Genomic DNA, 72089 nt, shown 5'->3' with positions numbered 1-72089 from the left:
CACATCTCTCAGGTGTTCAGACGAGAATTCCATGCTCGGGAAGGGTATCCCTTCAAACCACACACACTCTCCTGTCATGATAATGAGATCTTTGCACCTCTCGTGGGTGTTTCAGCCTTAGTATAGTCACTGTTGGACTGGGAGATCTGTTTTATAGTCAACATCAAACAATCATTAATCTTTCACAGTTCACTGAGGAGTGTACCTGCTGATAAAAAGAGACGGTCACAAGACTGACAATATTGGGCAATCGTGAAGTTGTTCAGAGAACATTCTGGAGTAACCTGAGTTTGACGTCATGGGAGGAAACCAGGAGTTTAGTAACAAGATGGAGGGTGCAGACATGTGGTGAATTAAGAAAATATATTTTATTTTATTATTTTTTTAATGAATTACTTTGATAAGTGTTATTTTTTAAAATTTATATTTATTTTTTGGATGCCATGGGTCTTCATTGCTGTGTGTGGGCTTTCTCTAGTTGCAGCCAGCAGGGGTTACTCTGTTGTTTTGGAACACGGGCTCTAGGCAGCTGGGCACAGGGGCTTAGTTGCCCCATGGCATGTGGAAACTTCCCAGACCAGGTATTGAGCCCGTGTCCCCTGCATTGGCAGGCAGAATCCTAACCACTGGACCACCATGATAGCCTGAAAAGATATCTTAAATAAACTTTATTATTATTTTCTACAACATTTTTAGATGTATAAGAAAATTGTAAAGATAGTATAAAGAATTCGGATAGTCCATATTTTATTCAGACTTTCTTAGTTTTTACCTAATATCCTTTGTCTCTTCCAAGATTCCGGCCCAGACACTACATTACATTGGGTCTTCATGTCTCCTTAGGTCTCTCAGCTATGACAATTTCAGACTTTCCTTGTGTTTGATGACTTTGACAGTTTTGACGATTACTGTTCAGGTATTTTGGAGACAGTCCTTCTCTTGGGGTGTACTCCATGTTTTTCTGATAATTAGACTGGGTTTCTGGGGTTTGGAAGGAAGATCATGGAGGTAAAATACTATTATAGTGCCAACATTTCAAGGGTATTTACTATCAACCTGACAACTCACCATTGACCTTGATCACTTGGCTGAGATAATGTTTGTTAGATTTCCCCACAGTAAATTTGTTCTCTCCCCTTCTTTCTTTTTTGTTTGTTTTTGGCCCTGCCAGGACGTATGTGGCATCTTAGTTTCGTGATTAGGGATTGAATTTTGTGCACCTCGATTTGGAAGCTTGGTATCTTAACCACTGGACTGCCAGAGAAGTCTCTTGCTTCCTTCCTTCCTTTTGGTGGGGGGCATATTTAAAAGGTGAAGCCTAGACCTGAAGGTATTAATGAGAACACATTGTGTAAATTCTAATTGAGGAAGCTTTACAAAATAATTGTCTGGTATCATTCAAATTATCAAATTGTTACTTAAAAAAAAAAAAAAAAACCTAAGAAAAGAAAAGGTGAGGATATGGTCCAGAGAAAGGAGAAGGCAGAATGTAAACTAAATCCTAGATTGACTCCTAGGCCACAGAAAATGCTATTATTTTATTATTGAGACAGCTGGCCACATTTGAATGCACAATGTCGATTAGATAATAACATTGCATCAATACTAAATTCCTCGATTTCTATCATTTTTCTGAGATTATAAAGGAAATATCTGTGGTCTTAGAAAATATTCTCTGAAGTGTGGAGGGATAAAAGGAAATGATATCAGTAACTTTTTCTCAAGTGGTTAAAAAAGTTAATATCATACATGAGAGTGAAGGAAATGAGAACACAATCTAGCAAATGTTGGAAAACGTTACGACTGGTGAATCTGTGTGAATTATGTACAAGAACTTTTTGTGTATTTCTGGTAAGATATCTCTAAGTTTGAAGATAATTTTTATTTTTATTTATTTATTTATTTTAAAATTAGTTTATTTATCTATTTTTTAACTTTACAACATTGTATTTGTTTTGCCATACATCGACATGAATCCACCCTGGTTGTACATGTTTTCCCCTTCCAGAACCCCCCTCCCACCTCCCTCCCCATCCCATCCCTCTGGGTCATCCCGGTGCACCAGCACCAAGCACCCTGTATCATGCATCAAACTGAAGATAATTTTTAAAAACCTAGATAAATAGATACGGTGACGATAAGCTGGAGAGAAATTGAGAAACCATAGACTGAAATCTTTCTCTTTTTTTAATAAACAATCTAATTTAAAACATTAAAAAAATTTTTTGACCTCACATGTATCCTGTGGGATCTTAGTTCCCCAAGTAGGGATTGAGCCCACACCCCCTGCATTGGAAGCATGGAGTTTTAACCACTGGACCACCAGGGAAACCCCTGAAATCTCTCTTTTTAAGCATAAGAGTCAAGCACTTGCATTAGACTCACAGGTGTGGGGTCAGATTTATATTATACCTAACTGGTCTAGAGGATCCAGTTCTGCTTTGCCATTTCATCATTAACATACTGAGAATTTATGAAATGCTTCCAGATTTTAGGGACTGGGCTGAGAGAATTCTCATATTGGCCACATTGAAAATCCTTAATAGCAATTATTATTTTATTGGTCCCACCTTCAATTTCCCAGTGGAGTACTCTAAGGGCCAAGGGCTTCCCATGTCCACACAACAAGCAAAAGAGAGAATGCCCACTTCTGAAATACTGACTCGAGAAGTAATTAAAAAAGCATTTAGGTTGCTATCATTTCCTGGAGGGCTTCTCAGTCAGCTAAAATTAAGACCATCCAAGGCTTCTCTACCATATCTCTATAGGACTTCTAAAAACACCATAGTTTTGACTACATGGATGTGAGAGTTGGACCATAAAGAAGGCTGAGCACCAAAGAACTGATGCTTTCAAATTGTGATGTTAGAGAAGACTCTTGAGAGTCCCCTGGACAGCAAGGAGATCAAACCCAGTCAATCCTAAAGAAAATCAACCCTGGATACTCATTGGAAACACTGATGTTGAAACTGAAGCTCCAATACTTTGGCCACCAGCTGTGAAGACTCATTGGAAAAGACCCTGATGCTGGGAAAGATTGAGGGCAAAAGGAGAAGGGGATGACAGAGGAGGAGATGATTAGATTGCATCATCAACTCAATGGACATGCATTTAAGCAAACACTGGGAGATAGTGAATGACAGAGGAACCTGGCATGCTGCAGTTCGTGGGATCACAACTTGGTGACTGAACAACAAGAGCGATACTTCTTGACCACTCTGTATGAATGAAATCAAACACTAAAAACATTTTTAAAAAGCTGGAATGCCACAGAGTGAATTAGGGGTACCCTGATAATTTAAGTCCTCAAAGAGATTTAATCAATTGAGGCACCAGGATGAAACAACAGGTTTTATGCATTATCCCCAGTCATTCAAATGTATAAGGGCAGGAGAACAAATATCAATGAGATCCAGAAGTTTTAAAACTTTTTTTCCATGAGAATAGCTCTTGAAGGTCTACCATCTTCTCCTAGAATAGTTTTTCAAAGGTTTCAGTTTGGGCTACGGTGAAGTACTTTTTCCAGTCCCCAGTCACACCTGACAAACATAAAATAGAGATGCAGATCAGGCCTAGGGCTTACTCTCAAGACTCCACTACATGTTTTCCTGGAACTATTTCTCTTTTAGAAAAATTTATTGCTATAAAGTAGTACACATTTCATTATTACACTTTTTATTTTATTTATTTAAAAAGTTTATTTATTTATTTGTGGCTGTGCTGAGGCTTTGTTGCATTGCACCGGCTTTCTCCGGTTGCAGTGAGGGGGGCTACTCTTTAGTTGCGGTGCGTGTGCTTCTCTTGTTTCCGAGCACGTGCTCTAGAGATTTGGCTCAGCAGTTGTCATGGATGGGCTTAGTTGCCCGTAGCTGGTGGGCAACTAGTCTAACCTGTGTCCCCTGCATTGGCAGGGGATTCTTAACCACTAGACCATCAGGGAAGCCCTCGATCTATTTTCTTCTGTCTGTTTGACATGGAAATCCTAGTTAATATAGCAGAATGCCCAGTGGCTTATTGTTTTTATATGCCTAGTGGTCATACTCATTTACATTTCTGCCCGCTTGGAACAATTTCCCGCCTTCTCTTCTCTCCCAGCTCATCTTATGTGAAATTCATCAGCAATAATACTGCTCTATTTTCTATAACAGATCTTCTCTGATGGCTCAAACAGTAAAGAATCTGCCTGCAGTGCAGGAGATCCAGGTTCAATCTCTAGATTGGGAAGATTCCCTGGAGGAGGGCATGGCAACCCACTCCATTATTCTTGCCTGGAGAATCTCATGGACAGGGAAGCCTGATAGGCTACAGTCCATGGGGTCTGTAATAACCAGTGTGTAGTCACTTTTCACAACTTCTATTTCTACCACGTCCGTCCAAGCCAACATCATTTCCCACCTGGATTGTTGTATTAGATGTCTAACTAGTCTTCTCTGTTTTTTTTAAAATTGTTTATTATTTATTTGGTCATGCCATTATATGTTTTGCAGCCAAATAACCAAGACATAAAACAGAAACAATACTGCAACAAGTTCAATAAAGACTTCAAAATGGTCCACACCAAAATAAATTAATCTTAAAAAAAAAACTTTCTCAAGCACCTGAAGCCCACATCAGTACTCTTTTTAAAAAGAGATGCCCTGATAAGGGCTCACAAGAGACAATCTCAAGTGATGAGCAGTTTAAGTTGATAAATTCAAACAGTCCCTACTCCCAATGGTTCAGTTCAGTTCAGTCACTCAGTCTTGTCTGACGCTTTGCGACCCCATGAGTCACAGCACGCCAGGCCTCCCTGTCCATCACCAACTCTCGGAGCTTACCCAAACCCATGTCCATCGAGTCAGTGATGCCATCCAACCATCTCATCCTCTGTTGTCCCCTTCTCCTCCTGCCCCCAATCCTTCCTAGCATTAGGGTCTTTTCCAATGAGTCAACTCTTCGCATGAGGTGGCCAAAGTATTGGAGTTTCAGCTTCAACATCAGTCCTTCCAATGAACACCCAGAACTGATCTCCTTTAGGATGGACTGGTTGGATCTCCTTGCAGTCCAAGGGACTCTCAAGAGTCTTCTCCAACACCACAGTTTAGTGCCCCATTATAAGCCAAGAATAATCTCTACATATTCTGATCCGTTTTAAATGCAGAACGTTTTCTTTCACCTTTTCTCAAAAGTTGTCCATTCTCCTCGAAATACTGACCCTTCAGGAGGAAAAAATTGGACATACTGTTTTCTTTCATGACCTGGAAAGAATTGGTTTTGAGGACTGAGTTCAGTTCTTCTGGTCCTAGTTTCTTGCCCAGGAATTGGCAGATCTTCTCCACAGTGCTCCTCGTGTCCTAGAAGAAGAGAAAATCTGAGAGATTATGTGAAAGAGCAAGAACATAGAAAAGAGATAAGGGGGTGGAGACAGTAGAAAGAGGAGGAGGAGAGGAGAGAAGAAAAGAGGAGAGAAATGTAGAGGCATGAGTAGAGAGAGAGTTGGAGGAGTCCAGAGTGGATGAACTGGGAGATTGACATTGACACATAGACACTATCGATAGTAAGTAAAGAATAGGTAACTAATGAGGACCTACTGTATGGCACAGAGAACTCTAGTCAATGCTCTGTGGTGACTTAAATGGGAAGGAAATACAAAAAAAAAGAAAAGAGGAGTTATATGCATAGGTGTAGCTGATTCACTTTACAGTAGAAGCTATACACACAGGAAAGCAACTATATGTCAATAAACTTTTCGAAAAATTTCAAGATGACTTAGAGAAAGAAAAGACCTATATATAGAAAACTATAAAATACTGATGAAAGAAATCAAAGAGGACACAAATAAATGGAAAAATATACCATGTTCATGGATTGGAAGAATCAATATAGTGAAAATGAGTATACTACCCAAAGCAATCTATAGATTCAATGCAATCCCTATCAAGCTACCAATGGTATTTTTCAGAGAACTAGAACAAATAATTTCACAATTGGTATGGAAATACGAAAAACCTTGATAGCCAAAGCAATCTTGAGAAAGAAGAATGGAACTGGAGAAATCAACCTGCCTGACTTCAGGCTCTATTACAAAGCCACAGTCATCAACACAGTATGGTACTGGCACAAAGACAGAAATATAGATGAATGGAACAAAATAGAAAGCCCAGAGATAAATCCACGCACCCATGGACACCTTATCTTCAACAAAGGAGGCAAGAATATACAGTGGAGAAAAGACAATCTCTTTAACAAGTGGCTGGGAAAACTGTTCAACCACTTGTAAAAGAATGAAACTAGAACACTTTCTAACACCATACACAAAAATAAACTCAAAATGCATTAAAGATCTAAATGTAAGGCCAGAAACTATAAAACTCCTAGAGGAAAACATAGGCAAAACACTCTCCGGCATAAACCACAGCAGGATCCTCTATGACCCACCTCCCAGAGTAGTGGAATTAAAAGCAAAAATAAACAAATGGGACCTAATTAAACTTAAAAGCTTTTGCACAATGGAGGAAACTATAAGCAAGGTGAAAAGACAGCCTTCAGAATGGGAACAAATAATAGCAAACAAAGGAGCTGACAAAGAATTAATCTCAAAAATATACAAGCAGCTCATGCAGCTCAATACCAGAAAAATATATGACCCAATCAAAAAATGGGCCAAAGAACTAAACAGACATTTCTCCAAGAAGACATACAGATGGCTAACAAGCACACGAAAAGATGCTCAACATCATTCATTATCAGAGAAATGCAAATTAAAACCACAGTGAGGTACCATCTCCTGCCAGTCAGCTGCTATCAAAAAGTCTACAAACAATAAATGCTGGAGAGGGTGCAGAGAAAAGGGAACCCTCTTACACTGTTGGTGAGAATGCAAACTAGTACAGCCACTATGGAGAACAGTGTGGAGATTCATTAAAAAACTGGAAATATATCTGCCATATGACCTAGCAATCCCACTGCTGTGCATACACACCAAAGAAACCAGAATTTAAAGAGACACCTGTACCCCAATGTTCATCTCAGCACTGTTTACAATAGCTAGGACATGGAAGCAACCTAGATGTCCATCAGCAGACAAATGGATAAGAAAGCTGTGGTACATATAAACAATGGAATATAACTCAGGTATTAAAAAGAATGCATTTGAATCAGTTCTAATGGGGTAGATGAAACTGGAGCCTATTATACAGAGTGAAGGAAGTCAGAGAGAAAAACACCAATACAAAATATTAACGCATATATATGGAATTTAGAAAGATGGTAACGATGACCCTATATGCGAGACAGCAAGAGACACAGATGTAAAGAACAGACATTTGGCCTCTGTGGGAGAAGGAGAGGGTAGGATGATTTGAGAGAATAGCATTGAAACATGTATATTACCATATGTGAAATAGATTGCCAGTCCAGGTTTGATGCATGAGACAGGGCGCTCAGGGCTGGTGCACTGAAACGATTCTGAGGGATGGGATGGGGAGGGAGGTGGGAGGGGGGTTCAGGATAGGGGACACATGTACACCCATGGCTAATTCATGTCAATGTATGGCAAAAAACCCACATTATTGTAAAGTAATTAGCCTCCAATTTAAATAAATAAATTAATTTACAAAAAAAAATGACTTAGAGAAAGGTTGAAAAAAATAGATTGAAGGACCATGATGGATTTCCCAGTATTCTTGTATTCAGGACACCTTATCCCTGGGTCAGGAAGATCCCCTCAAGAAGGAGATGGCAATACTCTCCAGTATTCTTATCTGGAGAATCCCATGGACAGAGAAGCTTGGTGGGCTCTACAGTTCATGGGGTTTCACCAAGAGGCGGACAGGAGTGAGCAACTAAACAACAGCAGCCCGTTTCCTCTACAGAGGAAGAGGAGTGTTCTGTTTCCTCTACAGAAGAAGATGTTCTCCATCTTCTTCCAGTCCTCTCTACAAACAGCTGAATTTGCCTAATGCTTCATTCCCATGGTTTCCTCCGATGCCTTTGATTACCTGTTCTGAGCACTCAGCTTACTGTGTAACTGCCTGGCTCGATCCTTTTCTCTGAACATCAGTGGCATCAGTGCACATTTCTATTCCTAATGCATTGTCGGCGTACAGAAAGCGTTCCATCGACTACTGAATGAGTGAGGGCCGTAGCCACAGTCTGTCAGTATCTGATCCTGCTTCCTTACCTGATTTGGGGAAAGTCAGCAGTAAGACATCTTCATCTTTAATAAGAAAAGTCTCCTGCACCTCTCTCAGGAGTTCAGGTGAGTAACCCAGGTTTGGGAAGGGTACCCCTTCAAACCACACAAACTTTCCTGTCATGACGATGAGCTCTTTGTAGCTCTCATGAGCCTTTTAGCTGTAGTCATTGTTGGACTGGGAAATCCGTTCTATAGTCAACACTGAACAATCATTAATCTCTCCCAGGTCGTTGATGAGTGTGCCTGTCCATAAAAGAGAGTGTCACAAGATTGATAATATTGGGCAACCACGAAGTCATTCAGAGAACATTCTGGGGTAACCTGAGTTTGACGTCATGGGAGGGAACCAGGAGTTTAGTAACAAGATGGGGGATGTAGACATGTGGTGGATTAAAAATGTGTGTCTTTAAGAATTATTTATTTATTGGCTGGGTTCGGTTTTCATTGCTGTGTGTGGGCTTTTTGTAGCTGCATCAAGCAGGTGTTACTCTCTTGTTGCCAAGCTGGGGCTCTAGGCAGCTGGGCTGAATATGCAGCACAGGGGCTCAGTTGCCCCATGGCATGTGGAAACTTCCCGGAGCAGGTATCGAACCTGTGTCCCTTACATTGGCAGGCAGAATCCTAACTACTGGACCACCAGGAAAGTCCTAAAAAGTATTTTAAATAAGCTTTGTTATTTTTTTCAACACTTTTAGATGTATAGGAAAATTATAAAGATAATGTAAAGAATTCTCATAGTCCATAATTTATTCAAACTTCCTTAGTTTTTAACTAATATCCTTTCTCTGTCCAAGATCCCATCCCAGGCACATTACATTGGGTCTTCATGTCTCCTTAGGTCTCTCTTAGCTGTGACAGTTTTTCAGATTTTCCTTTTCTTTGATGACTTTGACAGTTTTGAGGATTACTGGTCAGGTATTTTGGAGAAGGTCCCTCTCTTGGGGTGTGCCCGATGTTTTTCTCATAATTAGACTGGGTTTCTGGGTTTTGGAGAGGAAGATCATGGAGGTAAAATATTAGCACAGTCACAACATTTCAGGGGTATTTGCTATCGACCTGACATCTCATTGTTGGTGTTGACTTTGATCACTTGGAAGAAGTAATGTTTGTTAGATTTTCCCATGGTAAATTTACTCTCCCTGTCTTTTTTTTTTTTTTTTTCTTAATTTTTGGCCATGCCGCATAGCATGTGGGATTTTAGTTCTCTGATCAGAGACTGAACCTTTACCCCTTGCTTTGGAAGCTCAGAGTCTTAACCACTGGACTGCCAGGGAAGTCCTTGCCTTCCTTCCTTTTTATGTGGGCATATTTAAAACATAACATCTATACCTGAAGGTATTAATGAGAACATATTGTGTAAACTCTTATCGAGGATCTTCTCTAAAACCATTGTCTGGCACCATTTAAATTATCAAAATGTTATATAAAAAAAGAAGAAAAACTGAGGATATGTTCCAGATAGAGGAGAATGTAAACTAAATCCTGGATTGACTTCTAGACCACAGAAAATGCTATTGTTTTATTATTCGGATAGTTGACCACATTTGAACGCACACTGTGGATTAGATAATAACATTGCATCAAGACAAACTTCCCTGATTTCTATCATTCTTGTGTGATTATAAGGGAAATATTTTTGATCTTAGAAAATATAAAGTTTTTTTAAAATTGTATTTATTGATTTATTTTTAACTCTGCTGGGTCTTAGTTGCTGCCCAGGCTTTTTCTCTAGTTGCAGTGAGCAGGTTTCCATTGCTGTCGTTTCTCTTGTGGAGCACAGGCTCTAGGGCACATGAGCTTCAGTAGTTGTGGCTCCCGGGCTCTGGAGCACAGGCTCAGTCGTCGTGGCACATGTTAGTTGCTCTATGACATTTTGGATCTTCGCAGACTAGGGATGGAACCCATGTCTCCTGCATTGACAGGTGGATTCTTAACCACTGAGCCTCCAGAGAAGCCCCATAGGCTGAGGTTTTGAAGGGTAAAAGGAAAGGATTTCTGTAACTTACTCTCAAATGGCTGAAAAGGTTTATATTGTATATGAGAGTGGAAGAAATGAGAGCGTAATCTAGTAAATGTTGCAAAAGGTTAGTGTTGGTAAATCTGTGTGAATTATACACAAAAGTTTTGTGTGTATTGCTTGCAAGATTCCACTAAGTTTGAAGATAATTAAAAATAAAAAAAGTCGCTCAGTCATGTCCAGCTCTTTGCAACCCACGGACTAAAAGTCCTGGGAATTCTCTAGGCCAGAATACTGGAGTGGTGGCCTATTCCTTTTCCAGGGGATCTTCCTGACCCAGGAATTGAACGGGGGTCTCCTGCATTGCAGGGCGGTTCTTTATCATCTGAGATTTCAGGGAAGCCCTTAAAAAAATCAGCATAAAAACTAAATAAATAGATGTAGTGACAATAAGCTGGAGGGAAATTGGGATACCATAGACTTAAATCCCTCACAGAATTTTTTTTATAGCAACCTAATTTTTAAAGAAATCTATTTGTTCTTTTTATTTTTTTGGCCACTCTGTGTAGCCTGTGGGATCTTAGTTCCCTGTGCAGGGATCAAACTCAAACCCCCTGCATTGGAAGCACAGAGTTTTAACCACTGGACCACCAGGAAAGTCCCTGAAATCTCTCTTTTTAAGCATAAGAGTCAAGAACTTGCTTTAGACTCACAGGTATGGGGGTGAATTTAAATATTAAGTACATGGCAAGATCCAGTTCTTATTTGACATTTCATCATTAATATGCTGAGAATTTATGAAATGCTTCCAGGTTTTAGTGGCTGGGCTGAAAGAATTCTCATTTTGGCCACATTGAAAATCTATAATAGCAATTGTTATTTTATGGGTCCTACTTTCTATTACCCGGTGGAGGACTCTAGGAGTCAAGGCTTCCCACATTCACACAACAAGCAAACGAAAGAATGCCTGCTTCTGAAATACTGACTCCAGAAGTAATTAAAGAAACATCTAGGTTGCTATCATTTCCTGGTGGGCTTCAGTCAGCTAAAATTAAGACCATCCAGGGCTTTTCTACCATATCCATATAGGAGTACTAGAAACACCATAATTTTGACTCTGCGGATGTGAGTTGGACCATAAAGAAGGCTGAGCCCCAAAGGATTGATGTTTTTGAATTGTGGTGCTCTGTGCTGCAGCAGACTCTTGAGAGTCCCTTGGACAGCAAGGAGATCAATCCAGTCAATCCTAAGGATATCAGCCCTGAATACTCTTTGTAAGGACTGATACTAAAGTTGAAGCTCCAATACTTTGACCACCTGATGTGAAGAGCCAATCATTGGAAAAGACTCTGCTGCTGGGAAAGATTGAGGGCAAAAGGAGAAAGGGGCATCAGAGGATGAGATGGTTAGATTGCATCACAGACTCAATGGACATGCATTTGAGAGAGCTCAGAGATAGTGGAGGACAGAGGAACCTGGCATGCTGCAGTTCACGTGGTCACAAAGAGTCCGACACGACTTAGTGACCGGACAACAACAATGATACTTATATTATTTCTTGAGCACCACATATGAATGAGATAAAACAGTATAACAGTTTTTTGAAAGCTGGGATACCAAGGAGTGAAATAGGGGTACCATGAAGGTGAAGAAGAACTAAAGAGCCTCTTGATGCAAGTGAAAGAGGAGAGTGAAAAAGTTGGCTTGAAGCTCAACGTTCAGAAAACTAAGATCATGGCATCTGGTCCCATCACTTCATGGGAAATAGATGGGAAAACAGTGGAAACAGTGTCAGACTTTATTTTTTGGGACTCCAAAATCACTGCTGATGGTGATTTCAGCCATGAAATTAAAAGACGCTTACTCCTTGGAAGGAAGGTTATGACCAACTAAGAGAGCATATTTAAAAGTAGAGTCATTACTTTGCCAACAAAGGTCTGTCTAGTCAAGGTTATGGTTTTTCCAGTGGTCATGTATGGATGTGAGAGTTGAACGGTGAAGAAGGCTGAGCACTGCAGAATTGATGCTTTTGAACTGTGGTGTTGGAGAAGACTCTTGAGAGTCCCTTGGACTGCAAGGAGATCCAACCAGTCCATCCTAAAGGAGATCAGTCCTGGGTGTTCATTGGAAGGACTGATGTTGAAGCTGAAACTCCAATACTTTGGCCACCTCATGCAAAGAATTGACTCATTGGAAAAGACCCTAATGCTAGGAAGGATTGGGGGCAGGAGGAGAAGGGATGACAGAGGATGAGATGGTTGGATGGCATCACCGACTCGATGGACATGGGTTTGGGTAAACTCCGGGAGTTGGTGATGGACAGGGAGGCCTGGCGTGCTGCAATTCATGGGGTCGCAAAGAGTCGGACAAGACTGAGCGACTGAACTGAACTGAACTGAACTGAACTGATAATTTTAATAGTCAGGTCCTCAAAGATGCAGAGATTGAATCAATTGAAACACCAGGATGAAATAACAGGTTTTATGCAATTACTCCTAGTCCTTCACATATATGAGGACAGGAGAGCAATTATCATTGTCCATATAAGATCCAGAAGTTTTAGATCATTATTTCCAAAGGAACAGATCTTGAGGAAGGTCTGCCATCTTCTCCTGGAATAGTTTATCAAAAGTTTCAGCTTGGGCCACCGTGAAGTAATTTTTCCAGTCCCCAGTCACGCCTGACAAACATAAAATAGAGACTCACGTCAGATCTAGGGGTCAGTCTCAAGACTCCAATATATGTCTTCTAGATCTCTTTCTTTTAATTTATTGCTATTAAGTAGTACATGACACATTCTTACATGTTTTATTTTATATATTTAAAAATTTTATCTATTTATGGCTGTGCTGAGGCTTTGTTGCACTGCACCAGCTTTCTCCAGTTGCAATGAGCACGGGCTACTCTCTAGTTGTGCTGCGCGGGCTTCTCTTGTTGCTGAGCATGTGCTCTAGAGCTTGGGCTCAGCAGTTGTGGTGCATTCGCTTAGTTGCCCACAGCCAATGGCAACTAATCAAACCTGTGTCCCCTGCATTGGCAGGCAGATTCTTATCCACTAGGCCATCAGGAAGGCCATCAATTTATTTCCTTCTGTCTGTTTGACATGGAAGTCCCAGTTAATATAGCAGAATGACCAATGGTTTGTTGTTTTCATATGCATAATGGTCATACTCATTTACACTTCTGCCTGCTTGGAACAATTTCCTGCCTTCTCTTCTCTCATCTTGAATGAAATTCATCAGCAATAACACTGCTCTATTTTCTATAACAGATCTCCCCTGGTGACTCAAACAGTAAAGAATCTGCTTGCAATGTAGGAGACCCAGGTTCAATATCTGGGTTAGGAAGATCCCCTGGAGGAGGGCATAACAAATCACTCCACTATTTTTGCCTGGAGAATCTCATGGACAGATGTCCATGGGGTCTGTAATAACCAGTGTCTAGTCACTTTTCACAATTTCTATTTCTACCGTGTCCGTCCAAGCCAACATCATTTCTCACCTGCATTATTGTATTAGATGTCTAATTAGTCTTCTCTGTTTTTCTTTAATTGTTTATTATTTATTTGGTCATGCCATTATTTGTTTTGCAGCCAAATAACCAAGACATAAAACAGAAACAATACTGTAACAAGTTCAATAAAGACTTCAAAATGGTCCACACCAAAATAAATTAATCTTAAAATAAAAAACTTTCTCAAGCACCTGCAGCCCACATCAGTACTCTAAAAAGAGATGCCCTGATAAGGGCTCACAAGAGACAATCTCAAATGATGAGCAATTTAAGTTGATAAATTCAAACAGTCCCTACTCCCAATGGTTAGTGCCCTATTATAAGCCAAGAATAATCTCTACATATTCTGATTCATTTTGAAGGCAGCTTGTTTTCTTTTACCTTTTCTCAAAAGTTCTCCATCCTCCTCTAAATACTGACCCTTCAGGAGGGAAAAATTGGACATATTGTTTTCTTTCATGGCCTGGAAAGAACTGTTTTTGAGGACTGAGTTCAGTTCTTCTGGTCCTAGTTTCTTGCCCAGGAATTGGCAGATCTTCTCCACAGTGCTTCTCGTGTCCTAGAAGAAGAGAAAATCTGAGAGATTATGTGAAAGAGCAAGAACATAGAAAAGAGATGAGGGGGAAGAGACAGTAGAAAGAGGAGGAGGAGAGGGGAGAGGAAAAGAGGAAAGAAATGTAGAGATGTGAGTAGAGATAGAGTTGGATGAGTCCAGAGTGGATGAACTGCGAGATTCACATTGACACACAGACACTATTGATACTAAGCAAAGAATAGGTAACTAATGAGAACCTGTTGTATGACACAGAGAACTCTAGTCAATGCTCTGTGGTGACTTAGACGGGAAGAAAATACAAAAAAAAGGGGATATATGCAAAGGTATAGCTGATTCACTTTACACTAGAAGCTATACACACTGTAAAGCAACTATATGTCAATAAAATTTTTGAAACATTTAAAAATGATTTAGAGAAAAGTGAAAAAATAGATGGAAAGACCATGATGGATTTCCCAGTATAGTTGAATTCAGGACATCTTCAAACACTAAAATGCTGGGTTTTCTAGAGAGGCTTAAGAAGGGCTTCTAGATAATTATGATCAGGTTAGGCAAGAGGGTTTCAGGGAGAATTTGACAAAAATTTAAGGAATTGATTTCCAGCCTTGGCTATGTGCCCAAATGATGCTGTTTTTCACAACTAACATTTGAATAACACAAGAGAGCTTTATCATATCTTCTTATTTATTATCTCAATACTTGGCACATGATCTTGGGCAATTATGATAAGAAAAAGGATTTTAAAGCTGGAAAGGCTTTGTTTTGAATCAGACTTTCCTCTTAGAGCTATAATGCTTTAAATTTTTTCTTTATTCCATGAGACTTCAGTATGGTCTAACACACCTGGGGCAGTCCTAAGATGGTGGAGGAATAGGACGGGGAGACCACTTTATCCCCCACAAATTCATCAAAAGATCATTTGAATGCTGAGCAACTTCTACAAAACAGCTTCTGAATGGTGACAGAGGACTCCAGGCACCCAGAAAGGTAGCCCATTCTCTTCAAAAGGAGTTAGGACAAATATAAAAGACAAAAAGAGAGACAAAATTGTTAGGGATGGAGATCCATCCCAGGGAGGGAGTTGTGAAGGAGGAGAAGTTTCCAAACACCAGGAAAACCTCTCACCATCGGGTCTGTGGGGAGTTTTGGAATCTCAGAGGGCAACATAACCGGGAGGGGGAAAAAAAGCCCACAGAATATGTGCCTTAAGCACAACTCCCAGCGGAGAAATAGCCCAGTCGCTCGCGTTTGCCACCAGCGAGCGGGGGAGGTGTGGGTTGCATGCTTAGGGTAAGGACTGGGGGAGGTGTGGGTTGCATGCTTAGGGTAAGGACCGGGCCTGAATGCCCAGAGGACAATCTGAAGGAGCTAATGTGAGATAGCATCCCAAACTGTGGGACAGCCAGAGAGAGAGGAAAAAAGAGAGAGAGAAAGAGAGAGAGAGAGAGCGAAAAGCTCTAACCTAAGGCACAGCCTGGCCGGCTCCCAGAACAAAGGATTGAGTGAATACAATAGGAGAGCTAGCTGGCTGTGGACTAGCTCTTCTCCATGCCAGAGGCAGAGAGGCAGGTGTGCGACAGCCAGAGCCGGAAGGCAGGGGGAAATCTTGGCCCCAGAGACGGCATCCTATACCAAACTGTGAGCAGGCTCCCAGTTGCTAACCAAGTCTTCCTGGGATCCTGGATGGTTGACATCTGCCAGGAGGGTCACAGCCTGAGATCAGCCCCCCAGAGGAGACACATGGCACACCTGAGATGGCGCTCTTGCGGCGCACCCAGGAAACTGAGCGGCTGGGAGCAGGGAGATGATAAGACACACTGCAGACCTGGGATAGTATGCTGGCCAAGCACCTGGTCGCCTGGGCTCCTTGGACCTGGGAAGGGCACAAAACACAGGCCCAACCGAGTCTCTACCTTTGTGGAGTACCCGAGAACCTGAACCTGAGCAGCTTAGACCTGGGAAGTGCACGCAACCCAGGGCCCGCTTTGGACACTTCCCCTTCAGAGCAACCTGGAGTCTGAGCAGTGTAGACCGGGAAAGCACAAGGGCCATGAAAGTGAAAGTGAAAGTCGCTCAGTCGTGTCCAACTCTTTGCAATCCTATGGACTATACAGTCCATGGAATTCTCCAGGCCAGAATACTGGATTGGGTAGCCTTTCCCTTCTCCAGGGGATCTTCCCAACTCAGGGACTGAACCCAGGTCTCCCACATTGCAGACAGATTCTTTACCAGCTGAGCCACAAGGGACACAAGAGCCACAAGGGAGTGAGCGGGGGCAAACTCATTGTGGCCCAGACACTGTGAGCACTCCCCACACACGCCAGTGATAATTGTTTGCAGTGTTCCTCCCTCCCTACAGCACAACTGAACAAGTGAGCCTAAATAAGTGACCACCTTCGCCCCCTTGTGTCAGGGCGGAAATTAGATACTGAAGAGACCTGCAAACAGAGGAAGCCAAAATAAGCAAAGAGGGAGCTGCTCTGAAAGTGACAGGTGTAACAGATTAAAGCCCTGTAGTTAGCATTGACTAAGCATTAGGAGGGGCCTACAGACCTTGAGAAGTATAAGCTGGAACAAGGAACTATCTGAAACTGAACTGACCCCACACTGTCCTCAATAGCTCCAGAGAAATTCCTAGATATATTTTTACTATTATCATTTTTTAGTTTTTTATTTTTAAGTTCTTTATTACTCCTTAATTTTCAATTTTATAACCTACTATTACCTTGCAAAAAAAAAAAGACCCTATTTTTAAAGCAAATTTAACACATATATTTTTTATAATTTTTGTGATTGATATTGTTTTGTATTTTTAATATTGTATTTTTGAGAGTTTAACCTTTACTCTAGATTTTTCATCTTTGTTTTTTGGTATTTGTTACCAATTTTGTACCTTTAAGAATCTAATCTCCAGTACCTATTTTTACTTAGGGATGTGATTACTGGCTTGATTGCTCTCTCCCCTTTAGACTCTCCCTTTTTTCCCCCAGGTCACCTCTATTTCCTCCTTCCCCCTTCTCTTCTCTACTTAACTCTGTGAATCTCTCTGGGTGTTCCAGGCTGTAGAGAACACTTAGGGAACTGATTACTGGCTAGATTGGTCTCCCCTCTTTTGGCAGCCCTTCTTCTCCTCCTGGTCACCTCTATCTCCCTTCTCCCTCTTCTCTTCACTATGCAAGTCCATGAACCTCTCTGGGTGTTCCACACTGTGGAGAGCACATAGGGAACTGATTACTGGCTAGATTGGTCTCCCCCCCTTTGACCTCCCCTTTTCTCTTCCTGGTCACCTCTATCACCCTTCTCCCTCTTCTCTTCTTTATGTAACTCTGTGACCCTCTCTGGCTGTCCCTAACTGTGGAGAATCTTTTCACCATTAACCTATATGTTTTATCATCAGTGCTGTATGTATGGAGAAATCTTGAGGCTACTCAAAGTATGAGACTAAAAGCCAGAGGCAGGAGGCTTAAATCCAAAACTTGAGAACACCAGAGAGCTCCTAACTCCAGGGAATATTAATCGACAAGAGCTCATCCAAAAGCTTCCATACCTACACTGAAACCAAGCTCTACCCAAGAGCCAACAAGTTCCAGAGCAAAACATACCATGCTAATTCTCCAGCAATGCAGGAACATGGCCCTGAGCATTAAAGTATAGGCTGCCCAAAGTCACACCAAACCTATCATAGATACCTCAAAACTCACTACTGGACACTTCATCGCACTTCAGAGAGAAGAGATCCAGCTCTACCCACCAGAACACTGATGCAAGCTTCCCTAACCAGGAAACCTTGACAAGCCACTAGCATAATCCCACCCACAGGGAGCAACCTCCACAATAAAGAGGAATCACAAACTTCCAGCACACAGAAAGGCCACCCCAAACAGAGCAATCTAAACAAAATGAAAAGGCAGAGAAATATTCAGCAGGTAAAAAACATGATAAATGCCCACCAAACCAAACAAAAGAGGAGGAGACAGGGAGTCTACCTGAAAAAGAATTCAGAATAATGATCGTAAAGATGATCCAAAATCTTGAAAACAGAATGGAGTTACAGATAAATAGACTGGAGACAAGGATTGAGAGATGCAAGAAATGTTTAACAAGGACCTAGAAGAAATAAAAAAGAGTCAGTCAATAATGAATAATGCAATAACTGAGATCAAAAGCACTCTGGAGGGACCCAACACTAGAATAACTGAGGCAGAAGATAGGATAAGTGATGTGGAAGATAGAATGGTGGAAATAAATGAAGCAGAGAGGAAAAAAGAATTAAAAGAAACGAGGACAACCTCAGAGACCTCTGGGACAATGTAAAACACCCCAACATTTGAATCATAGGAGTCCCAGAAGAAGACAAAAAGAAAGGCCATGAAAAAATACTTGAAGAGATACCAGTTGAAAACTTCCCTAAAATGGGGTAGGAAATAGCCACTCAAGTCCAAGAAGCCCAGAGGGTCCCAAACTGGATAAACCCAAGGCAAAACACCCCAAGACACATATTAGTCAAATTAATGAAGATCAAACACAGACAGCAAATATTAAAAGCAGCAAGGGTAAAGCAACAAATAGCACACAAGGGGATTCCCATAAGGATAACAGCTGATCTTTCAATAGAAACTCTTCAGACCAGAAGTGACTGGCAGGACATACTTAAAGTGATGAAAGAGAAAAACCTACAACCCAGATTGCTATACCCAGCAAGGATCTCATTCAAATATGAAGGAGAAATCAAAAACTTTACAGACAAGCAAAAGCTGAGAGGATTCAGCACCACCAAACAAGCTCTTCAACAAATGCTAAAGGATCTTCTCTAGACAGGAAACACAGAAAAGGTTTATAAACACAAACTTTAAATGATACAATAGACCAGTTAGACCTAATTGAAATCTAGGATGTTTCACCACAAAATAATGAATTTCACCTTTTTCTCAAATGCACATGGAAACTTCTCCAAGATAGATCACATCCTGGCCATAAATCTAGCCTTGGTAAAGTTTAAAAAATTGAAATCATTTCAAGCATCTTTTCTGATCATGATGCAGTAAGATTAGATGTCAACTACAGGAAAGAAACTGCTAAAAATACAAACATATGGAGGTTAAACAACACGCTTCTGAATAACCAACAAATCACACAAGAAATCGAAAAAGAAATAAAAATATGCATAGAAACAAATGAAAATGAAAACACAACAACCCAAAACCTATGGGATTCAGTAAAAGCAGTGCTAAGGGGACGGTTCATAGCAATACAAGCTTACCTCAAGATACAAGAGAAAGATCAAATAAGTAACCTAACTTTATACCCAAAGCAACTAGAAAAAGAAGAAATGAAGAACCCCAGGGTTAGTAGAAGGAAAGAAATCAAAAAAATTAGAGCAGAAATAAATGAAAAAGAAACAAAGGAGACTATAGCAAAAATCAACAAAACTGAAAGCTGGTTCTTTGAGAAGATAAACATAGTAGACAAACCATTAGCCAGACTCATCAAGAAAAAAAGGGGGAAGAATAAAATCAACAAAATTAGAAATGAAAATGGAGAAATCATAACAAACAACACAGAAATACAAAGGATCATAAGAGAGTACTATCAGCAACTATTGGAGAAGGAAATAGCAACCCACTCCAGTACTCTTGCCTGGAGAATCCCACGGATGGAGGAGCCTGGTAGGCTGCAGTCCGTGGGGTCGCAAAGAGTTGGACACGACTGAGCGACTTCACTTTCACTTTTCACTTTCATGCGTTGGAGAAGGACATGGCAACCCACTCCAGTGTTCTTGCCTGGAGAGTCCCAGGGACGGCGGAGCCTGGTGGGCTGCCGTCTATGGGGTCACACAGAGTCGGACATGACTGAATCGACTTAACAGCAGCAGGAGCAGCATCAGCAACTATATGCCAATAAAATGGACAACTTGGAAGAAATGGCCGAATCCTTAGAGAAGTATAACCTTCTGAAACTGAACCAGGAACAAATAGAAAATCTTAACAGACCCATCACAAGCACGGAAATCGAAACTGTAATAAAAATCTTCCAAAAAACAAAAGCCCAGGACCAGATGGCTTCACAGGTGAATTCTACCAAAAATTTAGAGAAGAGCTAACACTTATCGTACTCAATCTCTTCCGGAAAATTTCAAAGGAAGGTAAACTGCCAATCTCATTCTATGAGGGGACCATCACCCTAATACCAAAACCAGACAAAGATGCCACAAAAAAAGGAAACTACAGGCCAATATCACTGATGAACATAGATGCAAAAATCCTTAACAAAATTCTAGCAAACAGAATCCAACAACATATTAAAAGATCATACATCATGACCAAATGGGCTTTATCCCAGGGATGCAAGTATTCCTCAATATTCGCAAATAAATCAATGTGATCTCCAGGATAGATCACATCCTGGGCCATAAATCTAGCCTTGGTAAATTCAAAAAAATTGAAATCATCCCAGCCATCTTCTCTGACCACAATGCAGTAAGATTAGACCTCAATTACAGGAAAAAAACTATTAAAAGTTCCAACATATGGAGGCTAAACAACACGCTTCTGAATAACCAACAAATCACAGAAGAAATCAAAAAAGAAATAAAATTATGCATAGAAACGAATGAAAATGAAAACACAACAACCCAAAACCTATGGGACACTGTAAAAGCAATACTAAGGGGAAGGTTCATAGCAATACAGGCGTACCTCAAGAAACAAGAAAAAAATCAAATAAATCAACTAACTCTACACCTAAAGCAACTAGAGAAGGAAGAAATGAAAAACCCCAGGGTCAGTAGAAGGAAAGAAATCTTAAAAATTAGGGCAGAAATAAATGCAAAAGAAACAAAAGAGACCATAGCAAAAATCAACAAAACTAAAAGCTGGTTTTTCGAGAAGATAAACAAAATTGATAAGCCATTAGCCAGACTCATCAAGAAACAAAGGGAGAAGAATCAGATCAACAAAATTAGAAATGAAAATGGAGAGATCACAACAGATTCCACAGAAATACAAAGGATCATAAGAGACTACTACCAACAGCTATATGCCAATAAAATGGACAACTTGGAAGAAATGGACAAATTCTTAGAAAAGTATAACTTTCCAAAACTGAACCAGGAAGAAATAGAAGATCTTAACAGACCCATCACAAGCACGGAAATCGAAAGTGTAATCAGAAATCTTCCAGCAAACAAAAGCCCAGGGCCAGACGGCTTCACAGCGGAATTCTACCAAAAATTTAGAGAAGAGCTAACACCTATCCTGCTCAAACTCTTCCAGAAAATTGCAGAAGATGGTAAACTTCCAAACTCATTCTATGAGGCCACCATCACCCTAATTCCAAAACTAGACAAAGATGTCACAAAAAAGGAAAACTACAGGCCAATATCACTGATGAACATAGATGCAAAAATCCTTAATAAAATTCTAGCAAACAGAATCCAACATCATATTAAAAAGATCATACATCATGACCAAGTGGGCTTTATCCCAGGAATGCAAGGTTTTTTTAACATCCGCAAATCAATCAATGTAATACACCACATTAACAAATTGAAAGAAAAAAACCATATGGTTATCTCAATAGATGCAGAAAAAGCCTTTGACAAAATTCAGCATCCATTTATGATTAAAACCCTCCAGAAAGCAGGAATAGAAGGAACATATCTCAACATAATAAAAGCTATATATGACAAACCCACAGCAAACATTATCCTCAATGGTGAAAAATTGAAAGCATTTCCCCTAAAGTCAGGAACAAGGCAAGGATGCCCACTTTCACCACTACTATTCAACATAGTTTTGGAAGTTTTGGCCACAGCAATCAGAGCTGAAAAAGAAATAAAAGGAATACAGATAGGAAAAGAAGAAGTAAAACTCTCACTGTTTGCAGATGACATGATCCTCTACATAGAAAACCCTAAAGACTCTACTAGAAAATTACTAGAGTTGATCAATGAATATAGTAAAGTTGCAGGATATAAAATTAACACACAGAAATCCCTTGCATTCCTATACTCCAATAATGAGAAAACAGAAAGAGAAATTAAGGAAACAATACCATTCACCATTGCATCAAAAAGAATAAAATACTTAGGAATATATCTACCTAAAGAAACAAAAGACTTATATATAGAAAACTATAAAACACTGATGAAAGAAATCAAAGAGGACACAAACAGATGGAGAAATATACCGTGTTCATGGATTGGAAGAATTAATATAGTGAAAATGAGTATTCTACCCAAAGCAATCTACAGATTCAATGCAATCCCTATCAAGCTACCAATGGTATTTTTCACAGAACTAGAACAAATCATCTCACAATTTGTATGGAAATATAAGAAACCTCGAATAGCCAAAGCAATCTTGAGGAAGAAGAATGGAACTGGAGGAATCAACCTGCCTGACTTCAGACTCTACTACAAAGCCACAGTCATCAAGACAGTATGGTACTGGCACAAAGATAGAAATATAGATCAATGGAACAAAATAGAAAGCCCAGAGATAAACCCACGCACATATGGACACCTTATCTTCGACAAAGGAGGCAAGAATATTCAATGGAGAAAAGACAACCTCTTTAACAAGTGGTGCTGGGAAAACTGGTCAACCACTTGTAAAAGAATGAAACTAGAACACTTCCTAACACCGTACACAAAAATAAACTCAAAATGGATTAAAGATCTAAACGTAAGACCAGAAACAATAAAACTCCTAGAGGAAAACATAGGCAAAACACTCTCCGACATAAATCACAGCGGGATCCTCCATGACCCACCTCCCAGAATATTGGAAATAAAAGCAAAAATAAACAAATGGGACCTAATTAAAATTAAAAGCTTTTGCACAACAAAGGAAACTATAAACAAGGTGAAAAGACAGCCTTCAGAATGGGAGAAAATAATAGCAAATGAAGCAACAGACAAACAATTAATCTCAAAAATATACAAGCAACTTCTGCAGCTGAATTCCCGAAAAATAAATGACCCAATCAAAAAGTGGGCCAAAGAACTAAACAGACATTTCTCCAAAGAAGACATACAGATGGCTAACAAACACATGAAAAGATGCTCAACATCACTCATTATTAGAGAAATGCAAATCAAAACCACAATGAGGTATCATTTCACACCAGTCAGAATGGCTGCTATCCAAAAGTCTACAAGCAATAAATGCTGGAGAGGGTGTGGAGAAAAGGGAACCCTCTTACACTGTTGGTGGGAATGCAAACTAGTACAGCCACTATGGAGAACAGTGTGGAGATTCCTTAAAAAACTGGGAATAGAACTGCCATATGACCCAGCAATCCCACTGCTGGGCATATACACCGAGGAAACCAGAATTGAAAGAGACGCGTGTACCCCAATGTTCATCGCAGCACTGTTTACAATAGCCAGGACATGGAAGCAACCTAGATGTCCATCAGCAGATGAATGGATAAGGAAGCTGTGGTACATATACACAATGGAATATTACTCAGCCATTAAAAAAAATACATTTGAACCGGTTCTACTGAGATGGATGAAACTGGAGCCCATTATACAGAGTGAAGTAAGCCAGAAAGAAAAACAACAATACAGTATACTAATGCATATATATGGAATCTGAAAGATGGTAACGATAACCCTATATGCGGGACAGAATGAGAGACACAGATGCATGGAACAATTTTATGGACTCTGAGGGAGAAGGTGAGGGTGGGACGTTCTGGGAGAATGGCATTGAGACATGTGTATTGTCATATGTGAAACAGAGCACCATTCCATGTTCGATGCATGTGACAAGGGCTCGGGGCCGGGGCAGTGGGATGATCCAGAGGGATGGGAGGGGGAGGGAGGTGGGTGGGGGGTTCGGGAAGGGGAACACATGTAAACCCATGGCTGATTCTTGTCAATGTATGGCAAAAACTATTACAATATTGTAAAGTAATTAGCCCCCAAGTAAAATAAATAAATTTATAAAAAAAAAAAAAAAAAAAAAAAAAAAAAATCAATGTGATACACCACATTAACAAATTGAAAGATAAAAACCATATGATTATCTCAATAGATGCAGAGAAAGCCTTTGACAAAATTCAAAATCCATTTATGATAAAAACCCTCCAGGAAGCAGGCATAGAAGGAACTTACCTCAACATAATAAAAGCCATATATGATAAACCCACAGGAAAAACATTATCCTTAATGGTGAAAAATTGAAAGCATTTCCACTAAGCCAGGAACAAGACAGGGGTGCCCACTCTCACCACTACTATTCAACATAGTTTTGGAAGTTTTAGCCACAGTAATCAGAAAAGAAAAAGAAATAAAAGGAATCCAGATTGGAAAAGAAGTAAAACTCTCACTGTTTTCAGATGACATGATCCTCTACATAGAAAACCCCAAAGATACCACCAGAAAATTACTAGAGCTAATCAATGAATATAGTAAAGTTTCAGGATATAAAATTCACACTCAGAAATCCCTTTCATTCCTATACAATAACAATGAGAAAACACAAAGAGAAATTAAAGAAACAATTCCATTCACCATTGTGATGAAAAGAATAAAATACTTAGGAATAAAGCTACCTAAAGAAACAAAAGACCTATATATAGAAAACTATAAAACACTGATAAAAGCAATCAAAGAGGACACAAATAGATGGAGAAATATACCATGTTCATGGATCAGAAGAATCAATATAGTGAAAATGAGTATACTACCCAAAGCAATCTATAGATTCAATGCAACCTCTATCAAGCTACCAACGGTATTTTTCAGAGAACTAGAACAAATAATTTCACAATTTGTATGGAAATACGAAAAACCTTGAATAACCAAAGCAATCCTGAGAAAGAAGAATGGAACTGGAGGAATCAACCTGCCTGACTTCAGACTATACTACAAAGCTACTGTCATCAAGACTGTATGGTACTGGAACAAAGACAGATATATAGATCAATGGAACAAAATAGGAAGCCCAGAGATAAATCCACATACCTATGGACACCTTATCTTTGACAAAGGAGGTGAAAATATATAACAGAGAAAAGATAATCTCTTTAACAACTGATGCTGGGGCAACTGGTCAACCACTTGTAAAAGAATGAAACTAGAACTCTTTCTAACACCATACACAAAAATAAACTCAAAATGGATCAAAGATCTAAATGTAAGACCACAAACTATAAAGCTCCTAGAGGAAAACATTGGCAAAACACTCTCTGACATAAATCACAGCTGAATCCTCTATGATCCACCTCCCAGAGTAATGGAAATAAAAGCAAAAACAAACAAATGGGACCTAATTAAACTTAAAAGCTTTTGCACAATGAAGGAAACTATAATCAATGTGAAAAGACAGCCTTCAGAATGAGAGAAAATAATAGCAAACAAAGCAACTGACATAGAATTAATCTCAAAAATATACAAGCAGCTCATGCAGCTCAATTCCAGAAAAATAAATGACCCAATCAAAAAATGGGCCAAGGAACTAAACAGACATTTCTCCAAAGAAGACATACAGATGGCTAACAAACACCTAAAAAGATGCTCATCATCACTCATTATCAGAGAAATGCAAATTAAAACCATATTGAGGTACCATCTCACGCTGGTCAGAATGGCTGCTATCAAAAAGTTTACAAACAATAAATGATGGAGAGGGTGCGGAGAAAAGGGAACCCTCTTACACTGTTGGTGGGAATGAAAACTAGTACAGCCACTATGGAGATTCCTTAAAAAACTGGAAATAGAACTGCCATATGACCCAGAAATCCCACTGCTGGGCATACACACCAAGGAAACCAGAATTGAAAGAGATATGTGAACCCCAATGTTCATTGCAGCACTGTTTACAATAGCTAGGACATGGAAGCAACCTAGATGTCCATCAGCAGATGAATGGATATGAAAGTTGTGGTACATATACACAATGGAATATTACTCAGCTATTAAAAAGAATGCATTTGAATCAGTTCTAATGAGTTGGATGAAACTGGAGCCTATTATACAGAGTGAAATAAGTCAGAAAGAAAAACACAGTATATTAACGCATATATATGGAATTTAGAAAGATGGTAATGATGATCCTATACGCGAGACAGCAAAAGAGACACAGATGTAAAGAACAGACTTTGGACTCTGTAGGAGAAGGCAAGGGTGTGATGATTTGAGAGAATAGCATTGAAACATATATATTATCATCTGTGAAATAGATCGTCAGTCCAGATTCGATGCATGAAACAGGGGGCTCAGGGCTGGTGCACTGGGATGACCGTGAGGGATGGGATGGGGAGGGAGGTGGGAGGGGGGTTCAGGATAGAGGACGCATGTACACCCATGGCTGATTCATGTTAATGTATGACAAAAACCACTACAATATTGTAAGTTAATAAGCTTCCAATTAAAATTAATTAATTAATCAAATAAAAGAAATCACACAGCTGTAAAAATAACAACAACAAGAACAACATGGACAAAACAGAACAAAAATCCTAACATAAAAAAAACAAAGGGGCTTCCCTGGTGGCTCAGTGTTAAAGATTCTGCTTGTCAGTTCAGGAAACATGGGATCGATCCCTGGTCTGGGAAGATCCCACCTGCCTCAGAGCAACTCAGCCTGTGTGGCATAACTTTTGAGCCTGTGCTCCAGAATCCGGGCCCTGCAACAAGAGTACCCCCTGCTCATCGCAGCAAGAGAAAGCTTGAGGACAGCCATGAAGACTCAGCACAGCCAATACATAAATAAAATTCTTTTTTAAAAAAGCCCTTCACCTAATGGTGAAACAAAGAAAACCAAGTGAAGAAAGAGAGCATGGAGCTTTGACGTGTCAATGAGAAATAAGGCAATGAAGACCAGGTATTGCTCTTCTCACTCCTATCGACTGCAGGCTAAACTTTGAGAAGGTGGAAGGGAGACCAAGAGGAGTGGAGGGAAGTTGGGGGGAGTGAAGATGGTGGTGAGAGAGAGTGTGTAGACTCTAAGAGCAAGAGTTACCCATTTCATCTCTTCATAGCTCAGTATCAGGAAGTTCTCCTTGTCTCTCATGGACATCCAGCCCCGAGAGTGGTCGAACCACGATCCAAATACCACTGCATGGAGGGGAGGCAGAAAGAGTGAGTAGATGACGCATGGAATGAAAGCAGGGATCCATAAACTATGCTCACTCTGTGGGCACAGTTGCTAGCACAATGCTGGGCACATTTACGCTTGTTATAACTAGTATCCACCACCATGCATTTGCCCTTTAGCAAGCCTAATTCCTTTGCAGCAGGTTTTGTATACAGATTTCAAGGGTCTGTAAGGAAATCTTGTCCAGAGAGCCATGTGGTCTGAGAAGTGGCTTTTTCTTTCTTTTTTGGCCTCTTATCTGTTGAGCATTTAGATATTTTTGCTTGTTAGGTACATTCTCACAACACTTGTCCCCCTCTCCCCACCCCACCCCCCGTCATCTTTCCTTCGTGTTACTGTTGGAATTATTATTCCTTGGGAAAGCAAATCGGGAAGGGAATACTGGCTTCAGTAGTTGCAGTGCACTAACTTAGCTGCCCCATGGCGTGTGGGATTTTCCCAGACCAAGGATTGAACCCATGTCACCTGCCTTGGCAGGCAGCTTCTGAACCACTGGACCACCAGGGAAGTCTTGTTGCTCTTTTTCTGAAAGAGTAGCCTGAAGCGAAGCAGGAGATATGGCTGAAGAGTTCACTCAGGATCAGTTCAATAAAAAATAGAACCTCCAATGTTTGAAAATTGGACTTTAGTGTTGAGGGCAAAAAAAAAAAGCGAAGGAACCTGAACTGTTTAATACAGAAGTGATGACTGCACCATAGCCTGGAAGGGCCAAAGACCAGGCAGATGAGGACCATAAAGAGTCTGTAGCATTATTCCTATAGACCAAGGACATCACTAGATTCTCTCTTGTTGACAGCAGCACCATCAACTGCCTTGGTGACCAGTGTGTCCTCAGCTGCCCAAGAAGCAGAAAGGATGTCGAGTTATGGCAGAATGTTGGCAGACAGGAGGCAGAGTGAATGTCCACTGATGGCAGGATGCCCTCTGTGCGCATCAAAGAGTGACATCAATAGATCTCTTAATGACATTACTAAGATCTCTTTGCTTTATTTCATGTTGTATTTGATGATTCACTTGTCATCTCTCACTGATGATAATGGGGCTTCCCAGGTGGCAGCAGTGCTAAAGAATTTGCCTGCCAATGCAAGAGACGCAAGAGATGTGGGTTCGATCCCTGGGCCAGGAAAATCTCCTGGAGGAGGGACTAGTAACCCACTCCGATATTCTTGCCTGGACAATTCCGTGGACAGAGGAGCCTGGCGGGCTACAGTCCAGGGGGTTGCAAAGAGTCGGACACGACTGATCAACTGAGCGTGCACACACAAGTGGCAAGCACCACCCTAGGGCCTGGAGTCAACAAGGAAGAACTCAAAGACTTTACATTTTAGTGGAGAGACATGTGGCAGAAACAAAGAAATAGAATACATACTCACTGGTGATGAGTACTAAGGGGGAAAAAGATGAAACTATAGAGATGGGGAGAGATGCTATTTTGTGTAGTTTATGAAAAGGATCGGACATGACTGAACGACTAAACAACAATGGCCCTCTCCAGTGAAGATGTCCATGGGCTGTTAAAGAAACAGATCTGAAGCCAGGGAGACATACCACAGGTGAGATACTAGATTCATCATGTAGTTTTGAGAAAAACTGCAACATTTCAAGTATCTGAGAATGCTTAGAAGTTCTGCATAGTTAAACGTATAGAGGGCTTTCCCTGGTGGTCCAGTGGCTAAGACTCTGTGCTCCAATTCAGGGCACAAGGGTTCTATCCCTGGTCAGGGAACTAGATCCCACATGCTGCAATGAAAGAACCTGTAAGCCACAACTAAGTTGGAACAGCCCGCCTGCCACAACTAAGATGGAAGTATCTGCCTGCCAGAACTAAGATGGAAGAATTCACATTCCACATCTAAGACCTGATGCAGCCAAATAATTAATTAACTTTAAAAAATAGAGGTCCTGAGTGAATGCATGCTAAGTCACTACAATTGTGTCCGACTCTCTGAGACCCCAGTGACTGGAGCCTTCCCAGGCTCCTCTGTCTATGGGATTTTCCTGGCAAGAATACTGGAGTGGGTTGTCATGCCCTCCTCCAGGGGATCTTCCTGACTCAAGGACAGAACCTGTATCTCCTGTATTGCACCCAGATTCTTTACCCACTGAGCCACCTGGGAAGCCCACAAAGGTCCTGGAGTAATGCACACATTTTTTAGACACAGAGGATGAGAGAATTAAGGGACTTTTCGAAATATGCACACATAAATGGTAGAAAGTCAGGATTGTATGTATTGTTCAGGAAGCCAATGAAAGTTGACTTTCAGAAAGTCTCCTGACTTCCACAAATGTAGGAGAGTACAGGAGAAGAATGTGAGTGCTTTGTGTTAGTATGAGGTCATGGAGATTCAGAAAATAGCTAGGATAGTTTCTGATGGGGCAAACAAAAGGGCTGGCTGAAGTTCTCCTGCTCTACCAGTTAGTATGTGGATTTAGAAAATTTGGGTTCCAGTGGTGATGGAACCCTATGCCCATGCATTGGTTAGATGTAGAGACATCAAGTTTGGTTAAAATTTAAAAAAAGAGGTCTGATGAAGGACTCTGACAACTCCCAGCTTTCATATTTTACATTCACTCACCATTTCCTTTGACAAACCATTCAAAGTATTGTTCCAGTGACTGTGGTCTCTTAACAAATTTTGCACTCCTCCAGAAAAAATAACCAGACACTAAAACATCTCTGGGATTTCTGATGAGGTAGATCACCTTAAAGAGAAAAATTGGATTATGAAAAATCAAGTCATTTTCCAACCTTCTTGATCATCATAAAAATGGAGAAAAAACCAGTTCCTAGAAAGTGCCCTTTAAAACTCATGGTTTATTTCAATAAACTACTTATTATATTCATTAATCAAATATGTATTTTAAAGTTCCAGTGAACTAGTCACAGGGACAATAGTAAGGCCCTAACTAAGGAAGAGGAAAGTATCGTTCGTTCCCTCTGGGATATTATAGACTAAAGAATCTTCCTGTCAGTGCAAGAGATGCCAGAGACATGAGTTTAATCCCTGGGTTGGGAAGATTCCCTGGAGTTGGGCATGGCAACCCACCCCAGTATTCTTGCCTGGAGAATCTCATGGACAGCGGAGTCTGGCAGGCTACAGTCCATGGGGTTGCAAAGAGTCGGACACGACTTAAGCGATAGAGCACCACTGGACCACCAGGGAAGCCCTGATGAAGACTGTCTTGACTACTGTACACTGACCTTGGCCTTGGATTTGAAGAAAGACTTGGGGAAGAGTTGGATGGGGAGGTGAGAACTGATGAGACGTGGGCCTTCCTTCTCCTTTAGTAATTCATACCCAGGCTTACTCTCTACCCAGGGGGAGCGGTCCCAGACGGGCTCAGATTGGATCCACTTGGGATCCCCCTTGGAGTAAATCAGGCAGACAGTTTCAATCAACCAGTTCGTTCCTAGATAAAAAAAGGAAAAATATGATCAACCATTATAATCTGACTTACAAAAATTCTTATAATGTGTACAGAGCATAAAAGGTACCATCTTAACCATTTTTAAATGTACAGTTCAGTTGTTGTTGTTTACCCACTCAGTTATATCCAACTCTTTTTGCAACTGCATGGACTGCAGCCCTCCAGGCTCCTCTGTCCATGGGATTTCCCAGGCAAGAATATCAGAGTGGCAACTATTAAAAAGAATGCATCTGAATCAGTTCTAATGAGGTGGATGAAACTGGAGCCTATTATACAGAGTGAAGTAAGTTAGAAAGAAAAACACCAATACAGTATATTAACACATATATATGGAATTTAGAAAGATGATAACAATGACCCTATATGCCAGACAGCAAAAGAGACACAGATGTAAAGAACAGACTTTTGGACTCTGTGGGAGAAGGCGAGGGTGGAATGATTTGAGAGAGTAACATTGAAATATATATATTATCATATGTGAAATAGATTGCCAGTCCAGGTTTGATGCATGAGAGGGTGCTCAGAGCTGGTACACTGGGATGACTCTGAGGGATGGGATGGTGAGGGAGGTGGGAAGGGGGTTCAGGGTGGGGGGCACATGTACACCCATGGCTGATTCATGTCAATGTATAGCAAAAACCACTACAATATTGGAAGGTAATTAGACTCCAATTAAAATAAATCAATTAATTTAAAAAATAAAGAAAAAAGAAAAGAATACCAGAGTGGGTTGGCATTTCCTTCTCCAGGGGATCTTATTGACCCAGGGATTCTACCCGAGGCTCCTGCGTTGGCAGGCAGACTCTTTACCACTGAGCCACCAGGTAGCCCTGTACAGCTCTGTAGGGTTAAGAATATTTACATGGTTGTGCAAACGATTTCCAGAATTTTTCCATCTTGCACAGTTGAACCTCTGCGCCCATTAAGTAACAACTTCTCATTTTCTTCTCCTTCCAGTCCCTGGCAACCATTCTACTTTCTGTTTCTGATACCTCATTTAAGTGGAGTCATACATACCATGCAGAGCTTGGCGGCTAAATGATAAAGAATCTGCCTGCAATGCAGGAGACCTGGGTTCGATCCCTGGGTCAGGAAGATCCCCTGGAGAAGGGAATGGCTACAAACTACAGCATTCTTGCCTGGAGAATCCCATGGACAGAGGAACCTGAAGGGCTAGAGTCTATGGGATCACGAAGAATCAGACACAACTGAGTGACTAAAACTTTCACTTCACTCCATACATACTATGTCTTCATAGTTTATCCGTGTTGTAGCAAGTGTCAGAACTCCATTCCTTTCTAAGGCTGAATAATATTCTAAATATGTGGATTGTATATTATGTTTATCCACTCATCTGTCAATGGACCTTTGGGTTGCTTCTATGCTTTGGCTACTTGCTTAAATCCTTTGAACATGTTCCCATTGCTCTTGGCCTTTGAACAGATTCCCATTGCCCTTGGCTTATCGTTACCACAGCACTTCTGATGATTTCAGCCTTGTTTCTTGCCCAGTCACAGTCCCTCTATGACCCTGCCACTCTTAGATATATGATCCATATCTTTTCAGTTCAGTTAATTTACTAAGTTCTTTTCCAATTCCTGACCACTCTCCATGCTGATACCTTTACTGGAAAATCTCTCCTCTTTGAAAAGTGATATTTATTTATGCATTTGTTTTTGGCTAGGTCTTGCTGCACTTCTCCAGTTGTGGTGAGCAGGGGGCTACTCGCTAGTTGTGATGCTCGGGCTTCTCATTGCAGTGACTTCTCTTGCTGCAGAGCATGGGCTCTAGAGCCTGCAGTGGTTGCGGCACACGGGCATAATTGCTCCACAGCTTGGAGGATCTTCCTGGGCCAGGGACTGAACCCATGTCCCCTGCATTGGCAGGCAGATTGTTAACCACTGGACCATCAGGGAAGTCCTGGAAAATATCTCTTTTCAAGAAATAATTTCACATTCTTTTTTGAAAAAAGAAAAACATTATATTTTCCTGCTGCTAATTCTTTCCTTTTTCTGAAAAAGTTATTTATTCATTTTATTATTTAGGGCTGTGCTGTGTCTTCCTTGTTGCACTCATGTTTCTCTAGTTGCAGTGAGCAGGGGGCTACTGAGAAGCCTTCTCATGGCGGTGGCTTCTTTCCTTGTGGAGCACAGGTTCTAGGCGCACAGGCTTCAGCAGTTGTGGCTTGTGGGCCCTAGAGCACTGGCTCAATAGTTGTGGTGTGCAGGCTTAGTTGCTCCACAGGATGTGGAATTTTCCCTGACCAGGGATAGAACAGGGAAGCCCCACGTTCATTCTTTTTTTTTTTTATCTCAAATTAGATGTCATTTCTTCTACCTTGCTTTTTGGCTGTGGTAGTTATGTTTTATTCCTCACCTCAACCCTCTCACCTCGTTTTATTGACTTATTACTAACGAGTTAAGGACATATATATTTAACACCCTCAGTTCAAAAACAGTGGGGTCAACACGGCAAGACTAAACTCTCCATTGTGGCATTATATTATACAAGTAACTGGATAAGACTTGTTTCTGCTAGCAGGGAGCTTATTGTCTCTTTCTTATAAAGCAGAAATAAGGCATCCATGGGTTCTCAGTGGTAAAGAATCCGCTTGCCAATGCAGGAGACGTGGGTTCGATCCCTGACCCGGGAAATCCCACAGGCAGTGGGGCAACTACGCCCTTGCACCGCAACTACGCCCTTGCACCGCAACTACTGAACCATGAGTCACAACCACTGAAGCCCTAGAACCCGGGCTCCACAACAAGAGAAGTTACCTCAAGAGAAGCCCTCACACTGCAACTAGAGAAAGCCCACGCAGCAATGAAGACCTAACACAGTCCAAAATAAAGCAAGAACAATAATTAAAGCAAGAAGCAAAATTCTATTTAAAAAAAGAATGTGAATATTTAAGGTGTACATGTTCATCTGTTCATGTCACATTGTGAAAAGACTACCACTATCAAGCTAATTAACACATACAACTTCTCACAGAATTACCTCCTTCCACTACTTCTTCTAGGGCTTCCCTGGTGGCTCAGTGGTAAAGAATCCATCTGCCAGTGCAGGAGACAGAAGAGATTAGGATTCAATCCCTGGGTCAGGAAGAGCCCCTGGGGATGGAGATGGCAGCCCTCTCCTGTATTCTTACCTAGAGAATCCCATGGACAGAGGAGCCCGGTGGGCTACAGTTCATGGGGTTTCACAAAGAGGCGGACAGGACTGAGCGACTAAACAACAGCGGCCCACTTCCTCTACAGACTTCACTCTCCATCTTCTTCCACTCCTCTCTACAAACAGCTGAATCTGCCTTATGCCTCATTCTCATGGTTTCCTCCGATGCCTTTGATTATCCACTCTGAGCTCTCAGCTTACTGTGTAACCTCCTGGCTCGACCCTATTCTCTGAACATCAGTGGTATCAGTGCACATTTCTATTTCCCTAATGCATTGTCGACATACAGAAAGCTCACCTGTCTACTGAATGAATGAGGGCCGTAGCCACAGCCTGTCAGTGTCTGATCCTGCTTCCTTACCTGATTTGGGGAAAGTCAGCAGTAAGACATCTTCATCTTTAATAAGAAAAGTCTCCTGCACCTCTCTCAGGATTTCAGATGAATAATCCAGGTTTGGGAAGGGTATCCCTTCAAACCACACAACATTTCCTGTCATGACAATGAGCTCTTTCTACCTCTTGTGAGGCTTTTAGCCGTAGTCACTGTTGAACTGGGAGATGCGTTTTATAGTCAACATGGAACAATCATTAATCTCTCCCAGGTTGTTGATGAGTGTGCCTGCCCATAAAAAGAGAGGGTCACAAGATTGATAATATTGGGCAACCGTGAAGTCATTCAGAGAACACTCTGGGGTAACCTGAGTTTGACGTCATGGGAGGGAACCAGGAGTTTAGTAACAAGATGGGGGGTGTAGATGTGTGGTGGATTAAAAATGTGTATCTTTAAGTTAATTTATTTATTGGTTGCACAGGGTCTTCATTGCTGTGTGTGGGCTTTTTCTAGCTGCATCAAGCAGGTGTTACTCTCTTGTTGCCAAGCTGGGGCTCTAGGCAGCTGGGCTGAATTTGTAGCACAGGGGCTTAGTTGTGCCATGGCATATGGAAACTTCCCGGACCAGGTATTGAACCTGTGTCCCCTGCATTGGCAAGCACAATCCTAACCACTGGATCACCAAGGAAATCCTAAAAAATATATTTTAAATAAGCTTTGTTATTTTTTTCAACACTTTTAGATGTATAGGAAAATGGTAAAGATAGTGTAAAGACTTCTCATAGTCCATACTTTATTCGGACCTCCTTAGTTTTTACCCAATATCCTTTCTCTGGTCCAAGATCCCATCCCAGTCACTACCTTACATTGGGTCTTCATGTCTCCTTAGGTCTCTCTTGGCTGTGACAGTTTCTCAGACTTTACTTTTCTTTGATGACTTTGACAGTTTTGAGGATTACTGGTCAGGTATTTTGGAGAAAGTCCCTCTCTTGCGGTGTGCCCGATGTTTTTCTCATAATTAGACTGGGTTTCTGGGTTTTGGAGAGGAAGATCATGGAGGTAAAATACTAGTACAGTCACAGCATTTCAAGGATATTTGCTATCAACCTGACATCTCAGTTGTATCCGACTCTCTGTGACCCCATGAAATTCTCTAGGCCAGAATACTGGAGTGGGTAGCCTTCCCCTTCTCCAGGGGATTTTCCCAACCCAGGGATGAAACCCAGGTCTCCCGCTTTGCAGGCAGATCCTTTACCAGCTGAGCCACAAGGGGCTTTCCCTTATAGCTCAGTTGGTAAAGAATCTGCCTGCAATGCAGGAGACCCCAGTTCTATCCCTGGATCATGAAGATCCGCTGAAGAAGTGAATGGCTACCCACTCCAGTATTCTGGCCTGGAGAATTCCATGGACTGTATAGTCCATGGGGTCAAAAAGAGTCAGCCAGGACTGAGTGACTTTGACTTTCACTGACATCTCATTGCTGATGCTGACTTTGCTCACCTGGCAGAAGTAATGTTTGTTAGCTTTCCCCATGGTAAATTTACTCTCACCTTCTTCCTTTTTTTCTGTTTTTGAATTTTTTTGGCCAGTCCTAATGGCATGTTGGATCTTAGTTCTCTGATCAGAGATTGAACCCCTTTCTTTGGAAGCTCAGAGTCTTAACCACTGGACTGCCAGGGAAGTCCTTACCTTCCTTCCTTTTATGTGGACATATTTAAAAGATGAAGTCTAGACCTGAAGGTATTAATGAGAACATATCCTGTAAACTCTAATTGAGGAATCTTTACAAAATAATTCTCTGGGACCATTCAAATTATCAAATTGTTATTTTAAAGCAACCTTAAGAAAAGAAAAACTGCAATATGGTCCAGAGAAATTAGAAGGGAGAATGTAAACTAAATCCTGGATTGAATAGGACAGAAAATGCTATTATTTTATTATTGGGACAGTTGGCCACATTTGAATGCACACTGTGGATTAAATAATACCATTGCATCAAGACAAACTGCCCTGATTCTTGTCATTTATGTGTTTATAAAGGAAATATTCTTGATCTTAGAAAATATAAAGTTTTTTTTTAATAAATTTATTTATTTTAGTTTTGGGCTAATTACTTTACAATGTTGTAGTGGTTTTTGCCATACACTGACATGAATCAGCTATGGGTCTACATATGTTCCCCATCCTGAACCCCCCTCCCACCTCCCTCCCCATCCCATCCCTCTGGGTCATCCCATTACCCCAGCCCTGAGCATTTAATATAAAGTTTAAAAAAAAATAATTGTATTTATTTATTTTTGACTCTGCTGGGTCTTAGTTGCTGCCCAGGCTTTTTCTCTAGTTGCGGCGAGCGGGGCCACGCTCTGCTTGAGGTAAATAGGTTTCTCGTTGCTGTGGCTTCTCTTGTTGTGGAGCACGGGCTCTAGGGCACGTGGGCTTCAGTAGTTGCGGCTCCCGGGCTCTGGAGCACAGGCTCAATAGTCGTGGCACACGGGCTTAGTTGCTCTGTGACATGTGGGACCTTCCCAGAGCAGGGTTGGAACCTGTGTCTCCTGCATTGACAGGTGGATTCTTAACCACTGAGCCGCCAGAGAAGCCCCATATGCTGAAGTTTTGAGGGATAAAAGAAAAGGATCTGTAACTTACTCTCAAATGGCTGAAAAAGTTTACATTGTATATGAGAGTGAAAGAAATGAGAGTGTAATCTAGTAAATGTTACAAAAGATTACTGTTGGCAAATCTGTGTGAATTATGTACAAGGATTTTGTGTGTATTTCTTGCAAGATTTCTCTAAGTTTGAAGATAATTAAAAATGAAAACAAAAACTAAATAAATAGATATAGTGATAATAAGCTGGAGGGAAATTGAGACACCATGGACTGAAATCTCTCACACTTTTTTTTTTTATACCAACCTAGTTTTTAAAGAAATCTATTTTTTTTTTAATTTGGCCACTTTGTGTGGCCTGTGAGATCTTAGTTCCCTGCTCAAGGATCTAACCCACAACTCCTGCATTGGAAGCACAGAGTTTTAACCACTGGACCACCAGGAAAGTCCCTGAAATCTCTCTTTCTAAGCATAAGAGTCAAGAACTTACTTTAGACTCACAGGTATGGGGTTGAATTTAAATACCCAACTGCTCAGCAGGATCCAGATCTTATTTGCCATTTCATCATTAACATACTGAGAATTTATGAAATGCTCCCAGGTTTTAAGGTCTGGGCTGAGAGAATTCTCATATTGGCCACATTGAAAATCTATAATAGCAATAGTTATTTTATGGGTTCAGTTCAGTGAGTTCAGTCACTCGATCATGTCTGACTCTTTGCGACTCCGTGGACTGCAGCACGCCAGGCCTCCCTGTCCATCACCAATTCTGGGAGTTTACTCAAACTCATGTCCATTGAGTCGATGATGCCATCCAACCATCTCATCCTCTGTCGTCCCCTTTTCATCCCCCCTTCAATCTTTCCAGGCATCAGGGTCTTTTCAGATGAGTCAGTTCTTCTCATCAGGTGGCCAAAGTATTGGAGTTTCAGCTTCAGCATCAGTCCTGGAAAGCACCTTAATGCTTTCTAGCACAAAGACTGTAGCTATTTACTCTTCTACAACTTGAGTCTGTTGTTTTACAACTTCTACCAAGTCCATATTTGATCTACTAATACCATAAAGTATCACTGTGCATAGCTGACACACCTGGGTGGTTTTCCTGTTTCCAGTAAAACCTAAAATCTGGTTTATCATACCTTTTAGTTTTTCCCCAGAGAAGTAAACTCGATAGTGCTTGGTGATTGATTAGTGATGAGGAGTAACTGTGGAAAGTGATGAAGAAACTCTGAGGTTTTCTAGCTGACTGGGAAGAGGGTGTATCTCTTAGGAATTACATTTGACTGCAAGTAGAAGGCAATGGCACCCCACTCCAGTCCTTTTGCCTGGAAAATCCCATGGATGGAGGAGCCTGGTAGGCTGCAGTCCATGGGGTCACTAGGAGTCGGACACGACTGAGCGACTTCACTTTCACTTTTCACTTTCATGCCTTGGAGAAGGAAATGGCAACCCACTCCAGTACTCTCGCCTGGAGAATCCCAGGGACAGGGGAACCTGGTGGGCGGCTGTCTCTGGGGTCGCACAGAGTCAGACATGACTGAAGCGACTTAGCAGCAGCAGCAGCAGTAATGACTTTAAAAAGTAGAGGCTTAGTTATCTCATATGAGAGGAAACTTAGAGGTGGGCAGCCCCGACTAGTTCAGCATACTGAGACATCATCTGTGACCCAGAGTCCTTCTCTCTTTATCCTTTTTCTTCCTTAGTGTATGACTCTGGTCCTAATACTGATAAAATGGCTGCGACAGCTCCAAGCATCACTTCAGTTCAGTCATTCAGTCGCTCAGTCGTGTCTGACTCTTTGCAACCCCATGGACCGCAGCATGCCAGGCCTCCTTGTCCATCACCAACTCCCAGAGTTTACCCAAACTCATGTCCATCGAGTCAGTGATGCCATCCAGCCATCTCATCCTCTGTCGTCCCCTTCTCCACCTGCCCCCAATCCTTCTCAGAATCAGGGTCATTTGCAATGAGTCAACTCTTCGCATCAGGTGGCCAAAGTATTGGAGTTTCACCTTCAACATCAGCCCTTCCAATGAATACCCATGAATGATCTCCTTTAGGATGGACTGGTTGGATCTCTTGGAAGTCCAAGGGAATCTCAAGAGTCTTCTCCAACACCACAGTTCAAAAGCATCAATTCTTTGGCACTCAGCTTTCTTTATAGTCCAACTCTCACATCCATACATGACTACTGGAAAAACCATAGCTCTGACTAGACAGAATTTTGTTGGCAAAGTAATGTTTCTGCTTTTTAATATGCTGTCAAGGTTGGTCATAACTTTCCTTCCAAGGAGTAAGTGTCTTTTAATTTCATGGCTTCAGTCACCATCTGCAGTGATTTTGGAGCCCAGAAAAATAAAGTCTGACACTGTTTCCACTGTTTCCCCATCTATTTTTCATTAAGTGATGAGATCAGATGCCATGATCTTTATTTTCTGGAAGTTGAGCTTTAAGCCAACTGTTTCACTCTCCTCTTTCACTTTCACCAAGAGATTCTTTAGTACTTCTTCCCTTTCTGCCATAAGGGTGGTGTCATCTGCATATCTGAGGTTATTGATCTTTCTCCCAGCAATCTTGATTCCACCTTGTGCTTCCTCCAGCCCAGCGTTTCTCATGATGTACTCTGCATATAAGTTAAATAAGCAGGCTGACAATATATAGCTTTGATGTACTCCTTTTCCTATTTGGAACCAGTCTGTGGTTCCATGTCCAGTTCTAAGTGTTGCTTCCTGACCTGCATAACAGATTTCTTAAGAGGCAGCTCAGGTGGTCTGGTATTCCCATCTCTTTCACAATTTTCCAGAGTTTATTGTGATCCACATAGTCAAAGGCTTTGGCATAGTTAATAAAGCAGAAATAGATGTTTTTTCTGGAAGTCTCTTGCTTTTTCGATGATCCAGCAGATGTTGGCAATTTGATCTCTGGTTCCTCTGCCTTTTCTAAAACCAGCTTGAACATCTGGAAGTTCACAGTTCACATATTGCTGAAGCCTGGCTTGGAGAATTTTGAGCATTACTTGACTAGCATGTGAGATGAGTGCAATTGTGCGTTAGTTTGAGCATTCTTTGGCATTGCCTTTAATATGTTAGTGATATTTTATTTGTGTAGTATAGTGTAAAGATTACTAATGAAAAAGATGAACAAATCATGTGATCCTTAGAGACACACAGTAATATATATTCATACATACACACAACATCATGAACGAACCTCACGTACATTATTGTTGGGAAAATCGTGGAGGTTTGACTCATTGAACCATCAACCTTTGAGCTGGATCTATGCCAGTGGAGGCACCTTACCCCTCCCCCTTATATGTTCGTATAAGGAGTATGTTCCACTTGAGTTCTCTGTAGCACCAGAAGCTGCCCAAGGATAGAGCCTTGAATTTGTAAGGGCTATTGAAACAATGTGGATTGTGTACATGTCTCAAACCAGGTAAAGTCTTTCTATACAAACTTTTAAGATGGGGTGGGCAGGTACAGAAAGCTACTTGTCTTGTGGCTGCCTAAGACACACCTCATGAGTAAGTGCCCTTGCTTATTTTTTAAAATAATTTGATTGATTTATTTTTGACTGTGCTGGGTCTCTGTTGCTGTGCCGGCTTTCTCGTTGCAGTACACAGGCTTCTCATTGCACTGGCTTCTCTTGTTGCTGATCACAGGCTCTAGGGCATTTCAGTCGTTTCAGTTCCCAGGCTCCAGATCACAGGCTCAGTAGTTGTGGGGCATGGGCTTAGTTGTTCCTCAGCATGTGGGATCCTCCAGGGCCAGGGATCGGACCCATGTCTCCTGGGTTGGTAAGCAGATTCTTTACCACTGAGCCACCAGGAGAGCCCCTCCCTTGCTTATTAAACCTGCCACCTACCAATCTGGAATGGTCTGCCTCTTTCTTACAGGTCTCTCCCTGTCCTCTGCATGTGGGGTCCAGTTTCATATTATACCCAGCCAGCTCCTGAGGACGTTGTGTACCAACAATTATCTTGAGTGAAAGAAGTCAGATGTTCGGGCTTGCCTGGTGGCTCAGTGATAAAGAATGTGCCTGCCAATGCAAGAGATATGAGTCGATCTCTGGTCTGGGAAGATCCCACGTGCCTCAGACAGCTAGGCCCATGTGCCGCAACAATTGAGCCTGTGCCCTAGGGCCCGATATCCCCAACTACTGAAGCCCAAGCACCTTGGAGCCCAAGCTCCGCAACAAGAGATGCCACTTCAGTGAGAAGCCTGAGCACTGCAACTGGAGAGTGGTCCCTGCTTTTGGCAGCTAGAGAAAAGCCCGAGCAAAAGCAGACTCAGAATAGCTAAAAATTTATAAAAAAAAATTTTTTTTAAGACTCTGGAAAAACAGATATAAAAAAAGAAGTCAGATGTTCATATGATATGAGTCTATGTATATGAAGTTCAAGAACAAGCTAAACTATAGAGCGAAGAGTCAAAGGGGAGTGGTTACCTCTGTGGGTGGGCATTGACTGGGGTGGTGTGTGGGGAAACATTCTGGGGGAGTAGAAATGGTCTAAATCAGGGTTCTGGAAGGCAGTTTCCTAGTTAGCTACGTATATAGAGATTGAACAAGCTAATCCTTAAGATTAGTGCATGCATACAGACACATACATACACATGCAAGAATACTTGGCATTTCAAGTCATATCTTGATTTGGTATCAGCTTTCTTTGTGACATTATTCTAGGCCCTTGGCTTTCCCTTGTGGCTCAGCTGGTAAATAATCCTCCTGTAATGCGGGAGACCTGGGTTTGATCCCTGGGTTGGGAAGATTCCCCGGAGACGGGAAAGACTACCCACTCCAGTATTATGGCCTGGAGAATTCCATGGGCTGTATAGTCCATGGAGTCGCAAAGAGTCAGACACGACTGAGTGACTGAACTGAACTGAACTCTGCATATAAGTTAAATATGCAGGGTGACAATATACAGCCTTGACATACTCCTTTCCCAATTAGGAACTGGTCTGTTATTCCACGTCCAGTTCTAACTGTTGCTTCTTCACCTGCATACAGATTTCTCAGGAGGCAGGTCAGGTGGTCTGGTATTCCCATCTCTTGAAGAATTTTTCACAGTTTGTTGTGATCCACAGAGTCAAAGACTTTGGGTAGTCCATGAAGCAAAAGTAGATGTGTTTCTGGAATTCTCTTGCTTTTTCTATGATCCAACCGATGTTGACAGTTTGATCTCTGGTTTCTCTGCCTTTTCTAAATCCAGCTTGAACATTGGGAAGATCTTGGTTCATGTACTGTTGACCTATGGCTTGGAGAACTTTGAACATTACTTTGCTAGCATGTGAAATGAGTGCAGTTGTGCGGTAGTTTGAACATTCTTTGGCAAAGGGGTGTTATCTAGGGTATAAAGCTATAAATTCTAGTTAGGCTTTAAATGTGGTTTTCGAAGGTTTAGGCATTATGGTTTCTTTTTGTCTCTGGTTTACATCTGGCTAATATAACCTCTGGAATGATCTATACCTTTGTACTTAGTATGGCTGTGGTGTGTATAAGCAGAATCTCAGGCCCCACTCCATACCTACTGAATACAATTGCATTTCAATCAGATCTTCAACTGGTTGCTGGGTAAATTGAAGGTTAATGACTATTCATCAAGCCTATCTTGACTACGTGCACTGACCTTGGCCTTGGACTTGAAGAAAGACCTGGGGAAGAGTTGGACAGGGAGAAGAGAAGTGGTGAAACGTGGGCCTTCCTTATCTTTTAGTAGATTATACCCACTGAAAGCCTCTACCCAAGGGGAGCGCTCCCAAATGGGCACAGATTGGATCCACTTGGGATCCCCCTTAGAATGAATCAGGCAGACAGTTTCCATCAACCAGTTCGTTCCTAGATAAAGAAAGGAAAATCATGGTCAGTCATTTTGTGCTTAGTCACTCAGTCCAACTGTTTCCGACCCCATGGATTGTAGCCCCTCAAACACCTCTGTCCATGGAGATTCTCCAGGCAAGAATACTTGAGTGGGTTGCCATTTCTTTCTCTGGTCAGCCATTTTAATCTGACTTAAAAAAATTCTCATAAAGTATACAGATCATCCAAGGCACCATCTTAACCATTTCCAGGAGTACATTTCAGTTGGGTTAAGTATATTTACACTGTTGTGCAACCAACCTCCAGAACTTTCTCATTGTGCAAAACTGAAACTCAGACCCATTATATAACAGCTTTCCATTTTCCCCTCTTTCCAGTCCCTGCCAGTCTCCGGCAACCATTCTACTTTCAGTTTCTGATAACCTCATTTATGTGGAATCATACAGTGTCCCACTTATCTCTCTTAGGGTAATGTCTTCATAGCTTATCCATGTTGTTGTGTGAGTCAGAACTTCATTCCTTTTTAAGGTTGAATAGTGTTCTATTATATGTAGCTACTACATTTTGTTTCATCTCTCAGTGGACATTTGGGTTGCTTCCACCATTGGTTATTTATTAAATCCTCTGATACATGTTCCCACTGCCCTTGGCAATGGAAACTACCACACCACGTCCAAGGTCGTCAGCCTTCCTTCTTGCCCAATCACAGTCCCTCAACGACCCCACCCCTCACAGATATATGAGTCCCATCCTCTCAGTCCCTTGGATCCGTCAGGCTTTTTTCCAATTCCTGACCATGATCCAAGCTGATACCTTTATCAGAAAATATCCCTTTTCACAAAATAATTTCACATTCATTCCTTTTGTCTCAATATAGAGTCATTTCTTCCACTTTTTTGTTTTTGGCTGAGATGATTGTGTTTCACTCCCTGCCTCCCCCCTCGATTATAACTAACAAGTGAAAATGTATATATTTAACGTTGTCGGTTCAAAAACAGTAGGGTCAACATGGCAGTGCTAAACCCTCCACTGCCCCATTATATTATACCAGTAACTTGATAAGCCTTGTTTGCGCTAGCAGGGAGCTTATTGTTTCTTTAATACAAAGCAGAAATATTAAGAGAAAAAGAATGAAGATATACTTTACATAGAAATGCATATGATATAGTTTTAAAATATGATATATATATATATATAAATATCAAGGAAAAAAAATATGGTTTAAAATTTAAAAAAAAATGTAGGCCTCCCCTGGTGGTTAAGAATCTGCCTGCCAATGCAAGAGACACGGGTTCCACCCTTGGTCCAGGAAGATTCCATCTGATAAGGGCAAGTAAGCATGTGTACCACAATGACTGAGCCCCACGCTATACCTACTGAAGCTCTAGAGTCTGTGCTCAACAGCAAGAGAAGCTGCCCACCGCAACTACAGAGTAGCCCACTCAGCCATGAAGATCCAGCACAGCCAAAAATAAATAATAATAATAATCAAAAGGTAAAAATCAAAATTCTTGAAAAAAAGAATGTATACCTTCTTTAAGGTATACATGTTAATTTGATACATGTACACATTGTGAGGGATTCACAGTGCTCAGTGAGAAAGAATCCACCTGCCAATGTAGGAGATGCAAGTTCGATCCCTGGGTGGAGAAGACCTCCTGGAGAAGGAAATAACAAACCATTTCAGTATGTTGGAGAATCCCAAAGACAGAGGAGCCTGGTGGCCTACAGTCCAGGGGGTCCCAAAAGAGTCAGATATGACTTATCGACTAAACAACAACAATAACACCACATTATGAAATGACCACCACAATCAAGCTAATTAACATATACATCATCTCACATAATTACCTCCCTCCCCCATGTCTTCTATAGACTTCCCTGGCCAGCCATCTCCTTCCACTCCTCTCTGCAAACACCTGAATCTGCCTTGTGATTCACTCCCATGGGTTCCCCGGATGCCTTAGATTATCCCTCTGAGCACTCAGCTTATTGTGTAACTGCCTGTCTAGATCCTTTCCTCTGAAAGCCAGTGGCTGTTGCTCAGTTGTTCCATCATGTCTGAGTCTTCGTGACCCCATGTACTGCAGCACGCCAGGCTTCCCTGTCCTTTCTATGCCCCAGACTTTGCTCAAACTCATGTCCATCAAGTCAGTGATGCCATCCAGCCATCTCATCCTCTGTTGCCCGCTTCTCCTCCTGCCCTTAATCTTTCCCAGCATCAGGGTCATTTCCAATGAGTCAGCTCTTCAGTGGAATCAGTGCCCATTTCTATTCCCCCAACGCGTTGTCGGCATACAGAAAGCATTCCGTCTGTCTGCTGAACGAATGAGGAAGCCTTTCTCAGCCTCTGGTCCTGCTTTCTTACCTGATTTGGGGTAAGTCAGCAGTAAGACATCCTCATCTTTAATAATAAAATTCTCCTGCACTTCTCTCAGGTGTTCAGATGGGAATTCCACGCTCGGGAAGGGTATCCCTTCAAACCACATACACTCTCCTGTCATGACAATGAGATCTTTGCACCTCTCGTGGGTGTTTCAGCCTTAGTATAGTCACCGTTGGACTGGGAGATCCGTTTTATAGTCAACATCAAACAATCATTAATCTTTCCCAATTCACTGAGGAGGAATGTGCCTATTGATGAAAAGAGAAGGTCACAAGACTGAGAATATTGGGCAATCGTGAAGTCGTTCAGAGAACATTCTGGAGTAACCTGAGTTTGACGTCATGGGAGGGAACCAAGAGTTTAGTAACAAGATGGAGGGTGCAGACGTGGTGAATTAAGAAAATATATTTTAGTTTATTATTATTTTTTAATGAATCACTTTGATAAGTGTTGTTTTTTAAAATATATGTATTTATTTTTTTGGCTGCTATGAGTCTTCATTGCTGTGTGTGGGCTTTCTCTAGTTGCAGCCAGCAGGGGTAACTCTCTTGTTTTGGAGCACCAGCTCTAGGCAGCTGGGCTGAATATGTGGCACAGGGGCTCAGTTGCCCCATGGCATGTGGAAACTTCCTGTGTCCCCTGCATTGGCAGGCAGAATCCTAACCACTGGACTACCAGGATAGCCTGAAAAAATATTTTAAATAAGCTTTATTATTATTTTGCACAACATTTTTAGAAGTATAGGAAAATGGTAAAGATAGTATAAAGAATTCTGATAGTCCATATTTTATTCAGACTTCCTTAGTTTTTACCTAATATTTTTTCTCTGTTCCTAGATTCCGGCCCAGACACTACATTACATTGGGTTTCATGTCTCCTTAGGATTCTCTTGGTTGTGACAACTTCTCAGACTTTCCTTGTCTTTGGTGACCTTGACAATTTTGAGGATGACTGGTCAGATATTTTGGAGAAGGTCCCTCTCTTGGGGTGTACTCCATGTTTTTCTGATAACTAGACTGGGTTTCTGGGTTTTGGAGACAATGATCATGGAGGTAAAATACTATTATAGTCCCAACATTTCAAGGTCTTTCACTATCAACCTGACAACTCACCATTGACCTTGATCACTTGGCCGAGGTAATATTTGTTAGATTTCTCCACAGTAAATTTACTCTCTCCCCTTCTTCTTCTTTTTTTTTTTTTGTTTGTTTTTGGCCATGCCAGGAGGTATGAGGCATCTTAGTTCCCTGATTAGGGATTGAATTCTGTGCACATTGATTTGGAAGCTTGGTGTCTTAACCACTGGACTGCCAGAGAAGTCTCTTGCTTGCTTCCTTCCTTTTTGGGGGGCATATGTAAAAGGTGAAGCCTAGACCTGAAGGTATTAATGAGAACATATTGTGTAAACTCTAATTGAGGAAGCTTTACAAAATAATTGTCTGGTACCATTCAAATTATCAAATTGTTATTAAAAAAAGCCCTAAGAAAAGTAAAGTTAAGGATATGGTCCAGAGAAAGGAGAAGGCAGAATGTAAACTAAATCCTGGATTGACTCCTAGACCACAGAAAATTCTATTATTTTATTATCGGGACAGTTGACCATATTTGTATGCACACTGTGGATTAGATAATACCATTGCATCAAGACAAACTGCCCTGATTTCTATCATTTTTGCGTGATTATAAAGGAAATATTTTTGATTTTAGAAAATACAAAGTTTTTAAAAAAAAATAATTGTATTTATTTATGTTTGACTCTGCTGGGTCTTAGTTGCTGCCCAGGCTTTTTCTCTAGTTGCGGCGAGCGGGGCCACGCTCTGTTTGAGGTGAGTAGGTTTCTTGTTGCTGTGGCTTCTCTTGTTGTGGAGCACGGGCTCTAGGGCACGTGGGCTTCAGTAGTTGCGGCTCCCGGGCTCTGGAGCACAGGCTCAATCGTCGTGGCACGCGGGCTTAGTTGCTCTGTGACATGTGGGACCTTCCCAGAGCAGGGTTGGAACCTGTGTCTCCTGCATTGACAGGTGGATTCTTAACCACTGAGCCGCCAGAGAAGCCCCATATGCTGAAGTTTTGAGGGATAAAAGAAAAGGATCTGTAACTTACTCTCAAATGGCTGAAAAAGTTTATATTGTATATGAGAGTGAAAGAAATGACAGCGTAATCTAGTAAATGCTGCAAAAGTTTACTGTTGGTAAATCTGTGTGAATTATGTACAAGGATTTTGTGTGCATTTCTTGCAAGATTTCTCTAAGTTTGAAGATAATTAAAAATAAAAAAAGTTGCTCAGTCATGTCCAACTGTTTGTGACCCCATGGGCTACACATCCATGGAATTCTCCAGGCCAGAATACTTGAGTGGGTAGCCTATCCCTTCTCCAGGGGATCTTCCTGACCCAGGAATCGAACCGGGGCCTCCTGCATTGCGGGGGGTGGGGGGTGGGGTTCTTTACCAACTGAGCTATCAGGGAAGCCCTTAAAAAAATCAAAATAAAGCTAAATAAATAGACATAGTGAAAATAAGCCGGAGGGAAATTGGAATACCATGGACTGAAATCTCTGTGTTTTTTTTTTTTAATTTTAGAGCAACCTAATTTTATTTTTATTTATTTTTTTTTTTAAATAAATTTATTTATTTTAGTTGGGGGCTAATTACTTTACAATATTGTAATAGTTTTTGCCATACATTGACATGAATCAGCCATGGGTTTACATGTGTTCCCCTTCCCGGACCCCCCACCCACCTCCCTCCCCATCCCATCCTTCTGGATCATCCCATTGCCCCGGCCCTGAGCCCTTGTCACATGCATCGAACATGGAATGGTGCTCTGTTTCACATATGACAATACACATGTCTCAATGCCATTCTCCCAGAACGTCCCACCCTCACCTTCTCCCTCAGAGTCCATAAAATTGTTCCATGCGTCTGTGTCTCTTATTCTGTCTCGCATATAGGGTTATCGTTACCATCTTTCAAATTCCATATATATGCATTAGAGCAACCTAATTTTAAAAGAAATCTATTATTATTATTATTTTGGCCACTCTGTGCAGCCTGTGGGATCTTAGTTCCCTGTGCAGGGATCAAACTCACACCCCCTGTATTGGAAGCACAGAGTTTTAACTGCTGGATCACCAGGGAAGTCCCTGAAATCTCTCTTTTTAAGCAAAAGAGTCAAGAACCTACTTTAGACTCACAGGTATGGGGTTGAATTTAAATACCTAACTACACAGCAGGATCCAGTTCTTATTTGCCATTTCATCATTAACATACTGAGAATTTATGAAAGGCTTCCAGGTTTTAGTGGCTGGGCTGAGAGAATTCTCATATTGGCCACATTGAAAATCTATAATAGCAATTGTTATTTTATGGGTCCCACCTTCTATTACCCAGTGGAGGACTCTAGAATTCAAGGTTTCCCACGTTCACACAATAAGCAGAAGGAAGAATGCCCGCTTCTGAAATATTGACTCTAGAAGTAATTAAAGAAACATCTAGGTTGCTATCATTTCCTGGTGGGCTTCAGTCAGCTAAAATTAAGACCATCCAGAGCCTCTCTACCATATCTGTATAGGAGTACTAGAAACACCATAGTTTTGACTCTACGGATGTAAGAGTTGGACCATAAAGAAGGCTGAGCCCCAAAGAATTGATGTTTTTGAATTGTGGTCTTTCTGTGCTGCAGCAGACTCTTGAGAGCCCCTTGGACAGCAAGGAGATCAATCCAGTCAGTCCTAAGGAAATCAACCCTGAATACTCATTGGAAGGACTGATACTGAAGTTGAAGCTCCAATATTTTGACCACCTGATGTGAAGAGCCGATCACTGGAAAAGACTCTGCTGCTGGGAGAGAGTGAGGGCAAAAGAGGAAGGGGTGTCAGAAGATTAGATGCTTAGATTTCATCACAGACTCAATGGACATGCATTTGAGCCAACTCTCAGATAGTCGGTGACAGAGGACCCTGGCATGCTGCAGTTCATGGGGTCACAAAGTGTTGACACAGCTTAGTGACTGAACAACAACAACAATGATTCTTATGTTATTTCTTGACCACTCTGTATGAATGAAATGAAACACTATAAACATTTTTTGAAAGCTGGGATACCACGGAGTGAATTAGGGGTACCCTGATAATTTTAACAGTCAGGTCCGCAAAGATGCAGAGATTTGATCAATTGAGGCATCGGAATGAGATAACAGGTTTTATGCAATTACTCCCAGTCATTCACATGTATGAAGACAGGAGAACAAATATCATTGTCCATATAGGAGCCAGAAGTTTTTGATCATTATTCCCATGGGAACAGATCTTGAGGAAGGTCTGCCATCTTCTCCTGGAACAGTTTATCAAAGGTTTCAGCTTGGGCCACCGTGAAGTAATTTTTCCAGTCCCCAGTCATGCCTGACAAACATAAAATAGAGACTCACGTCAGATTTAGGGGTTGGTCTCAAGACTCCAGTACATGTCTTCTAGATCTATTTATTTTAATTTATTGCTATTAAGTAGTACTCTTCCCTGGAAAATCCCATGGACGGAGGAGCCTGGTGGGCTGCAGTCCATGGGGTCGCTAAGGGTCGGACATGACTGAGCGACTTCACTTTCACTTTTCAGTTTCATGCATTGGAGAAGGAAATGGCAACCCACTCTGGTGTTCTTGCCTGGAGAATCCCAGGGACGGGGGAGCCTGGTGGGCTGCCGTCTATGGGGTCGCACAGAGTTGGACACGACTGAAGCGACTTAGCAGCAGCAGCAGCAGCAGTCACTTTTCACAACTTCTATTTCTACCACCTCCGTCCAAGCCAACATCATTTCTCACCTGGATTATTGTATTAGATGTCTAACTAGTCTTCTCTGTTTTTTTTTTAAATTGTTTATTTGGTCATGCCATTATTTATTTTGCAGCCAAATGACCAAGAAATAAAATAGAAACAATATTGTAACAAGTTCAATAAACTTCAAAATTGTCCACACCAAAAACAAATGAACCTTAAAATAAAAAACTTTCTGAAAAACCTACAGCCCACACCAATACTCTAAAAAGAAATGCCCTGATAAGGGCTCACAGGAGACCATCTCAAGTGATGAGCAATTTAAGTTGATAAATTCAAACAGTCCCTACTCCCAATGGTTGCTGCTGCTGCTGCTAAGTCACTTCAGTTGTGTCTGACTCTGTGAGACCCCATAGACTGCAGCCCACCAGGCTCCTCTGTCCCTGGGATTCTCCAGGCAAGAATACTCAGTGTCCGCTTATAAGCCAAGAATAATCTCTACATATTCTGATCCATTTTGAAGGCAGAACATTTTCTTTTACCTTTTCTCAAAAGTTCTCCATTCTCTTCTAAATACTGACCCTTCAGGAGGGAAGAATTGGACATATTGTTTTCTTTCATGGCCTGGAAAGAACTGTTTTTGAGGACTGAGTTCAGTTCTTCTGGTTCTAGTTTCTCGCCCAGGAATTGGCAGATCTTCTCCACAGCGCTCCTCGTGTCCTAGAAGAAGAGAAAATCTGAGAGATTATGTGAAAGAGCAAGAACATAGAAAAGGAGATGAGGGGGAGGAGACAGCAGAAAGAGGAGGAGGAGAGGGGAGAGGAAAAGAGAAAAAAAGCATAGAGACCTGAGTAGGGATAGCGTTGAGGGAGTCCAGAGAGATTGAGAGATTGACATTGGCATTGACACATAGACACTGTCGGTACTAAATAAAGAATAGGTAACTAATGAGAACCTACCGTATGGCACAGAGAACTCTAGTCAATGCTCTGTGGTGACTTAAATGGGAAGGAAATAAAAAAAAAAGAGGGGATATATGCCTAGATATAGCTGATTCACTTTACTGTACAGTAGAAGCTAAACACACAGTAAAGCAACTATACGTCAATAAAATTTTTGAAAAATTTAAAAATCACTTAGAGAAAGTTTGAAAAAGATAGATGGAAAGACCATGATGGATTTCCCAGTATAGTTGAATTCAGGACACCTTCAAACACTAAAATGCTGGGTTTTCTAAAGAGACTTAAGAAGGGCTCCTAAAGATGGTAACGATAACCCTATATGCATGACATATAAGAGACACAGATGCATAGAACAGTCTTATTGACTCTGAGGGAGAAGGTGAGGGTGGGACGTTCTGAGAGAATAGCATTGAAACATGTATATTATCATATGTGAAACAGAACACCATTCCAGGTTTGTTGCATGAGACAAATGCTCAGGGCTGGGGCAATGGGATGACCCAAAGGGATGGGGTGGGGAGGGAGGTGGGAGGGGGGTTCAGGATGGGGAACACATGTAAACCCATGGCTGATTCATGTCAATGTATGGCAAGAACCACTACAATATTGTAAAGTAATTAGCCCCCAACTAAAAATAAATAAATTAAAAAAAAAAAAAAAAGAAGGGCTTCTAGACAATTATGATCAGGATTAGGCAAGAGAGTTTCAGGGAGAACCTGACAAAAATTTAAGGAATTGATTTCAAGCCTTGACTATGTGCCCAAATAATGCCATTTTTCACAGTTATCATTTGAATAACACAAGAGAGCTTCACCACATCTTCCTATTTATTATCTCAAAACTTGGCTCATGATCTTCGGAGATTATGATAAGCAAATGGATTTTATAACCAGAAAGGCTTTGCTTTGAATCAGACTTTCCTCTTAGAGCTATAATGCTTTAATTTTTTTCCTTTATTCCATGAGCCTTCAGTATGGTCTAACAAGAAATCACACACCTGAAAAAAAAAATAATAAAAACAACAACAGCAACAGCAACATGGAACAAATCAAAGCAAAAATCCTAACAAAAACAAAACCAAGGGGCTTCCCTGGGGGCTCAGTGGTTAAGAATCTGCCTGCCAGTGCAGGAGCATGGGTTCGATCCCCGGTCCGGGAAGATCCCATGTGCCTCGGAGCAACTCAGCCCGTGTGGCATGACTATTGAGCCTGGGCTCTAGAATCCGGGCACCACAGCTGCTCAGCCTGCGCACCTGGAGCCTGTGCTCCGCAACAAGAGAAGCCACCGCAGTGAGAAGCCCACACACCGCAACAAGAGTACCCCCCGCTCATCGCAGCTAGGGAAAGCCTGAGGACAGCCGTGAAGACTCAGCACAGCCAATACATAAATAAAATTCTTTTTTAAAAAGCCCTTCAGCTTATAGTGAAACAAAGAAAACCAAGTGAAGAAAGAGAGCGTGGAGCTTTGACGTGTCAATGAGAAATAAGGCAATGAAGACCAGGTATTGCTCTTCTCACTCCTATCGACTGCAGGCTAAACTTTGAGAAGGTGGAAGGGAGACCAAGAGGAATGGAGGGAAGTTGGGGGGAGTGAAGATGGTGGTGAGAGAGAGTGTGCAGACTCTAAGAGCAAGAGTTACCCATTTCATCTCTTCATAGCTCAGTATCAGGAAGTTCTCCTTGTCTCTCATGGACATCCAGCCCCGAGTGTGGTCGAACCACGATCCAAATACCACTGCATGGAGGGGAGGCAGAAAGAGTGAGTAAATGACGCATGGAATGAAAGCAGGGATCCATACACTATGTTCACTCTGTGGGCACAGTTGCTAGCACAATGCTGGGCACATTTACGCTTGTTATAACTAGTATCCACCACCATGCATTTGCCCTTTAGCAAGCCTAATTCCTTTGAAGCAGGTTTTGTATACAGATTTCAAGGGTCTGTAAGGAGATCTTGTCCAGAGAGCCATGTGGTCTGAGAAGTGGCATTTTTTTTTTTTTTTTTTGGCCCCTGATATGTTCAGCCTTTAGATATTTTGGCTTGTTAGGTACATTCTCACAACACTTTTTTTCCCCCTCCCTGTCATCTTTCCTTCATTGTTGCTGTTGGAATTATTATTCCTTTGGGAACTGATTTGGTTTCCCAAGTCAGGGAATAGCTTCAGTAGTTGCAATGCACCCACCTAGTTGCCCCATGGCATGTGGGATTTTCCCAGACCAGGGATCGAACTCGTGTCCCTGTCTTGGCAGGCAGATTCTGAACCACTGGACCACCAGGGAAATCTTGTTGCTCTTTTTCTGAAAGAGTAGCCTGAAGCAAAGCAGGAGATATGGCTGAAGAGTTCACTCAGGATCAGCTCAATAAAAAATATGACCTCGATGTGATACTGGATTCATCACATAGTTTTTAGAAAAACTGCAACACTTCAAGTATCTGAGAATGCTTAAAGTACTGCATAATTAAAAGTATAGAGGGGTTTCCCTGGTGGTCCAGTGGCTAAGACTCTGTGTTCCAATTCAGGTGGCCAGGGTTCTAACCCTGGTCAGGGAACTAGATCCCACATGCCACAACGGAGATGAAAGAATTCGCATTCCACGTCTAAGACCTGATGGAGCCAAACAAATAAATCATTAACTTTAAAAAAGTATAGAGGTCCCGAGTGTGTGTGTGGTAAGTCACTTCAGTCGTGTCCGACTCTCTGCGACCCCAGAGACTGCCAGGCTCCTCTGTCCATGGGATTTTCCTGGCAAGAATACTGGAATGAGTTGTCATGCCCTCCTCCAGGGGATCTTCCCGACCCAGGGACAGAACCTGTATCTGTTGCATCTCCTGTATTACGGCCAGATTCTTTACCTACTGAGCCACCTGGGAAGCCCATAAAGGTCCCAGGGTAATGCACACATTTTTTAGACACAGTGGACAAGAGAACTAAGGGACTTTTCGAAAGATGCACACGTAAATGGTGGAAAGTCAGGATTGTATTGTCCAGGAAGCCAATGAAAGTTGACTTTCAGAAAGTCTCCTGACTTCCACAAATGTAGGAGAGTACAGGAGAAGAATGTGAGTGCTTTGTGTTAGTATGAGGTCATGGAGATTCAGAAAATAGCTAGGATAGTTTCTGATGGGGCAAACAAAAGGGCTGGCTGAAGTTCTCCTGCTCTACCAGTTAGTATGTAGATTTAGAAAATTTGGGTTCCAGTGGTGATGGAACCCTATACTCATGCATTGGTTAGATGTACAGACATCAAGTTGGGTAAAAAAATAAAAAGAGGTCTGATGAAGGACTCTGACAACTCCCAGCTTTCATATTTTACATTCACTCACCATTTCCTTCAACGAACCATTCAAAGTATTGTTCCAGTGACTGTGGTTTCTTAACCAATTTTGCACTCCTCCAGAAAAAATAACCAGACACTAAAACATCTCTGGGATTTCTGATGAGGTAGATCACCTTAAAGAGAAAAATTGGATCACGAAAAATCAATAGTCATTTTCCAACCTTCTTGATCATCATAAAAATGGAGAGAACAGCATTTCCTAGAAAGTACCCTTTAAATATCAATGGATTATTTTAATAAATTAGTTATTACATTCATTAATCAAATATGTATTTTAAAGTTTTGTGAACTAGTCACTGCACCAATAGTAAGGACCTAACTAAGGAAGAGGAAAGCATTGTTCTTTCCCTCTGGGATATTATAGACTAAAGAATCTGCCTGTCATTGCAAGAGATGCCAGAGACATGGGTTAAATCCCTGGGTTGGGATGATCCCTGAGAAGGAAACGGCAGCCCTGTCGAGTATTCTTGCCTGGAGAATCTCATGGATAGAGGAGCCTGATGGGTTACAGTCCATGGGGTTGCAAAGAGTCAGACATGACTTAGCTTGCATCCACATAATGGGAAGCACAGGAAAATTTTAATATGTCAGTGATATTATATTTGCAACCTATAGTCTAAAGATTACTAATAGAATAGATGAACAAATCATGTGATCCTTAGAGATACACAGCAATATATGTCTGTACATACACAACATCATGAATGAATCTCCCCCCAGTTATTGTTGGGGAAAGTCATGGAGGTTTGACTCATTGAACCACTCACCTGGGAGCTGGATCTAGGCAAGTGGAGGCACCTTACCCCTCCCCCTTATATGTTCATATAAGGAGTGTGTTCCACTTGAGTTCTCTGCACCAGAAGCTGCCCAAGGATAGAGCCTTGAGATTGTAAGGTGGTATTGAAACAATGGGGGTCGCGTACATGTCTCAAGCCAGGTAAACTCTCTCTATATACAAACTTTTTAAGATGAGGTGGGCAGGTGCGGAAAGCTACTCATCTTGTGGCTGCCTGAAACACACCTCATGAGTAAATTCCTTTGCTTATTTTTAAAAATAATTTGATTGATTTATTTTTGACTGTGCGGGGTCTCTGTTGCTGTGCCGGCTTTCTCGTTGCAGTACACGGGCTTCTCATTGCATTGGCTTCTCTTGTTGCTGATCACAGGCTCTAGGGCATGTGGGTTTCAGTCGTTTCAGTTCCCAGGCTCCAGATCATAGACTCAGTAGTTGTGGGGCATGGGCTTAGTTGTTCCTCAGCATGTGGGATCCTCCAGGGCCAGGGATCGGACCCATGTCTCCTGGGTTGGTAAGCAGATTCTTTACCACTGAGCCACCAGGAGAGCCCCTCCCTTGCTTATTAAACCTGCCACCTACCAATCTGGAATGGTCTGCCTCTTTCTTATAGGTCTATCCCTGCCCTCTGCATGTGGGGTCCAGTTTCATATTATACCCAGCCAGCTCCTGAGGACGTTGTGTACCAACAAATATCTTGAGTGAAAGAAGTCAGATGTTCGGGCTTGCCTGGTGGCTCAGTGATAAAGAATGTGCCTGCCAATGCAAGAGACAGGAGTTCAGTCTCTGGTCTGGGAAGATCCCACGTGCCTCAGACAGCTAGGCCCATGTGCCGCAACAATTGAGCCTGTGCCCTAGGGCCCGATAGCTCCAACTACTGAGGCCCAAGCACCCTGGAGCCCGAGCTCCGCAACAAGAAGTGCCACTTCAATGAGAAGCTCGAGCACTGCAACTGGAGAGTGGTCCCTGCTTTTGGCAACTAGAGAAAAGCCCGAGCAGAAGCAAAGACTCAGCATAGCTAAAAATTTACAAAAAAAATTTTTTTAAAGACTCTGGAAAACCAGATATAAAAAAAGAAGTCAGATGTTCGTATGATATGAGTCTGTATATACGAAGTTTCATATTATACCCAGCCAGCTCCTGAGAACGTTGTGTACCAACAATTATTTTGAGTGAAAGAAGTCAGATGTTCGGGCTTGCCTGGTGGCTCAGTGATAAAGACTGTGCCTGCCAATGCAAGAGACTTCCCTGGTGGTTCAGACGGTAAAGCGTCTGCCTACAATACGGGAGATCCAGGTTCAATCCCTGGGTCGGGAAGATCTCGAAAAAGAGACACAACTGAAAGAAAGTGAAAATGCAGTTGCTTAGTCATGTCCAACTCTTCACAACCCCACCAGGCTCCTCTATCCATGGGATTTTCCAGGCAAGAGTACTGGAGTGGGTTGCCATTTCCTTCTCCAGGGGATCTTCCTGACCCCGAGATCAAACCCGGTCTCCTGCATTGCAGAGAGACACTTTTACCATCTGAGCCACCACGGAAGCCTGGACACAATTGAGCACACACACACAATTAGTTTTTAGAGCAACAAAGGTTGGTTTGTTGTTGTTGTTGTTCAGTCACTCAGTCTTGTCCGACTCTTTGAGACCCCATGGGCTGCAGCATGCCTTGCTCCCCCGCTCTTCACCATCTCCTTGTCCATTGAGTCAGTGATGATATCCAACAATCTCGTCCTCTGTCATCCCCTTCACTTCCTGTTTTCAATCCTTCCCAGCATCAGGGTCTTTTCTAATGAGTCAGCTCTTCACATCAGATGGCCAGAGTATTGGAGATTCAGCTTCAGTGTCAGTACTTCTAAAGAATATTCAGGATTGATTCCCTCTAGGATTGACTGGTTTGATCTCCTTGCAGTCCAAGGGACTCTCAACAGTCTTTTCTAGCACCACAGTTCAAAAGCATCAATTCTTTGGTGTTCAGCCTTCTTTATGGTCCAACTCTCACATCCATACATGACTATTGGAAAAACCATAGCTTTGATCTTTGTCAGCAAAGTAATGTCTCTGCATTTTAATATGCTATCTAGGTGGGTCATAGTTCTCTTTTCACAAGGAGCGAGTGTCTTTTAATATGATGGCTGCAGTCACCATCTACAGTGATTTTGGAGCACAAGAAAATAAAGTCTGTCACTGTTTCCATGGTTTCTCCATCTATTTGCAATGAAGTGATAGGACTGGACATATACTTCTGCATTATTGACTACGCCAAAGCCTTTGACTGTGTGGATCACAACAAACTGTGAAAAATTCTTCAAAAGATGGGAACACCAGACCACTTGACTTGCCTCCTGAGAAATCTGTGTGCAGGTCAAGAAGCAACAGTATATTGTCACCCTGCTTATTTGACTTATATGCAGAGTACTTCAAGAGAAACACTGGGCTGGATGAAGCACAAGCTGGAATCAAGATTGCCGGGAGAAAGATCAATAACCTCAGATATGCAGATGACGCCACCCTTATGGCAGAAAGTGAAGAAGAACTAAAGAGCCTCTTGATGAAAGTGAAAGAAGACAGTGAAAATGTTGGCTTAAAACTCAAAATTCAGAAAATGAAGATCATGGCATCTGGTCCCATCACTTCATAGCAAATAGATAGGGAAACAATGGAAACAGTGACTGACTTTATATTGGGGGGCTCCAAAAACAGTGCAGGTGGTGACTGCAGCCATGAAATTAAAAGATGCTTGCTCCTTGGAAGAAAGGTTATGATCAACCTAGACAGCATATTAAAAAGCAGAACCATGATGTTGCCAACAAAGATCCATCTAGCCAAAGCTATGGTTTTTCCAGTAGTCATGTGTGGATGTGAGAGTTGGACTATAAAGAAAGCTGACTGCCAAAAAATTGATGCTTTTGAACTGTGGTGTTGGAGAAGACTCTTGAGAGTCCCTTGGGAAGCAAGGAGATCCAACCAGTCCATCCTAAAGGAAATCAGTCCAGAATATTCATTGGAAGGGGACTGATGCTGAACCTGAAACTCCAATACTTTGTCCATCTGATGGGAAGAACTGACTCATTAGAAAAGACCCTGATGCTGGGAAAGATTGAAGGCAGGAGGAAAAGGGGATGACAGAGGATGAGATGGTTGGATGGCATCGCTGACTCAATGGACGTGAGTTTGAATAAACTCCGGGAGCTGGTGATGGACAGGGAGGCTTGGCGTGCTGCTGTCTATGGGGTCGCAAAGAGTCGGACATGACTGAGCATCTGAACTGAACTGAATGAATCCAAAAATGATTCACTTTTTAAATGTTGAGTTTTGGGGCCAGCTTTTTCACTCTCCTCTTTCATTTGCATCAGGAGGCTCTTTAATTCTTCTTTGCTTTCTGCCATAAGGGTGCTGTCATTTGCATAACTGAGTTTATTATTATTTCTCTTGGCAATCTTGATTCCAGCTGTTCTTCATCCAGCCTGGCATTTCGCATGATGTACTCTGCATACAAGTTAAATAAGCAGGGTGACAATATACAGCCTTCACATACTTTCCTGATTTGGAACCAGTCTGTTGTTCCATCTCCAGTTCTAACTGTTGCTTCTTGACCTGCATACAGATTTCTCAGGAGGCAGATCAAGTGGTCTGGTATTCCCATCTCTTGGAGAATCTTTCAGTTTTTTGTGATCCACATGGTCAAAGCCTCTAGTGTAGTCCATGAAGCAGAAGTAGATGTGTTTCTGGAATTCTCTTGCTTTTTTATGATCCAACGGATGTTAGCAATTTGATCTCTGGTTTCTCTGCCTTTTCTAAATCCAGCTTGAACATTGGGAAGTTCTCGGTTCACGTACTGTTGACCCCTGGCTTGGAAAACTTTGAGCATTACTTTGCTAGCATGTGAAATGAGTGCAATTGTGCAGTAGTTTGAACATTCTTTGGCAAAGGAGTGTTATCTAGGGTATAACACAGTTATAAATTCTAGTTAGGCTTTAAATGTGGTTTTCGAAGGTTTGGGCATTATGGTTTCTCTTTGTCTCTGGTTTACATCCGGCTAATATAACCTCTGGAATGATCTATACCTTTGTACTTAATATGGCTGTGGTGTGTATAAGCAGAATCTCAGGCCCCACCACATGCCTACTGAATACAATTGTATTTCAATCAGATCTTCAACTGGTTGCTGGGTAAGTTAAAGTTTAATGAATATTGATCAATCCTATCTTGACCAAGGGCACTGACCTTGGCCTTGGACTTGAAGAAAGACCTGGGGAAGAGTTGGACAGGGAGGTGAGAAGTGATGAAACGTGGGCCTTCCTTATCTTTTAGTAGATTATACCCACTGAAAGCCTCTACCCAAGGGGAGCGCTCCCCAATGGGCACAGTTTGGATCCACTTGGGATCCCCTTTAGAATGAATCAGGCAGACAGTTTCCATCAACCAGTTCGTTCCTAGATAAAGAAAGGAAAATCATGGTCAGTCTATTTGTGCTTAGTCACTCAGTCGTGTCCATCTGTTTCCGACCCCACGGACTGTAGCCCCTCAAACACCTCTGTCCGTGGAGATTCTCCAGGCAAGAATACTTGAGTGGGTTGCCGTTTCTTTTTCTCGTCAGCCATTTTAATCTGACTTAAAAAAATTCTCATAAAGTATACAGATCACCAAAGGCATCATCTTAACCATTTGCAGGAGTACATTTCAGTTGGGTTAAGTATATTTACACTGTTGTGCAACCAACTCTAGAACTTTCTCATCGTGCAAAACTGAAACTTTGGACCCATTATATAACAGCTTTCCATTTTCCCCTCTTTCCAGTCCCTGCCAGTCTCCGGCAACCATTCTACTTTCAGTTTCTGATAACCTCATTTATGTGGAATCATATAGTTTCTCACTTATCTCTCTTAGGGTAATGTCTTCATAGTTTATCCATGTTGTTGTGTGAGTCAGAACTTCATTCCTTTTTAAGGTTGAAAAGTGTTCTTTATATGTAGCTACTCCATTTTATTTCATCTGTCAGTGGACATTTGGGTTGCTTCTACCATTTGGTTATTTGTTAAACTCTTTGATACGTCATGTTCCCATTGCCCTTGGCTTTTCACTGCCACACCAAGGTTGTCAGCCTTCCTTCTTGCCCAATCACAGTCTCTCAACGACCCCACTCCTCACAGATACATGATTCATATCCTTTCTGTCCCTTGGATTTGTCAGGCTTTTCCCCAATTCCTGACCACGATCCATGCTGATACCTTTATCAAAAGTATCCTTTTTCAAAAAATAATTTCACATTCATTCCTTTTGTCTCAATATAGAGTCATTTCTTCCACTTTTTTGTTTTTGGCTGAGATGATTGTGTTTCACTCCCTGCCTCCCCCCTCGATTATAACTAACAAGTGGAAATGTATATATTTAATGTTGTCAGTTCAAAAGCAGTAGGGTCAACATGACAATGCTAAACCCTCCACTGCCCCATTATGTTATACCAGTAACTTGATAAGCCTTGTTCTCACTAGCAGGGAGCTTATGGATTCTTTAATACAAAGCAGAAATATTAAGAGAAAAAGAATGAAGATAAACTTTACATAGAAATGCATATGATGTATTTTTAACCTCTGAGCCACCAGGGAAGTCCCATCATATGATGTATTTTTAAAATATGATATATATATATATATAAATATCATGGAAAATAAATATTGTTTAAAGTTAAAAAAAAGTATATAGACCTCCCCTGGTGGTTAAGAATCTGCCTGCCAGTGCAGGAGACACGGGTTCCACCCTTGGTCCAGGAAGATTCCATCTGATAAGGGCAACTAAGCACGTGTACCACAATGACTGAGCCCCACGCTACACCTACTGAAGCTCTAGAGTCTGTGCTCAACAACAAGAGAAGCTGCCCACCGCAACCAGAGAGTAGCCCACTCAGCCATGAAGATCCAGCACAGCCAAAAATAAATAATAATAATAATCAAAAGGTAAAAATCAAAATTCTTGAAAAAAATAATGTATATCTTTAAGGTATACATGTTAATTTGATATATGTACACATTGTGAGGGATTCATGGTGGCTCAGTGGTAAAGAATCCACTTGCCAATGTAGGAGGTTTGATCCCTGGGTTGGGAAGATCCGCTGGAGAAGGAAATGACAAACCATTTCAGTATTCTTGCCTGGAGAATCCCAAAGACAGAGGAGCCTGGTGGGCTACAGTCCAGGGGGTCCCAAAAGAGTCAGATATGACTTATCGACTAAACAACAACAATAACACCACATTGTGAAATGACCACCACAATCAAACTAATTAACATATACATCATCTCACATAATTACCTCCCTCCCCCATGTCTTCTATAGACTTCCCTGGCCAGCCATCTCCTTCCACTCCTCTCTGCAAACACCTGAATCTGCCTTGTGATTCACTCCCATGGGTTCCCCGGATGCCTTAGATTATCCCTCTGAGCACTCAGCTTATTGTGTAACTGCCTGTCTAGATCCTTTCCTCTGAAAGCCAGTGGCTGTTGTTGTTCAGTTGTTCCATCATGTCTGAGTCTTCGTGACCCCCTGAACTGCAGCACGCCAGGCTTCCCTGTCCTCTCTATGCCCCAGAGTTTGCTCAAACTCATGTCCATCGAGTCAGTGATGCCATCCAGCCATCTCATCCTCTGTTGCCTGCTTCTCCTCCTGCCCTTAATCTTTCCCAGCATCAGGGTCATTTCCAATGAGACAGCTCTTCAGTGGGATCAATGCACATTTCTATACCCCAACGCGTTGTCGGCATACAGAAAGCATTCCGTCTGTCTGCTGAACGAATGAGGAAGCCTTTCTCAGCCTCTAATCCTGCTTTCTTACCTGATTTGGGGTAAGTCAGCAGTAAGACATCCTCATCTTTAATAATAAAATTCTCCTGCACCTCTCTCAGGTGTTCAGATGGGAATTCCACGCTCGGGAAGGGTATCCCTTCAAACCACACACACTCTCCTGTCATGACAATGAGATGTTTGTACCTCTCGTGGGTGTTTCAGCCTTAGTATAGTCACCGTTGGACTGGGAGATCCGTTTTATAGTCAACATCAAACAATCATTAATCTTTCCCAATTCACTGAGGAGGAATGTGCCTATTGATGAAAAGAGAAGGTCACAAGACTGAGAATATTGGGCAATCGTGAAGTCATTCAGAGAACATTCTGGAGTGACCTGAGTTTGATGTCATGGGAGGGAACCAGGAGTTTAGTAACAAGATGGAGGGTGCAGACATGTGGTGAATTAAGAAAATATATTTTAGTTTATTATTATTTTTTAATGAATCACTTTGATAAGTATTGTTTTTTAAAATATATGTATTTATTTTTTTGGCTGCTGTGAGTCTTCATTGCTGTGTGTGGGCTTTCTCTAGTTGCAGCCAGCAGGGGTTACTCTCTTGTTGCAGAGCTCCGGCTCTAGGCAGCTGGGCTGAATATGTGGCACAGGGGCTCAGTTGCCCCATGGCATGTGGAAACTTTCCGGACAAGGTATCAAAACTTTGTCCCCTGCGTTGGCAAGCAGAATCCTAACAACTGGACCACCAAGGTAGCCTGAAAAAATATTTTAAATAAGCTTTATTATTATTTTCTACAACATTTTTACATGTATAGGAAAATTGTAAAGATAGTGTAAAGAATTCTGATAGTCCATATTTTATTCAGACTTCCTTAGTTTTTACCTAATATCCTTTGTGTGTTCCAAGATTCCGGCCCAGACACTACATTACATTGGGTCTTCAGGTCTCCTTAGTTGTCTCTTGGCTGTGACAATTTCTCAGACTTTCCTTGTCTTGGTGACCTTGACAGTTTTGAGGATGACTGGTCAGATATTTTGGAGAAGGTCCCTCTCTTGGGGTGTACTCCATGTTTTTCTGACAATTAGACTGGGTTTCTGGGTTTTGGAGACAATGATCATGGAGGTAAAATACTATTATAGTCCCAACATTTCAAGGTCTTTCACTATCAACCTGACAACTCACCACTGACCTTGATCACTTGGCCGAGGTAATATTTGTTAGATTTCCCCACAGTAAATTTACTCTCTCCCCTTCTTTCTTTCTTTTTTTTTTTTTTTGTTTGTTTTTGGCCATGCCAGGAGGTATGTGGCATCTTAGTTCCCTGATTAAGGATTGAATTCCGTGCACCTTGATTTGGAAGCTTGGCATCTTAACCACTGGACTGCCAGAGAAGTCTCTTGCTTGCTTCCTTCCTTTTTTGGGGGGCATATGTAAAAGGTGAAGTCTAGACCTGAAGGTATTAATGAGAACATATTGTGTAAACTCTAATTGAGGAAGCTTTACAAAATAATTGTCTGGTACCATTCAAATTATCAAATTGTTATTTAAAAAAAAAAAACCCTAAGAAAAGAAAACCTGAGGATATGATCTAGAGAAAGAAGACAGAATGTAAACTAAATCCTAGATTGACTCCTAGGCCACAGAAAATGCTATCATTTTATTATTGAGACAGCTGGCCACATTTGAATGCACAATGTCAATTAGATAATAACATTGCATCAATACTAAATTCCTTGATTTCTATCATTTTTCTGAGATTATAAAGGAAATGTCTGTGGCCTTAGAAAATATTCTCTGAAGTGTGGAGGGATAAAAGGAAATGATATCAGTAACTTTTTCTCAAGTGGTTAAAAAAGTTAATATTATCCATGAGAGTGAAAGAAATGAGAACGTAATCTAGCAACTGTTGGAAAACGTTACGACTGGTGAATCTGTGTGAATTATGTACAATAATTTTTTGTGTATTTCTGGTAAGATTTCTGTAAGTTTGAATATAATTAAAAATAAAAGTAAAAACTAAATAAACAGGCATAGTGACAAGAAGCTGGAGGGAAATTGAGAAACCATGGACTGACATCTCTCTCTTATTTTTTTCCCTAAATTTTTTATTTTGTACTGGGGTCGGGAAGATACCCTGGAGAAGGGAAAGGCAACCCACGCCAGTATTCTTGCCTGGAGACATGGACAGAGGAGCCTGGCGGGCCATACAGTCCATGGGATTGCAAAGAGGCAGACAGACACGACTCAGCGACTAACTCTACACTATAGCTGATTAAGAAACAATGTTGTGCTAGTTTCAGGTAAACAGCGATCTCTCTCTCTCTTTTTTATAACAATATAATAAAAATTTTAAAAAAATCTTTGGCTGCACTGCCTAGCCTATGGGATATTAATTCCCTGAGCAGGGACTGAACCCACATCTCCTGCATTGGAAGCTCAGAGTTTTAACCACTGGACCACCAGGGCACTCCCTGAAATCTCTCTCTTTGAACATAGGAGTCAAGAACTTGCTTTAGACTCACAGGTTGTGAGGTTGAATTTATATTATACCTACATGGACTACAGGAGGCAGTTCTTGTTTGCCATTTAATCATAAACATTTTGCTGTTGTTGCTTAGTCAGTAAGTCGTGTCTGACTCTCTTTGTGACCCCATCAACTGTGACCCCGTGGACTGTAGCCTGCCAGGCTCCTCTGTCTGTGGGATTCTTCAGGCAAGAATACTGGAGTGGGTTGCCATTTCCTTCTTTAGGGGATCTTCCTGATGCAGGTATCGAACCTGTCTCCTGCTTTGGGAAGGGGGGATTGTCTACCACTGAGCCCCCGGGAAGCCCAATCATTAACGTAATGAGCATTTATTAAGTGATTTCATGTTTTAGGGACTGGACTACGAGAATTCTCATGTCTGCCACATTGAAAATTCATAATGGCAATTGTTACTTCATTGTACCTGCCTTCTATCTCTCTGAGGATCAAAGCCTTCACATGTTCACATCATCAACAATAAGGAGAGTGAAAATTATATTTTCGTTCCTTGTAATTGCTAAATAATTGTTAAATAATTCTAGTTAGTGACAATAATCGTAATGATACTGTGAGTGACCAATAATTATTGAGAGTGAACGCATGTTAGCAATACTGAGATCATTTCACACACGTTGCTCTCCTTCAGTTATAACATTGAATCTACAGATTATATGAAGAAACTATTCTTCTCCCGCTTCATAGGTCAGGGAACACTAATAAAACTGTTAATCTTATTGGAATGTTCAATCTTATTGGAAGACAACAGCTAATTAATGATTGGGGGCTTCCCTGATAGCTCAGTTGGTAAAGAATCTGCCTGCAATGCAGGAGACCCTGGTTCAATTCCTGGGTCAGGAAGATCCGCTGGAGAAGGGATAGACCACCCACTCCAGTATTCTTGGGCTTCCCCTGTGGCTCAGCTGGTAAAGAATCTGCCTGCAATGTAGGAGACCTAGGTTCGATCCCTGGGTGGGGAAGATCCCCTGGAGAAGGGAATAGCTACCCACTCTAGTGTTCTGGCCTGGAGAATTCCATGGACTGTATAGTCCGTGGGGTCGCAAAGGGTCGGACACAAGTGAGCGGCTTTCACTTTCAATCAATTATTGGGTGAGACATATGCAGCCACTTGGTCTCCAGGCTCTATGATCTGTACTGGGTTACAGTAATTCCCAGGTGACACCTGAGTCCACACACTGCACTGGCAGTTATCACTGAGGGACACCCAAAGATATGGAGAGCTGAAATTTACTTATAAAAAATTCAATCAAAAAGATCCATGCATCCAAATGTTCATTGCAGCACTATTCATAATAGCCCGGAAGCAACCTAAGTGTCCATCAGCAGAGGAATGGGTAAAGAAGTTGTGGTATGTATATACATACTGGAGTATTACTTAGCCATAAAAAGAAATGAAACAGCTGAACTATTTGCTTTTCCTCTGTTTCTGAATTCCCTACTTCCCTAACTAGTAGCTGTTTCACTCTACTCTTTGGAACTTGGGAAGAGCTAGGAGACTAAAGCCCTTGCTACAAACTAGGAGCTGTGATCATGGAGGGGTTTTGTACTCAGGAGGGTCCCACAGGGAGCAGTTTTAATAACCCCCTTTTCTGGATACTTTTCAATCCTGAGGAGGACAGGGGTGGGATAAGAAAGGGAATAAAATTTTGGATAGAGAGGTTAATCATAAACTCAATAGGGGAACTTGGTTTCAAAAAGGACCCTGCATTGGTACCCCAACATTAAAGGGCCCCAAACAAGTCTGCTCTATTTATAACCAGTTAAAAAATTTTTTTTTAAGCTGAAAGAAAATTACACTGAGATTCCAGCCGAGCAATTGTTTAGGGGCAATTGTTCAATCAATTAATCAAGTTCAAGATTGACAAAAGGTTCTGAGTCCCTTTGCTTGACTCCCTCACTGGGGACCTCAAAGCCTTACACCCCAAAATGAATAAAATGGCTGAGGGATTAAAAAGGAAACTTTATTGGGACTTCCATGGTGATTCAGTGGTTAAAACTTCACCCTCCAATGCTATGGGTGCAGGTTCAAGTCCTGGTTGGGGTGCTGAGACCCCACATGCCTCCAGGCCAAAAAACCAAAACGTAAAACAGAAACAGTATTGTAACAAATTCAATAAAGACTTTTTAAATGGTCCACATTAAAAAAAATCTTTCTTCTTTTTAAAGGAAACTTTCTGGGACTCCTTGTAAGACCAAGACTTGTTGATAGGCTAAAGGTAAGGGTATAAAGGTTGATTAGAACTGAGAAAAATGTTTATAACGATTTGTGTATTTGAAAGGGCTTTATGTAAGATGGTTACATTGCTAATGTAAAATGGATACTTTTTACACGGATCCCTAATTATATGAAGGGATAGACATTATGTGGGGGAATGATCCCCTGCCTGGTGTTATAAAACAGGGCTTATAAATCTGCAAGTCAGGCAATATTAATTAAATATGCTAAAGGAATGTTCAGTATGGGCTTCCAAGGTGGCTCAGCGGTAAAGAACTCGCTTGTCAATGCAGGAGATGCAAGAGACACTGGTTCGATCTCTGGATCTGGAAGATCCCCTGGAGGAGGAAACGGCAACCCACTCCTGTATTCTTGTCTGGAGAATCCTCATGGACAGAGGAGCCTGGCATGCTATAGTCCATGGGGTTGCAAACAGTCAGACATGGCTGACTGACTAAGCACATGGAACTGAATGAAATGGGAAATATGTCTCGTAACTGTATCACTGTTTGTCTGAAATATTGCTGGCTTTTCATCTTCGTTTTCCAGAAAGCCTTTCCTTTTATGCTAATTACATACTACAGCAAGATGGTAAACTATACCTTTGCAAACAAAGATGAAATATTTATCTTTTTCTCTCTACCTGATCCCTCCAGATTTTGGCTTCTGTAGCTGAGTCCTCTCTGGACTTGATGGCTTATTGCAATTCAGATTTGTGCTCAATTGTGTCCAACTCTTCGTGACCCCATGGAGTGTAGCCCGCCAAACTCCTCTGTCCATGGGATTCTCCAGACAAGAATACTGGAGTGGGTTGCCATTTCTGTCTTCAGGGGATCTTCCCCACTCAGGGATTGAACCTGCGTCTCTTGCGTCTCCTGCATTGGCAGGCGGACTCTTTACCACTGTATCACCCAGAACTGGTTATAACAAATCAGTGTTTTAATTTGTTCTCTCTTTGTGGTTTTCAAATTATTTATGCTTTGTGCTTTGTGACTTTCTCTGGTATATTGTGACCTTATTAATGTATTTATTACTTATATCCTGTTTACTTTATAAGATTGTTGTCTCTTGTTTTACCCAAGATGTAGGCCTCTGACAAAATGAATGATGGCTAAATGTCTTAAGGCAATTAATCACATATATAATTATATAGAATAATTGTAATGGTGCAACTCTAGTATGGGAAGAAACAAAGGCAAACATTACTGGACTCGCAATAGACTAGTAAGACAGACAATCCAGAGAACTTTAGGTTATCAACAGGGCTTAATTCAAAAATAGCATATTGAGTGTCCTATCGACCAAAATCTCGTCTGGCCTAGCAAAGATATTTCTTAGAGTTGTAGGACTAACTGGTCACTAGATCCCTCCTAAACCTTAGTCCATTTATGACCAAAAGGGGACGCTGTAAACAAAGAATGCTGCCCGCCATCAAGTTTTTAGCCATGAGGACTGCGCACCTTTAGGGGAATTCAGGGTGGAGAAAAGCAGGAAGAATTCTCTGCTTTGGATACTGACCCTCAATAGTTAAGACTGCATATGTAAGGAATAATTTCAATGAATCCAGATTCTTGCATCTTCTCATACATGAAAAAGCCCTAAAATTAATAACTTGTGAAATCTGCTCTCTGTAATTCACAGTACTCTGTTGATGTTCAGAAAACCAAGATCATGGCATCTGGTCCCATCACTTCATGGGAAATAGATGGGGAAACAGTGGAAACAGTGTCAGACTTTATTTTTTTGGGCTCCAAAATCACTGCTGATGGCGATTGCAGCCATGAAATTAAAAGACGCTTACTCCTTGGAAGGAAAGTTATGACCAACTTAGATAACATATTAAAAAGCAGAGACATTACTTTGCCAACAAAGGTCCATCTGGTCAAGGCTATGGTTTTTCCAGTAGTCATGTTTGGAAGTGAGAGTTGGACGGTGAAGAAAGCTGAGCGCCGAAGAATTGATGCTTTTGAACTGTGGTGTTGGAGAAGACTCTTGAGAGTCCCTTGGACTGCAAGGAGATCCAACCAGTCCGTCTTAAAGGAGATCAGTCCTGGTTGTTCATTGGAAGGACTGATGCTGAAGCTGAAGCTCCAATACTTTGGCCACCCAATGCGAAGAACTGACTCATTGGAAAAGACCCTAATGCTGGGAAAGATTGAAGGCAGGAGGAGAAGGGGATGACAGAGGATGAGATGGCTGGATGGCATCACCAACTCAATGTACGTGAGTTTGAGCAAGCTCCTGGAGTTGGTGACGGACAGGGAAGCCTGATGTGCTGTGGTCCATGAGGTCCCAAAGAGCCGGACACGACTGAACGACTGAACTGAACTGAACTGGGCCCTGATCGTTCTTTGTTGTCCTGTGCTTAGCAGCATCCCTGGCCTCTACCCACTAGGTGGCGGTAGCGCCCCTTGCTTCAGTTGTGACAACCAAAATGTTCCTGATTGAAAATCAAGTTTCTTTGCTATTGTTGCTGTTTGGTCACTAAGTCGTGTTAGACTCTTTTGTGATCCCATGGACTACAGCCTGCCGGGCTCCTCTGTTCACGGGATTTCCCAGGCAAGAATACTGGAGCAGGGTGCCATTTCCTTCTCCGGAGGAATATTCCCGACCCGGGGATCGAACCCACGTCTCCTACATTGGCAGGGGATTCTTTACTGCTGAGCCACCAGGGAAGCCCTCAGTTTCTTAGAGGAAGGGATGTGAAAGCTGATATTCTCAAGAATGAGGACAGTTATGCAGGCTAACAGGGTAAGCGCCAGTGTGATGGAGGCAGAGAGAAAGGACAAGACTATCATTTGGAAGTATAGTTATAATAGATGCCATCTTCCAGAAGGACACTATTGCCACCTTTCACATTCGTTCTAGGGTGAATAGTGCTGTCCTGAAAATAGGGGTTGCCTATGTCTTGAATTATGATTTTGTCCAGATCTAAGCCAAGGAGTGAAATTGCTGAATCATATGGTAGCTCCATTCTCAATTTTTTAAGGAACTTCCATACTGTTCGCCATAGTGGCTGTACCAGTTTGCATTCCCAGCGTCAGTGTAGAAGGATTCCCTTTTCTCCACACCCTCTCCAGCATTTGGAAATGGTAACCCACTCCAGTATTCTTGCACGGAGAATTCCATGGACAGAGGAGCTTGGTGGGCTGCAGTCTATTGGGTCGCAAAGAGTCGGACATGACTGAAGTGACTTAGCATGCCTTCCAGCATTTATTGTTTGTAGATTTTTTGATAATGGGCATTCTGACCAGTGTGAGATGATATCTCATTGTAGTTTTGGTTTGCGTTTCTGTAATAGTGATATTGAGCATCTTTTCATGTGGTTTTTCACCATCTGCATGTCTTCTTTGGAGAAACATTTAGATCTTCCACCCAGTTTTTTGATTTGGTTGTTTTTTGATATTGAGCTGCATGAGCTATTTGTATATTTTTGAGATTAATCCCTTGATGGTTGCTTCCTTTGAAAATATCATCTCCCATTCTGAGGGCTGTCTTTTCATTTTGTTTATGGTTTCCTTTGCTGTGCAAAAGATTTAAGTTTTATTAGGTCCCATTTGTTTATTTGTGTTTTTATTTTCATTACTTGAGGATGTGGATCAGAAAAGTTCCTGCTGTGATTTATGCCAGAGAGTGTTCTGCCTATTTTTCTAAGTTTTATAGTATCTGGCCTTATGTTTAGATCTAATACAGAGCTCTTTGATTCTATGCTACACCGCTCTTCCAGGACTACGTGAGTCTTCCCTATCAGGTGGTGCCCATCAATTTCATTGTGCAAAGCTGAGACTGTCTCAGAATCTCACCCATCTCGGATGAGGTTTAGGATTCCAGGAAGGGAAGACAGACTCCTAGAAACAGGAAGCTCTCAAAACAGAATTTAGAACTTCTCTCCTATTCTGTACAGGCTTCCCAGGTGAATCAGCAGTAACGAATCCACCTGCAATGCAGGAAATGCAGGAGATGTGGGTTCAGTCCCTGGGTCTGGAAGATCCCCTGGAGGAGGAAATGGCAACCCACTCCAGTATTCTTGCCTGGGAAATCCCATGGACAGAGGAGCCTGGCAGGCTGCTGTCAGCGGGGTCGCAAAGAGCCAGACATGACTGAGCAACTGAGCACTGCCTATTCTGTTCTGTACAATCCTTTAGCCACACATATTCTGTACAAAAAGGAACACACGATACACTTCATGTGAAAGAAATCCAGAGATTTTGGTATAGCTTTGTGTGGCAGTCACTTTGCCTGGAAATTTGCAGAATATGCAGATAGCCCTACCAGGGAATTTCAGGTGAGAGCAAACTTTTGAGCAGTAAGTGGGTGGAATGGAGAAATGGCCCTAGGCCTTCCTTTGCCCCCAAGGCACCTGTGATGGCCATTTAATGGTACTTTCAGAAGGAGTTCCATCTCTACTTTGAACAGAATGTTCTGGGGGGCATCTGAGAGAACAAAGTATTAAGCTCCCCTCCTCTCCACTTCATTAACCTTAATGACATTCATACAGCCCTCATCAGACACAGCGTGGTATTGATTCCTGAGACCCAAAAGGCCATCGTGTTACTATTTTACTAGATTTGCAGAGATGGTCAGCAGCGCTGGGTAACAGCCACGTGAACTACGTGAATCGTCTAGTGATCAAGGACTCCTGCTTTCTCACAAGATTTTCCTACGATCCTCTCTGCTGCCTGCACAACCATATCCTGTGTTCCCATCCCACCCCTGCCCCTTTTCGAGATGCTTCCTGTAAGCACCATATAATGCAATTTTGTTCTTTTCAAATAATTTTCTTTTAAAAAAAATTTGGGTATTTAACTTATGTTCCTTGACTGTTATCCCTAACACATTTGATCTTGCAGCCTTTCAACTGTTTTCTGTTTCCTTAGTCCTGTCTTTTTTCTTTGCTTCTTTGTTTATTGAGGTTACTTTCCATTGTTTCTTCCCCATTTAAAAAATTTTTATTTGGTTGTGCTGGGTCTTAGTTGCCACATGTGGGATCTAGTTCCCTGACCAGGGATGGAAACCCGGGCCCCGGCAGTGGAAGTGCAGAGTCTTAACCACTGAATCAAGAGAGAAGTCCCCTCTTTTTTTTTTTTTTTTTTAACAAATTGAAAGCTTATGGCAACCCTGCTTCAATTGGCAAGTCTATTGGTGCCATTTGGGTGGGTAGTGCCTGGAAAAGGGAATGAAGCAGGGCTAGAAATGATGGTTTTTTAATATAGTTGTCAGTTACATGGAGTGTTTAGTGGAAATTCACCTAGCTCTATACATATGACATATGTGCTTTATAAAATCTACATGAGATGGTTAGAAGCATCACCCACTCAATGGACATGAGGTTGGGCAAACTCTGGGAGACAGTGAAGGACAGGGAAGCCCAGTGTGCTGCAGTCCATGGGGTTACAGAGAGTCAGACATGACTTAGTGGACTGACCAATAACAACCATGGATAAATAAAACACGGGATATCCAGACAGTGAAATATGGAAAGAAATTAAATTTCTTTAAATTTCTTTAAAGAAATTAAATTTCTCAACCATGGAAAGAAATTAAATATTGACACATGCGACAATGTGGGGTGAGCCTCAACAACATTACGCTAAGTGAAAGAACCCAGACACTGATGGT

General features: G+C 41.6%; 3 protein-coding genes across 3 annotated transcripts in view; all 3 read right to left on the bottom strand.

The window, feature by feature from the left end:
* Positions 1 to 78, bottom strand: part of LOC145514906 (sulfotransferase 2A1-like) — a 15224-nt gene extending 15146 nt beyond the window's left edge. Inside the window, exon 1 of the mRNA XM_081513899.1 lies at positions 1 to 78. This exon is cut by the window's left edge and continues 58 nt beyond it. Within this exon, the coding sequence (XP_081370025.1) occupies positions 1 to 78 (78 nt within the window).
* Positions 79 to 12538: 12460 nt separating this feature from the next.
* On the bottom strand, positions 12539 to 34450 carry LOC145514900 (sulfotransferase 2A1-like). Its single transcript, XM_081513895.1, has 6 exons — positions 34276 to 34450; positions 30514 to 30722; positions 29888 to 30014; positions 27177 to 27271; positions 14028 to 14205; positions 12539 to 12813 (listed from the first exon to the last, which is right to left on the bottom strand). The coding sequence occupies exons 1-6, from the start codon at positions 34409 to 34411 to the stop codon at positions 12701 to 12703; spliced, it is 858 nt and encodes a 285-aa protein (XP_081370021.1). The 5' UTR covers positions 34412 to 34450; the 3' UTR covers positions 12539 to 12700.
* Positions 34451 to 49345: 14895 nt separating this feature from the next.
* Positions 49346 to 61881, bottom strand: LOC145514907 (sulfotransferase 2A1-like). Its single transcript, XM_081513900.1, has 6 exons — positions 61746 to 61881; positions 59144 to 59352; positions 54113 to 54239; positions 52428 to 52522; positions 50369 to 50546; positions 49346 to 49458 (listed from the first exon to the last, which is right to left on the bottom strand). Exons 1-6 carry the CDS (start codon positions 61879 to 61881, stop codon positions 49346 to 49348), a joined length of 858 nt encoding a protein of 285 aa, XP_081370026.1.
* Positions 61882 to 72089: the final 10208 nt, after the last annotated feature.

This window comes from Giraffa tippelskirchi, chromosome 7, assembly GCF_054371585.1.
Source record: "Giraffa tippelskirchi isolate mGirTip1 chromosome 7, T2T-mGirTip1v1.2.pri, whole genome shotgun sequence".
NCBI lineage: Eukaryota > Metazoa > Chordata > Mammalia > Artiodactyla > Giraffidae > Giraffa > Giraffa tippelskirchi.
Note: the sequence above shows the minus strand (reverse complement) of the source record. Positions and strands in the feature narration are given on the sequence as shown.

Excerpts from the sequence above, each read along its gene's own strand:
- LOC145514900 (XM_081513895.1), bottom strand. The coding sequence starts at position 34,411 with ATGACAGGAAATGTTGTGTGGTTTGAAGGGATACCCTTCCCAAACCTG. Across the intron at positions 30,723-34,275 it reads GCTGACTTTCCCCAAATCAG|GAACGAACTGGTTGATTGAA; the intron begins GTAAGGAAGCAG and ends TTTTTTATCTAG. Across the intron at positions 30,015-30,513 it reads TCTTCAAATCCAAGGCCAAG|GTGATCTACCTCATCAGAAA; the intron begins GTCAGTGTACAG and ends TTTCTCTTTAAG.
- LOC145514907 (XM_081513900.1), bottom strand. The coding sequence starts at position 61,881 with ATGACAGGAGAGTGTGTGTGGTTTGAAGGGATACCCTTCCCGAGCGTG. Across the intron at positions 54,240-59,143 it reads TCTTCAAGTCCAAGGCCAAG|GTGATCTACCTCATCAGAAA; the intron begins GTCAGTGCCCTT and ends TTTCTCTTTAAG. Across the intron at positions 50,547-52,427 it reads GCTATGAAGAGATGAAATGG|GACACGAGGAGCGCTGTGGA; the intron begins GTAACTCTTGCT and ends CTCTTCTTCTAG.